Source organism: Crinia signifera, chromosome 1 (assembly GCF_055691185.1).
Source record: "Crinia signifera chromosome 1, ASM5569118v1, whole genome shotgun sequence".
NCBI lineage: Eukaryota > Metazoa > Chordata > Amphibia > Anura > Myobatrachidae > Crinia > Crinia signifera.
This window is the reverse complement of record NC_139217.1, coordinates 480,673,870-480,745,732: the sequence shown is the minus strand read 5'-3', so window position 1 is coordinate 480,745,732 and position 71,863 is coordinate 480,673,870. Positions and strand designations below refer to the sequence as shown.

The window sequence follows — 71,863 nt, the reverse complement described above, 5'->3', positions numbered from 1 at the left end:
TGCGTGTAGTGTAAGTAATGTAGTTTCGAGTATTGCGTGTAGTGTAAGTAATGTAGTGTCGTGTATTGCGTGTAGTGTAAGTAATGTAGTTTTGAGTATTGCGTGTAGTGTAAGTAATGTAGTGTCGTGTATTGCGTGTAGTGTAAGTAATGTAGTTTCGAGTATTGCGTGTAGTGTAAGTAATGTAGTGTCGTGTATTGCGTGTAGTGTAAGTAATGTAGTGTAGTGTATTGCGTGTAGTGTAAGTAATGTAGTGTCGTGTATTGCGTGTAGTGTAAGTAATGCAGTTTCGAGTATTGCGTGTAGTGTAAGTAATGTAGTGTCGTGTATTGCATGTAGTGTAAGTAATGTAGTGTCGTGTATTGCGTGTAGTGTAAGTAATGTAGTTTCGAGTATTGCGTGTAGTGTAAGTAATGTAGTGTCGTGTATTGCGTGTAGTGTAAGTAATGTAGTGTAGTGTATTGCGTGTAGTGTAAGTAATGTAGTGTCGTGTATTGCGTGTAGTGTAAGTAATGCAGTTTCGAGTATTGCGTGTAGTGTAAGTAATGTAGTGTCGTGTATTGCATGTAGTGTAAGTAATGTAGTGTCGTGTATTGCGTGTAGTGTAAGTAATACAGTGTCGTGTAATGCGTGTAGTGTAAGTAATGTAGTGTCGTGTATTGCGTGTAGTGTAAGTAATGTAGTGTCGTGTATTGCGTGTAGTGTAAGTAATGTATTGTCGTGTATTGCGTGTAGTGTAAGTAATGTAGTGTCGTGTATTGCGTGTAGTGTAAGTAATGTAGTGTCGTGTATTGCGTGTAGTGTAAGTAATGTAGTGTCGTGTAATGCGTGTAGTGTAAGTAATGTAGTGTCGTGTAATGCGTGTAGTGTAAGTAATGTAGTGTCGTGTATTGCGTGTAGTGTAAGTAATGTAGTGTCGTGTATTGCGTGTAGTGTAAGTAATGTAGTGTCGTGTATTGCGTGTAGTGTAAGTAATGTAGTTTCGAGTATTGCGTGTAGTGTAAGTAATGTAGTGTCGTGTATTGCATGTAGTGTAAGTAATGTAGTGTCGTGTATTGCGTGTAGTGTAAGTAATGCAGTGTCGTGTAGTGTAAGTAATGTAGTGTCGTGTATTGCGTGTAGTGTAAGTAATGTAGTTTCGAGTATTGCGTGTAGTGTAAGTAATGTAGTGTCGTGTATTGCGTGTAGTGTAAGTAATGTAGTTTTGAGTATTGCGTGTAGTGTAAGTAATGTAGTGTCGTGTATTGCGTGTAGTGTAAGTAATGTAGTTTCGAGTATTGCGTGTAGTGTAAGTAATGTAGTGTCGTGTATTGCGTGTAGTGTAAGTAATGTAGTGTCGTGTATTGCGTGTGGTGTAAGTAATGTAGTGTCGTGTATTGCGTGTAGTGTAAGTAATGTAGTTTCGAGTATTGCGTGTAGTGTAAGTAATGTAGTGTCGCGTATTGCATGTAGTGTAAGTAATGTAGTGTCGTGTATTGCGTGTAGTGTAAGTAATGTAGTGTCGCGTATTGTGTGTAGTGTAAGTAATGTAGTGTCGTGTATTGCGTGTAGTGTAAGTAATGTAGTGTCGCGTATTGCGTGTAGTGTAAGTAATGTAGTGTCGTGTATTGCGTGTAGTGTAAGTAATGCAGTGTCGTGTAATGCGTGTAGTGTAAGTAATGTAGTGTCGTGTATTGCGTGTAGTGTAAGTAATGTAGTGTCGTGTATTGCGTGTAGTGTAATTAATGTAGTGTCGTGTATTGCGTGTAGTGTAAGTAATGTAGTGTCGTGTATTGCGTGTAGTGTAAGTAATGTAGTGTCGTGTATTGCGTGTAGTGTAAGTAATGTAGTGTCGTGTAATGCGTGTAGTGTAAGTAATGTAGTGTTTGTAATTATTATTTCATTTATTAGCAGTTTCTTATATAGCGCACACATATTCCGCAGCGCTGTACAGAGAATATTATTACCAGTTATTATATAGTGCACACATATTCCGCAGCGCTGTACAGAGAATATTATTACCAGTTATTATATAGCGCGCACATATTCCACAGCTCTGTACAGAGACTATTATTACCAGTTATTATATAGCACACACATATTCCGCAGCGCTGTACAGAGACTATTATTACCAGTTATTATATAGCGCACACATATTCCGCTGCGCTGTACAGAGAATATTATTACCAGTTATTATATAGCGCACACATATTCCGCAGCGCTGTACAGAGACTATTATTACCAGTTATTATATAGCGCACACATATTCCGCAGCGCTGTACAGATAATATTATTACCAGTTATTATATAGCGCACATATTCCGCAGCGATGTACAGAGACTATTATTACCAGTTATTATATAGCGCACACATATTCCGCAGCGCTGTACAGAGAATATTATTACCAGTTATTATATAGCGCACACATATTCCGCAGCGCTGTACAGAGACTATTTGAACACTCACATCGGTCCCTGCCCCAGAGGAGCTTACGATCTATATTCCCTACCACATGTACAGGCACACAGGCATTCTAGGGTTAATTTGCGGGAAACCAATTAGCCTACCAGTATATGTTTGGATTGTGGGAGGAAACGAATATGTTCTGCAGGATCACAACCAGGCCGAGCAATTAGACGCAATCATCAGTTGTTGTCTATGGTAACGATGCTCCTTGAATCGCCAACCATTTCACGGACGTCTCATCCGCGTCACAAGCCAGTTACTGCAAATGTACCATTGCGTCTGCATGCCGATTGTAGGAATGACCAGTGTACGTACGCACGGCCATTATCCCTCCACACACAGAGATGAAACGCTGGCGCAGACTGGCTCGCGGAGTTCTTGTGGGACTAATCTGCTACTTCCATACGGAATCCAAGCCAAGCTCCTCCCACTTATAGTAAAGACACCGCATCCGCCAATCTCATAAAGAAGGGAAGCCATGAAATGTGCTCTGTTATAGGACAAAGTGTAAAGAACGCTGGTCACTTCCGTGCGGAGACTGTGATACACCCCCAGCCCTAAGGGAATGTGCCTTACAGACCAAATAGAGTGGGGGCTTGTGACGGAACCAGGCCACGCCCCTTTCCGTCATATGTTGTTCTCCCGCCTCTTTCTGCGCTTCAGCAAAGAGAATTGCAAAATGCCGGCGATAACCGGATATTATCACTGACTGTATTTATATCTGAGCTGTGTTCCCCAGACTGCTGTATGCAGGGGACATCACAGGGCTGTATGTCGGACAATAATAGGATGTTATACTGACTGTATTCATATCTGAGCTGTGTTCCCCAGACTGCTGTATACAGGGGACATCACAGGGCGGTATGTCGGACAATAATAGGATGTTATACTGAATGTAATCATATCTGAGCTGTGTTCCCCAGACTGCTGCATACAGGGGACATCACAGGGCTGTATGTCGGACAATAATAGGATGTTATACTGAATAATCCAAATAGGTTATTCCATTAGGCTGAGTATGTGTGCTACTGGAGGGAAATATTCCCTCATGTTATGTAAATGACTGTAATATGTTCCCAAAGCTTTGTATACTGTATCCCATACTGTTACATATGCATATAAAGACAAGAAGATAGTTTCTGGGCACAGGAGAAACTGGGAGGGAGGATCAGCGTTGCCCGTGGTTACGTCACTGCCTCCAGGTAATGTTCTTAGTAAACTGCGATGGTATCATGAATAAGGGATTTGTGACTATGAAGTTAATTATGGCAGTCTTCCCAAATGCGTATTACTTAAATATTGTAACTGTATATGTGGAGACAAATGGTCCGGGTAGAGGTGACCAAACGCTTAGATTGGAATCTGGTCAGTTTGTTTATAGTTTTTGGTTCAGGGATCAAAGGGCCTCTTTATAGGCTGTTTAGTAACAGAGACTACAGGTAGGGGCAGAGACATACACTTCCCCCCCCCAAATAACAAGAGGCTAAGGATGGAGAACACCAGGGTCAGTCTCCAGAGAAGAGATCTGTTCACATGAAGGTGTGAAATCCCTCACATACACAAGCTTCAAAGCCAGATGAAGGGAGTGAGTTAATCAGCCCCTGGACAGGTAATAGGAGACCCTGTTACATTCATGCAACTGCACCCAGCATAGGAAGGGTTAAGAATTCCTGAGGGAGGGGGAGAGGGGTGCTTTTGGGATGTAAGTGGGTGTTTGGAGGGAGAGAAGGGAGAGAAGTGACTGAGCGTCAGCGCTGGAAGTTGTGGACTTGCGGGTCCTGTCCATCTGAAGCTAACCTGAGTGGTGTCGTGGTAAGGTTCTGATAACGTGACTGATACTGATGGCCTTTCTGTATATATTGTATATAGACTGTAATTGCTGATTTTACATGTATAACCCGTGTGTAAAATAAAGGTAATACTTTTGTACCTTTGCTATTGTGTATTCCTGTGCGATCTTTGGAACTCGGAGTGACCCTGGGGGCTCTGCGTGAGGCATAAGTCGCGCTGCGCTGCTGCAAGATCCCGGGATCCTCACAATTGGTGGCAAGCGGTGGGGATCGCACACCCAAAGGAGGGAGAGCTAGGGGCTCGTATCTTGATGCGACCAGGCTCTGGAAACACAATAGCCAGTAATTGGCCAGTATTAGCTCATGTTTGAGGGACCTGGTAACCATTGTTCCTAACAAGGATGCCGGGGAGAAGAAAAAGTATACTTTGCGAGGGCATTAAGCGAGGGAAGAATTCCGCTTAAGTGCCGGCTTGTCCAGGGGACAATCCCTGCAAGTGAGGGAACGGCTGAGTGTGCCGTGGCCCAGAAGCGGAAGCTGACGTAAGGGGGTCCAGCAAGTGACGCTGACCAAGCTCTACGAGTGCAGCCCGTGTGGAGAATGGCTCCAGGAAAAGGACAGAGACGTCCAAAGAGAGGCAAGAGGTGCCCACAGTCACCCAGAGCAGTGAGGCTCATAGATGAGGAATCGTCATGGAGTCGTCTGGCTGAGGAATGGGACTGGAGAAGCCCATCCACACTGATGCAGCCCCTCTGGGAGGATTGGGAAGCAGCATATCGGTGGATTAATGTATGGACAGGAGCTACTACAGAGGAGAAAGCAGCTTACCTGACCGATGAATTTGAGCAGTATGTATCTGAGGCTGCTGCAGGAAACCTGCTGCATACGGTGGCGTGGAAGGCTTTTGTCACAGAAGTAAGTAACGCCACGCATCAGCTAATTAACAGAAGCCGGATCGCTGAGGCCAGCGTGCCAGCACCGGGTAAAGTGGTTCCTGGGAAGGAGCCCGCGAAGAGAACTCAAAGGGAGGAGGAGTTGATGGTGCCACCGGGGTGGATGACCGAGGGGTCCAATACCGAGATCCCAGGGGGGGAGGCAGAGGAACTGTGGCCTGCAGAATCTGGAGCTCCTTTAGCGAGAATGAGTCTGGAGGACCTAATTGCAGAATGGAGGCTACGATGCAGCACACCCCCCGAAGGCCGCTCACACTGCACTCTTATTCGATGGGTGTACGAGCAGCAAGAGGACCCGCTACATGCATTCAGCGTGTATAGGAACTGGGTCCTGTGTCCAGGAGAGCTGAGAAGTGTCCAGGAGCAGTTGCAGTGTCTCCTGCACTGTTACGAGAATGCAGAGAGGGTCGCCCTGGCGCAGGGGCAGCTGAATTCCACAGAGTGGCTGGACCAGTGTCAGAGGGGGGAGGCAGAGGAACAGCGGCTGCTGCGGCTCATGCATCCTCAGAGAGCCACAGAACTAGATTCCCCACTGACACAGGGAGAAATCACAGAACTGTTCCCATTCAGTGAGTTGGGAAATGAGGAACTAGCTGTGGAGTGTCCCTGTGATATCGCACCAGGGACCCCGGACTCTAAAGGAGCCCTAACATCATGGACTGTGATTGTGGCAGATGGATATCGGGAAGAGGATATTTATTCCCCCTGCATTGTGCCAAGTAGTGTGGCGGAGCTGGGCACTGTGGCCCCACATGGTGATGATGGACTGGTGCACACGGAGCCCGTGATAGATGGAGCAGTGCCAGTATACAGTGCAGGGGCTGCCCCAGAGAATAGCCCCAGAGCAGAGCATATCTTGGAGGCTGGGACTGTGATGGCTGAGTCCTCGCCACAGGAGGTACAAAGCAGTGGTCAGCCACTGCTCCAAGCAGCTAGCCAAAGGATGGGGGTGCACCCAAAATTGGCACCCCAGGAAGAATGGCAGTACATCTTCCCTTTTGCAGATGTGGGAGATGGAGACTTTGAAACTAGTGGCCAGGGGGTCTACAATGATTGTGCCCCAGCAGAGGGGGCAGTACTTCTCCCCTACATGACCACCAGCGGCCCAGGGAATGAGGGCATCTTGCCCCAGGAGCCCCAGCATATTCAGCAGGGGGAGATGGAAGGAAATGTGTCTGGTGTGTGCTCTGCCACTCTACCACCCCAGGAGGATTATCCAGGACTGTTCCCACTTAGCCATCAGAGCCAGGAGGAGCTGAAGTCAAAAGGCAGGTATGTGACCGGGGTGCCAGAGCAGGGAGTAGAGGCTGGGGTGCAGCGCTTCTGCGAGTCCCCTGCAAGAGTGACTGACTGTAATTATGTGCCCGGGGAGCCGCTGCAGCAAACAGGCAGCCAAGCAAGCAAACATGGAGGGGATGGTCAGAGGCATAGCTCATCACCCCCCTGCACCTCAGAGGAAGACACCTCACTACCCAGCATGGCACGAGCAAGAGAATGTGAGTTTGCACCTGGGGCTGTAAGGGAGATGCCAGCAGTGCTGCCGTACAATGCCACCCCACCAGTCCCTCTCATAGCCAGGCTGGGGAAGCAGTGCACCCTGGGGAAGATGGAAGTTTGCCCAGGGGAGGCCCAGCAGTTATTGTTCAAAGGGCTGGGGGAGGTGTTCGACCCAAGGGGGGGGATTGTGGGTAAATCAGGGGGAGACTCGCGGATACCCCCTGCTTCTCTGCAGCCATTGTGTGAAGGAGAATCCCCAGGACCGCTGCCTGCTGCTGAGGGAAGGTGGAGGCTGGGTGTGCTCAGGCCCTGGGAGGTGGGGGAGAAGGATCCCACCAGCAAGGACCTTCAAGCATCACGTAAGGGTCCAGAGGACCATCTAGAACTGGGGGAGGTGTTTGTGGGGGCTTTTGAGGGAAGAGCCATGGAAGGATTGCGGATACCCCCTGCTCTTCTGCAGCCATGGTGTGAAGGAGAATTCCCTGGGCCACTGCCTACTGCTGAGGGCAGGTGGGGGCAGAGTGTGCTGAGGCCCTGCAAGGTGGATGAACAGACATGGATGGAAGGTTGCCCAGGGGAGGCCCAGCAGCTTCAGGGGCTGGGGGAGGTTTCAGACCCAAGTGGGGTGGATGTGAAAGCGTTGGAGGGAGGGACATTGTCGGTACCCGCCGCTCCTCTGCAGCCAACATCAGCACTATTGTTAAGAGTGGCCAGGTTCCCTGATGCTGGTCTGCGTGCGCAGATCGGGCCCCTCCCAGTTGCGCCAGAGGCGGAGGGAGGAGGAACAACCAAAAGGGAAGGCGAGGAGGAAACATTCCCACCTGACAGTGGAAAACCCTGTACCAGGAGTACTGGAGGTTGTGCGATAAACTGTGAATGGCTGAGCCCAGGAGGGCCAGGGATAAGCAATACGCAGGGACATTGTGTAGCCGTGAATCGCAGCGGCGGTAAACAACAGGGGTGCTGTGTGACGGAACCAGGCCACGCCCCTTTCCGTCATATGTTGTTCTCCCGCCTCTTTCTGCGCTTCAGCAAAGAGAATTGCAAAATGCCGGCGATAACCGGATATTATCACTGACTGTATTCATATCTGAGCTGTGTTCCCCAGACTGCTGTATGCAGGGGACATCACAGGGCTGTATGTCGGACAATAATAGGATGTTATACTGACTGTATTCATATCTGAGCTGTGTTCCCCAGACTGCTGTATACAGGGGACATCACAGGGCGGTATGTCGGACAATAATAGGATGTTATACTGACTGTAATCATATCTGAGCTGTGTTCCCCAGACTGCTGCATACAGGGGACATCACAGGGCTGTATGTCGGACAATAATAGGATGTTATACTGAATAATCCAAATAGGTTATTCCATTAGGCTGAGTATGTGTGCTACTGGAGGGAAATATTCCCTCATGTTATGTAAATGACTGTAATATGTTCCCAAAGCTTTGTATACTGTATCCCATACTGTTACATATGCATATAAAGACAAGAAGATAGTTTCTGGGCACAGGAGAAACTGGGAGGGAGGATCAGCGTTGCCCGTGGTTACGTCACTGCCTCCAGGTAATGTTCTTAGTAAACTGCGATGGTATCATGAATAAGGGATTTGTGACTATGAAGTTAATTATGGCAGTCTTCCCAAATGCGTATTACTTAAATATTGTAACTGTATATGTGGAGACAAAATGGTCCAGCTAGAAGGGACCAAACGCTTAGATTAGAATCTGGTCAGTTTGTTTATAGTTTTTGGTTCAGGGATCAAAGGGCCTCTTTATAGGCTGTTTAGTAACAGAGACTACAGGTAGTGGCAGAGACATATACTTCCCCCCCAAATAACAAGAGGCTAAGGATGGATAACACCAGGGTCAGTCTCCAGAGAAGAGATCTGTTCACATGAAGGTGTGAAATCCCTCACATACACAAGCTTCAAAGCCAGATGAAGGGAGTGAGTTAATCAGCCCCTGGACAGGTAATAGGAGACCCTGTTACATTCATGCAACTGCACCCAGCATAGGAAGGGTTAAGAATTCCTGAGGGAGGGGGAGAGGGGTGCTTTTGGGATGTAAGTGGGTGTTTGGAGGGAGAGAAGGGAGAGAAGTGACTGAGCGTCAGCGCTGGAAGTTGTGGACTTGCGGGTCCTGTCCATCTGAAGCTAACCTGAGTGGTGTCGTGGTAAGGTTCTGATAACGTGACTAATACTGATGGCCTTTCTGTATATATTGTATATAGACTGTAATTGCTGATTTTACATGTATAACCCGTGTGTAAAATAAAGGTAATACTTTTGTACCTTTGCTATTGTGTATTCCTGTGCGATCTTTGGAACTCGGAGTGACCCTGGGGGCTCTGCGTGAGGCATAAGTCGCGCTGCGCTGCTGCAAGATCCCGGGATCCTCACAGGGCTACAACCAATAAAAGGGTCCCCAGCCTCGCACCCTTCGTGGTCTCTATTCCCGCTCCCTAACGCTGGGCATAGCATACTCCTACTGTGACGCTATGTCATAACACCATGTTGAGCACACAGTGGAGTAGCTCAGAGTCAGAGGAGGCAGGTGGCAGTGCTGCAGGAGCTGGCACACAGCAGAGTAACACAGAGTCAGAGGCGGCAGTGCCGCAGGAGCCGGCACACAGCAGAGTAGCACAGAGGCAGGTGGCAGTGCCGCAGGAGCCGGCACACAGCAGAGTAGCACAGAGGCGGCAGTGCTGCAGGAGCCGGCACACAGCAGAGTAGCACAGAGGCAGGTGGCAGTGCCGCAGGAGCCGGCACACAGCAGAGTAGCACAGTCAGAGGAGGCAGGTGGCAGTGCCGCAGGAGCCGGCACACAGCAGAGTAGCACAGAGGCAGGTGGCAGTGCCGCAGGAGCCGGCACACAGCAGAGTAGCACAGAGGTGGCAGTGCTGCAGGAGCCGGCACACAGCAGAGTAGCACAGAGTCAGAGGCTGCAGTGCCGCAGGAGCCGGCACACAGCAGAGTAGCACAGAGTCAGAGGAGGCAGGCGGCAGTACTGCAGGAGCTGGCACACAGCAGAGTAGCACAGAGGCGACAGGCGGCAGTGCTGCAGGAGCCGGCACACAGCAGAGTAGCACAGAGTCAGAGGCGACAGGCGGCAGTGCCGCAGGAGCCGGCACACAGCAGAGTAGCACAGAGTCAAAGGCGGCAGTGCCGCAGGAGCCGGCACACAGCAGAGTAGCACAGAGTCAGAGGAGGCAGGCGGCAGTACTGCAGGAGCTGGCACACAGCAGAGTAGCACAGAGGCGACAGGCGGCAGTGCTGCAGGAGCCGGCACACAGCAGAGTAGCACAGAGTCAGAGGCGACAGGCGGCAGTGCCGCAGGAGCCGGCACACAGCAGAGTAGTACAGAGGCGACAGGCGGCAGTGCCGCAGGAGCCGGCACACAGCAGAGTAGTACAGAGGCGACAGGCGGCAGTGCCGCAGGAGCCGGCACACAGCAGAGTAGCACAGAGGCAGGTGGCAGTGCCGCAGGAGCCGGCACACAGCAGAGTAGCACAGAGGCAGGTGGCAGTGCCGCAGGAGCCGGCACACAGCAGAGCAGCACAGAGGCAGGTGGCAGTGCCGCAGGAGCCGGCACACAGCAGAGTAGCACAGAGGCAGGTGGCAGTGCCGCAGGAGCCGGCACACAGCAGAGTAGCACAGAGGCAGGTGGTAGTGCCGCAGGAGCCGGCACACAGCAGAGTAGCACAGTTAGAGGAGGCAGGTAGCAGTGCCGCAGGAGCCGGCACACAGCAGAGTAGCACAGAGGCAGGTGGCAGTGCCACAGGAGCCGGCACACAGCAGAGTAGCACAGAGGCAGGTGGCAGTGCCGCAGGAGCCAACACACAGCAGAGTAGCACAGAGGCGGCATTGCTGCAGGAGCCGGCACACAGCAGAGTAGCACAGAGTCAGAGGCGGCAGGCGGCAGTGCCGCAGGAGCCGGCACACAGCAGAGTAGCACAGAGGCGACAGGCGGCAGTGCTGCAGGAGCCGGCACACAGCAGAGTAGCACAGAGTCAGAGGAGGCAGGCGGCAGTGCCGCAGGAGCCAGCACACAGCAGAGTAGCACAGAGGCGACAGGCGGCAGTGCCGCAGGAGCCGGCACACAGCAGAGTAGCACAGAGTCAGAGGCGGCAGTGCCGCAGGAGCCGGCACACAGCAGAGTAGCACAGAGGCGACAGGCGGCAGTGCCGCAGGAGCCGGCACACAGCAGAGTAGCACAGAGGCAGGTGGCAGTGCCGCAGGAGCCGGCACACAGCAGAGTAGCACAGTCAGAGGAGGCAGGTGGCAGTGCCGCAGGAGCCGGCACACAGCAGAGTAGCACAGAGGCAGGTGGCAGTGCCGCAGGAGCCGGCACACAGCAGAGTAGCACAGAGGTGGCAGTGCTGCAGGAGCCGGCACACAGCAGAGTAGCACAGAGTCAGATGCTGCAGTGCCGCAGGAGCCGACACACAGCAGAGTAGCACAGAGGCGACAGGCGGCAGTGCTGCAGGAGCCGGCACACAGCAGAGTAGCACAGAGTCAGAGGAGGCAGGCGGCAGTACTGCAGGAGCTGGCACACAGCAGAGTAGCACAGAGTCAGAGGCGACAGGCGGCAGTGCCGCAGGAGCCGGCACACAGCAGAATAGCACAGAGTCAAAGGCGGCAGTGCCGCAGGAGCCGGCACACAGCAGAGTAGCACAGAGGCGACAGGCGGCATTGCCGCAGGAGCCGGCACACAGCAGAGTAGCACAGAGGCAGGTGGCAGTGCCGCAGGAGCCGGCACACAGCAGAGTAGCACAGAGGCAGGTGGCAGTGCCGCAGGAGCCGGCACACAGCAGAGCAGCACAGAGGCAGGTGGCAGTGCCGCAGGAGCCGGCACACAGCAGAGTAGCACAGAGGCAGGTGGCAGTGCCGCAGGAGCCGGCACACAGCAGACTAGCACAGAGGCAGGTGGCAGTGCCGCAGGAGCCGGCACACAGCAGAGTAGCACAGTCAGAGGAGGCAGGTAGCAGTGCCGCAGGAGCCGGCACACAGCAGAGTAGCACAGAGGCAGGTGGCAGTGCCACAGGAGCCGGCACACAGCAGAGTAGCACAGAGGCGGCAGTGCTGCAGGAGCCGGCACACAGCAGAGTAGCACAGAGTCAGAGGCGGCAGGCGGCAGTGCCGCAGGAGCCGGCACACAGCAGAGTAGCACAGAGGCAACAGGCGGCAGTGCTGCAGGAGCCGGCACACAGCAGAGTAGCACAGAGTCAGAGGAGGCAGGCGGCAGTGCCGCAGGAGCCAACACACAGCAGAGTAGCACAGAGGCGACAGGCGGCAGGTGGCAGTACCGCAGGAGGCGGCACACAGCAGAGTAGCACAGTCAGTGGAGGCAGGTGGCAGTGCCGCAGGAGCCGGCACACAGCAGAGTAGCACAGAGGCAGGTGGCAGTGCCGCAGGAGCCGGCACACAGCAGAGTAGCACAGAGGCAGGTGGCAGTGCCGCAGGAGCCGGCACACAGCCGAGTAGCACAGAGGCAGGTGGCAGTGCCGCAGGAGCTGGCACACAGCAGAGTAGCACAGAGGCAAAGGCGGCAGTGCCGCAGGAGCCGGCACACAGCAGAGTAGCACAGAGGCGGCAGTGCCGCAGGAGCCGGCACACAGCAGAGTAGCACAGAGGCAGGTGGCAGTGCCGCAGGAGCCGGCACACAGCAGAGCAGCACAGAGGCAGATGGCAGTGCCGCAGGAGCCGGCACACAGCAGAGTAGCACAGAGGCAGGTGGCAGTGCCGCAGGAGCCGGCACACAGCAGAGTAGCACAGAGGCAGGTGGCAGTGCCGCAGGAGCTGGCACACAGCAGTGTAGCACAGAGGCAGGTGGCAGTGCCGCAGGAGCCGGCACACAGCAGAGTAGCACAGTCAGAGGAGGCAGGTAGCAGTGCCGCAGGAGCCGGCACACAGCAGAGTAGCACAGAGGCAGGTGGCAGTGCCACAGAAGCCGGCACACAGCAGAGTAGCACAGAGGCAGGTGGCAGTGCCGCAGGAGCCGACACAGCAGAGTAGCACAGAGGCGGCAGTGCTGCAGGAGCCGGCACACAGCAGAGTAGCACAGAGTCAGAGGCGGCAGGCGGCAGTGCCGCAGGAGCCGGCACACAGCAGAGTAGCACAGAGGCGACAGGCGGCAGTGCTGCAGGAGCCGGCACACAGCAGAGTAGCACAGAGTCAGAGGAGGCAGGCGGCAGTGCCGCAGGAGCCAGCACACAGTAGAGTAGCACAGAGGCGACAGGCGGCAGTCCTGCAGGAGCCGGCACACAGCAGAGTAGCGCAGAGTCAGAGGAGGCAGGCGGCAGTGCTGCAGGAGCCGGCACACAGCAGAGTAGCACAGAGTCAGAGGCGGCAGGTGGCAGTACCGCAGGAGCCGGCACACAGCAGAGTAGCACAGTCAGTGGAGGCAGGTGGCAGTGCCGCAGGAGCCGGCACACAGCAGAGTAGCACAGAGGCAGGTGGCAGTGCCGCAGGAGCCGGCACACAGCAGAGTAGCACAGAGGCAGGTGGCAGTGCCGCAGGAGCCGGCACACAGCAGAGTAGCACCGTCAGAGGCGACAGGCGGCAGTGCCGCAGGAGCCGGCACACAGCCGAGTAGCACAGAGTCAGAGGCGACAGACGGCAGTGCCGTTAGTGCGGGAGCCACATCTCCTAAAGAAAAGAGCCACAGGTTGGCCACCCCGATATAGTGCAAACAGAGGAGCTCAGCCGCTTGCATAATCTGGATGTTAGGATTGTCAGGAGTTAACACTTTGCCTCTTGGACAACTGACGGTGTCTGATGTTTGTCAGATGTCTCCTGCTGTAATGGGGCTATTACATTTTTCTACTAAACAAAGACAAGTTCAGTAAATCTATTCCTAAAAAGGACAGAAGATTTCCAGATCCGACTCCACAGAAATATTTCACGATCCATAGAGAAATGTGAGGCAGAACTTGTGTTGGGAGAAGCCATGTATCTCAGACAAATGTCAGTGCAGCGCGGACTCCTTCTAAGGGAGAAGGCTTCATGATGGATGGTTCTAGTGTGATCCCACAGCATGCAGTAGTGCAATTAATTACCACGCTTCGTCCACCTCTCTTCTGTATAGGCGATAATACAAAGCAGATTTATAGGTAAGATCCACCTCCTGCAGGTGCTACAGAGTCACCTACCTGCTGTCCATCACAGTTGTGTTTCCAGCTATCATATATCGCAGCAGAGGGCACTACACCATTTCCAGGTGTCACAGAGCCAAGCCGGCGGTGCAACATCATTTCCAGGTGTCACAGAGCCAAGCCGGCGGTGCAACATCATTTCCAGGTGTCACAGAGCCAAGCCGGCGGTGCAACATCATTACCAGGTGTCACAGAGCCAAGCCGGAGGTGCAACATCATTACCAGGTGTCGCAGAGCCAAGCCGGCTGTGCAACATCATTACCAGGTGTCACAGAGCCAAGCCGGCGGTGCAACATCATTACCAGGTGTCACAGAGCCAAGCCGGCTGTGCAACATCATTTCCAGGTGTCACAGAGCCAAGCCGGCTGTGCAACATCATTTCCAGGTGTCACAGAGACAAGCCGGCTGTGCAACATCATTACCAGGTGTCACAGAGCCAAGCCGGCTGTGCAACATCATTTCCAGGTGTCACAGAGCCAAGCCGGCTGTGCAACATCATTTCTAGGTGTCACAGAGCCAAGCCGGCTGTGCAACATCATTTCCAGGTGTCACAGAGCCAAGCCGGCGGTGCAACATCATTTCCAGGTGTCACAGAGACAAGCAGAGGGCACTACACCATTTCCAGGTGTCACAGAGCCACGCCGGCTGTGCAACATCATTTCCAGGTGTCACAGAGCCAAGCCGGCTGTGCAACATCATTTCCAGGTGTCACAGAGCCAAGCCGGCGGTGCAACATCATTTCCAGGTGTCACAGAGACAAGCAGAGGGCACTACACCATTTCCAGGTGTCACAGAGCCACGCCGGCTGTGCAACACCATTTCCAGGTGTCACAGAGCCACGCCGGCTGTGCAACATCATTTCCAGGTGTCACAGAGCCAAGCCGGCGGTGCAACATCATTTCCAGGTGTCACAGAGACAAGCCGGCTGTGCAACATCATTTCTAGGTGTCACAGAGCCAAGCCGGCTGTGCAACATCATTTCCAGGTGTCACAGAGACAAGCCGGCTGTGCAACATCATTACCAGGTGTCACAGAGCCAAGCCGGCTGTGCAACATCATTTCTAGGTGTCACAGAGCCAAGCCGGCTGTGCAACATCATTTCCAGGTGTCACAGAGCCAAGCCGGCGGTGCAACATCATTTCCAGGTGTCACAGAGCCAAGCCGGCTGTGCAACATCATTTCCAGGTGTCACAGAGCCAAGCCGGCGGTGCAACATCATTTCCAGGTGTCACAGAGACAAGCAGAGGGCACTACACCATTTCCAGGTGTCACAGAGCCACGCCGGCTGTGCAACATCATTTCCAGGTGTCACAGAGCCAAGCCGGCGGTGCAACATCATTTCCAGGTGTCACAGAGACAAGCAGAGGGCACTACACCATTTCCAGGTGTCACAGAGCCACGCCGGCTGTGCAACATCATTTCCAGGTGTCACAGAGCCAAGCCGGCTGTGCAACATCATTTCCAGGTGTCACAGAGCCAAGCCGGCGGTGCAACATCATTTCCAGGTGTCACAGAGACAAGCAGAGGGCACTACACCATTTCCAGGTGTCACAGAGCCACGCCGGCTGTGCAACATCATTTCCAGGTGTCACAAAGCCAAGCCGGCGGTGCAACATCATTTCCAGGTGTCACAGAGACAAGCAGAGGGCACTACACCATTTCCAGGTGTCACAGAGCCACGCCGGCTGTGCAACACCATTTCCAGGTGTCACAGAGCCACGCCGGCTGTGCAACATCATTTCCAGGTGTCACAGAGCCAAGCCGGCTGTGCAACATCATTTCCAGGTGTCACAGAGACAAGCCGGCTGTGCAACATCATTACCAGGTGTCACAGAGCCAAGCCGGCTGTGCAACATCATTTCCAGGTGTCACAGAGCCAAGCCGGCTGTGCAACATCATTTCCAGGTGTCACAGAGACAAGCAGAGGGCACTACACCATTTCCAGGTGTCACAGAGCCAAGCCGGCGGTGCAACATCATTTCCAGGTGTCACAGAGCCAAGCCAGCTGTGCAACATCATTTCCAGGTGTCACAGAGCCAAGCCGGCGGTGCAACATCATTTCCAGGTGTCACAGAGCCAAGCCGGCGGTGCAACATCATTTCCAGGTGTCACAGAGCCAAGCCGGCGGTGCAACATCATTTCCAGGTGTCACAGAGCCACGCCGGCGGTGCAACATCATTTCCAGGTGTCACAGAGCCAAGCCGGCTGTGCAACATCATTTCCAGGTGTCACAGAGCCAAGCCGGCGGTGCAACATCATTTCCAGGTGTCACAGAGCCAAGCCAGCTGTGCAACATCATTACCAGGTGTCACAGAGCCAAGCCAGCTGTGCAACATCATTTCCAGGTGTCACAGAGCCAAGCCGGCGGTGCAACATCATTTCCAGGTGTCACAGAGCCAAGCCGGCGGTGCAACATCATTTCCAGGTGTCACAGAGCCAAGCCGGCGGTGCAACATCATTTCCAGGTGTCACAGAGCCACGCCGGCGGTGCAACATCATTTCCAGGTGTCACAGAGCCAAGCAGAGGGCACTACACCATTTCCAGGGCCAAGCCGGCTGTGCAACATCATTTCTAGGTGTCACAGAGCCAAGCAGATGGCACTACATCATTTCCAGGTGTCACAGAGCCAAGCAGATGGCACTACATCATTTCCAGGTGTCACAGAGCCAATCAAGGGGCACTACTTAATTTCCAGGTGTCACAGAGCCAAGCAGAGGGGCACTACTTAATTTCCAGGTGTCCCAGAGCCAAGCAGATGGCACTACAACATTTCCACATGTCAGAGTTATGAGTACAGGATTTTCGCTGGCCCTGGACTCATTTGGTCACTCCGGTGTCTGCCGCATAATTCGGTCACTCCGGTGTCTGCCGCATAATTCGGTCACTCCGGTGTCTGCCGCATAATTCGGTCACTCCGGTGTCTGCCGCATAATTCGGTCACTCCGGTGTCTGCCGCATAATTCATACAGGATAAAGAGATCATTGTGCAGCTGATGGGAAAGTGTGATATTTATTTCTTTACAGCGTCTTATATAGCGCAGCAGATTCAGTTACAGTGTCTTATATAGCGCAGCAGATTCCGTTACAGTGTCTTATATAGTGCAGCAGATTCCGTTACAGCGTCTTATATAGCGCAGCAGATTCCGTTACAGCGTCTTATATAGCGCAGCAGATTCCGTTACAGTGTCTTATATAGCGCAGCAGATTCCGTTACAGTGTCTTATATAGCGCAGCGGATCCGTTACAGCGTCTTATATAGCGCAGCAGATTCCGTTACAGCGTCTTATATAGCGCAGCAGATTCCGTCACAGCATCTTATATAGCGCAGCAGATTCCGTTACAGTGTATTATATAGCGCAGCAGATTCCGTTACAGCATCTTATATAGCGCAGCTGATTCCGTTACAGCATCTTATATAGCGCAGCAGATTCCGTTACAGTGTCTTATATAGTGCAGCATATTCCGTTACAGTGTCTTATATAGCGCAGCATATTCCGTTACAGTGTATTATATAGCGCAGCAGATTCCGTTACAGTGTCTTATATAGCGCAGCAGATTCCGTTACAGTGTCTTATATAGCTCAGCAGGTTCCGTTACAGTGTCTTATATAGCGCAGCATATTCCGTTACAGTGTCTTATATAGCGCAGCAGATTCCGTTACAGTGTCCTATATAGCGCAGCAGATTCCGTTACAGTGTCTTATATAGCCCAGCAGATTCCGTTACAGCGTCTTATATAGCGCAGCAGATTCCGTTACAGTGTCTTATATAGCGCAGCAGATTCCGTTACAGCGTCTTATATAGCGCAGCAGATTCCGTTACAGCGTCTTATATAGCACAGCAGATTCCGTTACAGCGTCTTATATAGCGCAGCAGATTCCGTTACAGCGTCTTATATAGCGCAGCAGATTCCGTTAGTGTCTTATATAGCGCAGCAGATTCCGTTAGTGTCTTATATAGCGCAGCAGATTCCGTTACAGCGTCTTATATAGCGCAGCAGATTCAGTTACAGTGTCTTATATAACGCAGCAGATTCCATTACAGTGTCTTATATATCGCAGCAGATTCCGTTACAGCGTCTTATATAGCTCAGCAGATTCCGTTACAGCTTCTTATATAGCGCTGCAGATTCCGCTACAGGTTCTTATATAGCGCAACAGATTCCGTTACAGCGTCTTACATAGCGCAGCAGATTCCGTTACAGTGTCTTATATAGCGCAGCAGATCCCGTTACAGCGTTTTATATAGCGCAGCAGATTCCGTTACAGTGTCTTATATAGCGCAGCAGATTCCGTTACAGTGTCTTATATAGCGCAGCAGATTCCGTTACAGCGTCTTATATAGAGCAGCAGATTCCGTTACAGCGTCTTATATAGCGCAGCATATTCCGTTACAGCGTCTTATATAGCGCAGCAGATTCCGTTGCGCTTTACAATAGTAGACAGTGATAAAACAAACTGGGTAACAACAGACAGACTTGGAGGTAGGAGGGCCCTGCTGCAAGCTTACAATCTATAGGGACATAGGAGGGAAACACAAGGACAGGCAGCAGTAATAGCATAGCAGTCCCACCAAGTTACAAGTTCAGAAGGGAAGCTATATAATACATAAGTGCACGGAGGTTTTTTTGGGGGGTTGGTCGCACAAGACCTCTAATCACAGAGAGGTGGACCCCCTTATTGCAAATATTTATTTCAATAGCAATATGATGCTGGGGGTGTGCTACCATAGGACATGGAGATTTGTATACAGAACAAGAGAGAAAAGATGTCCTGTGTTGGTGCACCAAACAGAGATAAAATTTAACTTTTATTATTTATAAGTTAAGAACTGCGAGATAAAAATGACAACAAATAACAAAAACAGAGGTGGGGTTCACACAATTTAAAACCAAGGTGGCAGGCAGATGTTGCAGGGTTGTTATGTAATGCTTTTACTGAGTAGTGTGCGTCTGGTCTGTCCAGATCTTAAGTCTGGCAGGTCAGTAGGCGTGTCTGAGCGGAGGTTAAAATAACCTCTTGTAATAATTGCTCCAAAACCACGGTATTCAGTGCCGGTAAGTGGGATTAGTATCCTCGTTTACCCCTCAAATGGATGCACTGATACAGTAAGAGATCACCCTGTGTTTATGTAGATCCGGCGTGGAGACGCTCTGGGATCAGTGTGGATGACTATGCACCCCAGGGTGTCTCAGCTGCGACTATTCAGGTGGAGCCGCCTCCTAGAGTTTACACACATGCAACAGTCAGCACTGTTGTGGGGGCTGTCATGGTGTCTCACTCTCTCCTGAATGAATAAAGCTCCCACTGCTTGTATATCCTGCACCAGTTGTAGATCGCCCGGTGTGTATGGTCTCTGACCTGGAAAACGTTCCAGTGTAGGACCCAGGTGAATACACCACCGGTATGGCAGGCTGTGCCAATTCACTTGGAGCCGCCTCCAAGGTGTTGCATATACTGGGCAGTATGCGCAGGTTTGGGGACTAACGCAGCTTCGAGACTACACACAATCAAAATACATTTATATGAAAAATAACAAAAATGCAGACATCTGCCTGCGCACCGCTAGCCGGCACGCGCTTCGCAGATAGTAGCTTCCTCAGGGCCAATCAGATCATAGTTGCGATGGGTTTAAGTAGTAGTGGTGATACCTTATGCTCCAATGAGCTAGGTGTCTGTCGGACGCGCCTCCGGAAGCGTGTCCGGAGTCTGTCGTCCAATCCTGACTCTCCAGAAAGTGCGAGCCCCTGGACGGGATCTCGCGTGGTTCAGAGATGCACGCAGCGTACTGGTAACGTTGGTGACCAGGGTTGCGTGTCATAGAGCGGGCGGTGCCTGTGGTTGACGGCATGATGGTTGTCATAGCAACCGGAATGCCGTGTCTTGGTTAACAGGTACGTCTGTTCACAGCGTCCACTGACAGCCTCGCGTTGCCATGGGGATTCCTGTTTGTCTATCAGTCCGAATAGCCGGACTTACGATCGCTGATCTCTATCATCATATCCATATTGGACATTGGTTTGTGGATTAATCGGACCACCTGCCTGGTGTATAACCGTGGGTTATCATCTATACAGTGGCTGTTGTCATGGTGATACAGGTTGCGTGTATGCCAAGTCTAATTGTTGACGTCTGGTTGTCATGGGAATTTAACTGCTCGTAGTGTCCACTGCAAGTCCCACGTTGCCATGGGGATTTCTGTTAATATATCAGTCCTCATAGCCAGTCTGGCGTTTCCTTATCTTAGTCATCTTGTCCATACTGGATTACTCGGCCAGATGCTGCTATATGGATTTGGTCAGACCTATCGTCCAGTATATAGCTATGGGTCAGCGTCTACATAGTGACGGTTGCCATATCTACCATCATAATACTGATTACATATATTCAGAGTTTGTCATATGTAGCTGTTGATGTCTCTTTGTCATGGGGATCTGGCTCTACGTGTCATATCATTTGACACTGTACCCATTGATGCATTGGGTGTCTTAAAGATGGATCTTCTTACAGGATTATATTTTGGTCTTCCTACGATTGGGACCTGTGTATAGTTATCATCGGTAGATCGATAAGAATCCAATGTTGTAGATAATTGGCATTGTAAGTGTATACGTAATCATATCTGGTGACTTGGATGTAGTCTCCTGTCTCTCACTTTTCTCATTAATATACAGGGGCATTAGAACGAGAGGATCTTATAGTGCAAAGTAGAAATATGTGAACATGGTGGTGGAAAGAAACAATGTTTATGAATCATTCTAAAATGAGTTTGTGTACGTTGTAAGAAAAATGTAAAGGACGAGTGATAAGAATGTGGCAGTAATATACCTGCCCTTTGTGATATAAAAACAAATAATGTTTAGAGTAAGTGAACTCAAGGCCAAGAAATATGCTGTGGTGATGTGCCAAACACACTAAGAAAAATTATGTGAGAAAAAATTATTATAATGTGAAGAAAAAAAAGACCTTGAAGTGTTACCCTCTTGAGAGATGGGGTATTGAAGTAAGAACATGTAATGAAACGCAATAATAAAAAGTGATAAAAAAGTAGTAAAAAAGTAGTAATGGAAAATAATAAAGAGCTGGTCCCACCTTATGGTGTGAGTGTGGGCCGACGTGCAGTGATACCTAAAAAATACCTAAAAAATAGGTGGACAATAAATAGCTGAATTTAAGTCAGATAGGTGCCCAGATTCTTATAAAATAGATATAGGTAAAGAAAGGTGTTGATATTCAAGTCAACAATTAGACTTGGCATACACGCAACCTGTATCACCATGACAACAGCCACTGTATAGATGATAACCCACGGTTATACACCAGGCAGGTGGTCCGATTAATCCACAAACCAATGTCCAATATGGATATGATGATAGAGATCAGCGATCGTAAGTCCGGCTATTCGGACTGATAGACAAACAGGAATCCCCATGGCAACGCGAGGCTGTCAGTGGACGCTGTGAACAGACGTACCTGTTAACCAAGACACGGCATTCCGGTTGCTATGACAACCATCATGCCGTCAACCACAGGCACCGCCCGCTCTATGACACGCAACCCTGGTCACCAACGTTACCAGTACGCTGCGTGCATCTCTGAACCACGCGAGATCCCGTCCAGGGGCTCGCACTTTCTGGAGAGTCAGGATTGGACGACAGACTCCGGACACGCTTCCGGAGGCGCGTCCGACAGACACCTAGCTCATTGGAGCATAAGGTATCACCACTACTACTTAAACCCATCGCAACTATGATCTGATTGGCCCTGAGGAAGCTACTATCTGCGAAGCGCGTGCCGGCTAGCGGTGCGCAGGCAGATGTCTGCATTTTTGTTATTTTTCATATAAATGTATTTTGATTGTGTGTAGTCTCGAAGCTGCGTTAGTCCCCAAACCTGCGCATACTGCCCAGTATATGCAACACCTTGGAGGCGGCTCCAAGTGAATTGGCACAGCCTGCCATACCGGTGGTGTATTCACCTGGGTCCTACACTGGAACGTTTTCCAGGTCAGAGACCATACACACCGGGCGATCTACAACTGGTGCAGGATATACAAGCAGTGGGAGCTTTATTCATTCAGGAGAGAGTGAGACACCATGACAGCCCCCACAACAGTGCTGACTGTTGCATGTGTGTAAACTCTAGGAGGCGGCTCCACCTGAATAGTCGCAGCTGAGACACCCTGGGGTGCATAGTCATCCACACTGATCCCAGAGCGTCTCCACGCCGGATCTACATAAACACAGGGTGATCTCTTACTGTATCAGTGCATCCATTTGAGGGGTAAACGAGGATACTAATCCCACTTACCGGCACTGAATACCGTGGTTTTGGAGCAATTATTACAAGAGGTTATTTTAACCTCCGCTCAGACACGCCTACTGACCTGCCAGACTTAAGATCTGGACAGACCAGACGCACACTACTCAGTAAAAGCATTACATAACAACCCTGCAACATCTGCCTGCCACCTTGGTTTTAAATTGTGTGAACCCCACCTCTGTTTTTGTTATTTGTTGTCATTTTTATCTCGCAGTTCTTAACTAATAAATAATAAAAGTTAAATTTTATCTCTGTTTGGTGCACCAACACAGGACATCTTTTCTCTCTTGTTCTGTATATAATACATAAGTGCCTCAGAGGGGGATGCAGTTAAAATCCCAGCGTTCAGAATCCCGACGCCGGAATCCCGACACTTTCTCCCTCCGTGGGTGTCCACGACACCCCTGGAGGGAGAATAAATTAGTGTGCCGAACGTAGCGAGGCACCGGGCCCGCTGCGTGGCGAGCACAGCGAGCCCGCAAGGGGGGCGATCCACGTCCCCGTCCCCCCTTGTCGGAATTTCGGCGGTCGGGATTCCGGCGTCTGGATTTTGAACGCCGGGATCCCGACCGCCGGGATTTCATACTGAATCCCTCAGAGGGTTATGCCTGCGGTGTATAAATATGATCGGCTTGCCTGAAGAGGTGAGTTTTCAGGGAACGATTGAAAGTTTGGAGGCTAGTGGATATATGATGAATGTCAGGCTGCATTATCTGATTCAGCAGTTATTTTATAAGTTGACCAATTATGTTCACGTAGACTGACATATTCTATTCTGTATAGATCCTTTTATTTTGGGAACTACCAATTCTATGTGTTACTCATCTATTCAAACGGGCACTGAAAACTCACCTATTCATCAAAACGTACCCTTCCACTGCTCCTCTGACCTCTGCCACACACCTTGACCATTTCTGCCTGCTTACATCCTGCCATCAACCCACCTCCCACCTTTGGACCTCATGTAATCTGTCTGTTGCCCCTTCCTACTAAATTGTAAGCTCCTCAGAGCAGGGCCCAGAGGCGTAAACTCCTGGAGGCAATGGAGTCATCTGCCGCCGGGCTCCTGCTCCCAAGAGGGCACCTCCTAGCAAAACCATAGGTGTCACAGCCTCTTTATTTTACACATTTTACACATAATACACATTTTACACATAATACACAAAATACACATAACATACATACACACACGTGTGTGTGGGCGTGGGGACCAATATTTATCTTGCCTCCAGGCAACTGGGACGAACTTACGCTACTGGCAGGGCCCTCCTTCCTCCTGTCGTCTACGCTCTCTTCTCTTCACATGCCACTCACAGCTCTCCTATACTCAAACACTCAGTGACCATCTTTGACTACCAGCCCCTGTAGTACGTATCAAGTCCTCACTACCTACTTTTAAGCTGTAATGTGTATTGAACTGTGGCATTCATTTTCCCTGTAATCTATTTCTGTTATTATTTACTGTAAGTTTGTCTCCCTGTACTGTTCTTTTTTACGGTGCTGCGAAACACTTGTGGCACCTTATAAATAAAATATTAATAATGTTTCATATAGGAGATTTGTCTCATTTGGTAGCATTTTCCGGTTTTGAGGGTTTGTGTCTTTGAGTCCTAATTATTGTTCGTTTATAAAGTGCCCTTTACCTGCTATACTTTGCGCTCGCTCTGACGCTGTAATCTCGACTCGATGACACGCTGCAGAGTTGCACCAGTAGTGTTCCTCACATTATGAAGGGTTGTACAATTGTTGTCGCTTCAGGGCCAGTGTGTGCTGGGGTGGTCGGGCTGAAGATGCCGCGATACTGTCTGTTTGGAGACACGGTGAATACTGCATCACGGATGGAGTCTAATGGAGAAGGTAAGACGGACATGGACAAATGCTGGTCGGAGACAATGAATATGCAGACAGGTCATAGTAAGGATACAAAGACATGGACGGCACTGGGAAAGCCCATACACTGACAGACATCTGGCAAGTCTCCTATATGTGACCACAGACGTTGTGTCCTGGTTTCATAGCTCATATGGAACATTCCTTGTAGCGTAGCTCAGGAATGTAATTATTGTTGCTTATCCCACCTCCATGGTTACAGCAGGCCCTGGTTCCCTAAATGTGAGCACTATGAGCATTGTACATTCCTCGCCCCAGTCCTCTGCCAGGTGCTCATGTGTAGGGATGGAGCCGATGGTGGTTCAGGCCATGGCTCTATGATCAATCCCCTGTAGGGGGCGGCGATTGTTTCATCATCACTTTCCTTCTTTCTTGTTTCAGCACTGAAGATCCACATTTCCTCAACCACCAAGGAAGTCCTGGACGAATTTAGCTGCTTTCAATTGGAACTCCGGGGAGACATTGAAATGAAGGTAAAGAGAAATAGAGGAGGACCATGGGAAGGGCAGAGCTTCCTAGAGGCCTGTAGCAAAGATGGGCCTCTATGGGCCTGCGGCAGGAGGCTCTACCTCACTGTACATGTGTATCATTCAGTCCCTATCTTTGCACATATATGTATGTGAATATGTACGCCCTGTATATGAGCACTCCCCAAACACGGGGCAACATGCACAAGGAAAACACACTAGAAAAAAGTATGCCACATCGAAAAGGTCAACATGAAGCAATTCACCAGGCTTTGACTCCACATGGTTTGTAAAGAAAAGAAAAAAAAACCCGTAAAATTTCTAAAAATTCAAACTTGACATGTGTCGATTATCGCTACGTTGACTTTTTGACTGTCAACCTAGACACTGCCTATCAGCCATCCAGATATGCTAATCCATGCAGCACGTGACCACAGAAGCTGGTAGCATCAAGGCAGTTTCTATGGACACGTGTTTCGCTCATTCGTGGATACACTAAATGATACCTATGTAAAGCGCCGTTACACAGAGGTACAAAGGCCAACCACGAGTCATTTCCATGCAGTGGCTTAGCAAGGTTGTATGGAAGATAGACATTACATAGCCAATGGTCAATAGCTCAACAGGGTCAAAAGTTGACACATGTTTTTTTGGGTTAGAGTGAGGAACTTGGGGGAAGGTTGGGGTTAGGCATCAGGAGAGCTAGGTGTTGGGCTACAATTACAAAACAATATGTTGACCATTTGTTCATCAACCTTTTGACCCTGTTGACCTGACTATTGACCTCCTGACTGTGTATCATTACCATCAGCATTGGTTTGGGTCAGTAACTGAGGGTCACTTGGCATAGACCAAAACCATGGTCACTGTAACCCGTTACCCATAGATAAAGCTACACAAAGTCTCATCTCTTCTCATTCTTTGCTCCTCTCTTCTAGGGCAAAGGGAAGATGAGGACCTTTTGGTTACTTGGAGAACTGACAGACGACGATGTTATCTGAGTGTCTCTGGTCCACGTCCAGCTCTATATTAGGCCAAGCTGTGCCTTGAGCTGCTCATTACACTGATCTGGGAAACGTGGTTGAACTATAACCCACCCAAAAAGTCTGCTCCTCCGGAGCACAATGATTTCACACGCCTCACTGGCTGGAGCAGCAAACATCCCATTGTATCCTCTCTTCTCTGGGAATGAGTTCATATGCACCAGCTAACTGGCCAAGAGATGACCTCTAAAGTGGTCACATGGCCCCAACAAGAAATGACCTGTGGCCAAATCAGACTGCAAAGCGCACGTCATTGGCAGGAGCCATGTAGGACTTAGTGGCGTAGGTAAAACGCAACTTCCAGCTTAGGTCTGCAACGTCACTATGGAAATCCTGTGCAATGCTGCGTAAAAATGGATCCTAGGTACCACTCTCGTTTCTGCCCTCTCACACCTTCTGCTGAGTATTATTACTAGCGCCTTCAGCGATCCCGCTTCCGCAGGCATACAGCGCTCCTACACATGGAAGATGCCACTCCCGATGGCGCGCAGGTACTTTCCTTCCATCCACTACTGTCAGCCAGTCTTGTGTGCCTTCTGCCTGCCGCCACGTTCCCCTGCAGGATGATCTGACAGCGTGATGCCATCAGCCGGGAGTAAGCACTAGTGACTGCGCACAACATACGCAGAGAGGAAGGCGCCAATTATATGGCGGGTTCACAGAAGCGTCACATCAGCTGTACTGTCCACACGAACATGCCATTTTACACACCAACTAAGACGACTTTAACAAAACCTTCCTCTGTAATGGGTTTAATACGTGCCCTTATTAACCAGGAGAGCAAAGCATTATGGATCTTATTGCAACGGTCTCCCGGAAAATTCAAGTAGGGTGTATAATATGTGAATAAAATGGTAGTTGTACTGAGTCCATGGCACATTCAGCCTTAAATAAAGATTAGATCCTAAAAAACACCATTTGTGGTGGTTATTAATGGACCCGATGGAACCAGGACTATGTAAAAACCGGACTCGGACAAGACCCCGGACTTCAAAATCTGCAGTCCGAAGTTTGTAGTGTCTGGTCCGGAGAGATGCCTGTGACAGCTGTCACCAGGGCCATGGGGAAGGGGAGATTGCAGCCGCCCCGTGTGGTCTGGACCGTTACGGTTTTTCCTACATGCCTGGGCCATACAGGAAGGATTTATTCTCCCTCTCCTTGGTGACAGCTGTCACGTGAAGCCCACCGGACAGGACACCCCCCGGATCGGACACTACAAGCTCCAGACTGCAGATTTTGATGTCCAGTCCGGGGTCCTGTCTGAGTCTGTTTTTTCTATATACCCACGTTCACCCCATAATGGGGTGACCATTGTGATCTCTGGACCATTGCACCAGAAGCAAAAACAGGTCTCATGTCAAGGTCATTCATTGTGCAAATAGCAGGGTTGTCTACCTGTCCCTCTCCCAGGTGTCCTTCCTACACTACCTCTTCCTAACTGTCCCTCCTCCTTCCCAGGTGTCCTTCCTACACTACCTCTTCCCAACCGTCCCTCCTCCTTCCCATCTGTCCTTCCTACACTACCTCTTTCTAACCATCCCTCCTCCTTCCCAGGTGTCCTTCCTACACTACCTCTTCCCAACAGTCCCTCCTCCTTCCCGGGTGTCCTTCGTACACTACCTCTTCTCAACTGTCCCTCCTCCTTCCCGGGTGTCCTTCCTACACTACCTCTTCCCAACCATCCCTCCTCCTTCCTACACTACCTCTTCCTAACTGTCCCTCCTCCTTCCCAGGTATCCTTCCTACACTACCTCTTCCCAACCGTCCCTCCTCCTTCCCAGGTGTCCTTCCTACACTACCTCTTCCTAACTGTCCCTCCTCCTTCCCAGGTGTCCTTCCTACACTACCTCTTCCCAACCGTCCCTCCTCCTTCTCAGGTGTCCTTCCTACACTACCTCTTCCTAACTGTCCCTCCTCCTTCCCATCTATCCTTCCTACACTACCTCTTCCCAACTGTCCCTCCTCCTTCCCATCTATCCTTCCTACACTACCTCTTGCCAACTGTCCCTCCTCCTTCCCATCTGTCCTTCCTACACTACCTCTTCCCAACCGTCCCTCCTCCTTCCCGGGTGTCCTTCCTACACTACCTCTTCCCAACCGTCCCTCCTCCTTCCCAGGTGTCCTTCCTACACTACCTCTTCCCAACTGTCCCTCCTCCTTCCCATCTGTCCTTCCTACACTACCTCTTCCCAACCGTCCCTCCTTCTCAGGTGTCCTTCCTACACTACTGTACCTCTTCCCAACCATCCCTCCTCCTTCCCAGGTGTCCTTCCTACACTACCTCTTCCCAACCATCCCTCCTCCTTCCCATCTGTCCTTCCTACACTACATTTTCCCAACCGTCCCTCCTCCTTCCCAGGTGTCCTTCCTACACTACCTCTTCCTAACTGTCCCTCCTCCTTCCCAGGTGTCCTTCCTACAATACCTCTTCCCAACTGTCCCTCCTCCTTCCCATCTATCCTTCCTACACTACCTCTTCCCAACTGTCCCTCCTCCTTCCCATCTGTCCTTCCTACACTACCTCTTCCCAACCGTCCCTCCTTCTCAGGTGACCTTCCTACACAACCTCTTCCTAACTGTCCCTCCTCCTTCCCATCTATCCTTTCTACACTACCTCTTCCCAACTGTCCCTCCTCCTTCTCATCTATCCATCCTACACTACATCTTCCCAACTGTCCCTCCTCCTTCTCAGGTGTCCTTCCTACACTACCTCTTCCCAACTGTCCCTCCTCCTTCCCATCTATCCTTCCTACACTACCTCTTCCCAACTGTCCCTCCTCCTTCCCATCTGTCCTTCCTACACTACCTCTTCCCAACCGTCCCTCCTTCTCAGGTGACCTTCCTACACTACCTCTTCCTAACTGTCCCTCCTCCTTCCCATCTATCCTTCCTACACTACCTCTTCCCAACTGTCCCTCCTCCTTCCCATCTATCCATCCTACACTATCTCTTCCCAACTGTCCCTCCTCCTTCCCATCTGTCCTTCCTACACTACCTCTTCCCAACCGTCCCTCCTCCTTCCTACACTACCTCTTCCCAACCATCCCTCCTCCTTCCCAGGTGTCCTTCCTACACTACCTCTTCCCAACCGTCCCTCCTCCTTCCCAGGTGTCCTTCCTACACTACCTCTTCCTAACTGCCCCTCCTCCTTCCCAGGTGTCCTTCCTACACTACCTCTTCCCAACCGTCCCTCCTCCTTCTCAGGTGTCCTTCCCACACTACCTCTTCCTAACTGTCCCTCCTCCTTCCCATCTATCCTTCCTACACTATCTCTTCCCAACTGTTCCTCCTCCTTCCCATCTGTCCTTCCTACACTACCTCTGCCCAACCGTCCCTCCTCCTTCCCGGGTGTCCTTCCTACACTACCTCTTCCCAACCGTCCCTCCTACTTCCCAGGTGTCCTTCCTACACTACCTCTTCCTAACTGTCCCTCCTCCTTCCCATCTGTCCTTCCTACACTACCTCTTCCCAACCATCCCTCCTCCTTCCCGGGTGTCCTTCCTACACTACCTCTTGCCAACCATCCCTCCTCCTTCCCAGGTGTCCTTCCTACACTACCTCTTCCAAACCATCCCTCCTCCTTCCCATCTGTCCTTCCTACACTACATTTTCCCAACCGTCCCTCCTCCTTCCCAGGTGTCCATCCTACACTACCTCTTCCCAACTGTCCCTCCTCCTTCCCAGGTGTCCATCCTACACTACCTCTTCCCAACTGTCCCTCCTCCTTCCCATCTATCCTTCCTACACTACCTCTTCCCAACTGTCCCTCCTCCTTCCCATCTGTCCTTCCTACACTACCTCTTCCCAACCGTCCCTCCTCCTTCCCAGGTGTCCTTCCTACACTGCCTCTTCCCAACCGTCCCTCCTCCTTCCCGGGTGTCCTTCCTACACTAACTCTTCCCAACCATCCCTCCTCCTTCCCAGGTATCCTTCCTACACTACCTCTTCCCAACCATCCCTCCTCCTTCCCATCTGTCCTTCCTACACTACCTCTTCCCAACCATCCCTCCTCCTTCCCATCTGTCCTTCCTACACTACCTCTTCCCAACCATCCCTCCTCCTTCCCATCTGTCCTTCCTACACTAAATTTTCCCAACCGTCCCTCCTCCTTGGGAGGTATGGATAATGTATGATTGCCAGCACCTGTGGGGAGCTAGGTAACTGATAAGAAAGGTGTCACCACAGGTGCTGGCAATCCTACATTATCCATACCTCCCAGCATGCCCCTCTCCAGGATGACACAATGCTCTGCTCCTGGGCTTCCCTGGTAATGTATGATTGCCAGCACCTGTGGTGACACCTTTCTTATCAGTTACCTAGCTCCCCACAGGTGATGGCAATCCTACATTATCCATACCTCCCAGCATGCCCCTCTCCAGGAGGACACAATGCTCTGTTCCTGGGCTTCCCTGGTAATGTATGATTGCCAGCACCTGTGGTGACACCTTTCTTATCAGTTACCTAGCTCCCCACAGGTGCTGGCAATCATACATTACCAGGGAAGCCCAGGAGCAGAGCATTGTGTCCTCCTGGAGAGGGGCATGCTGGAAGGTATGGATAATGTATGATTGCCAGCACCTGTGGGGAGCTAGGTAACTGATAAGAAAGGTGTCACCACAGGTGATATCAATCATACATTACCAGGGAAGCCCAGGAACAGAGCATTGTGTCCTCCTGGAGAGGGGCATGCTGGGAGGTATGGAAAATGTAGGATTGCCAGCACCTGTGGGGAGCTAGGTAACTGATAAGAAAGGTGTCACCACAGGTGCTGGCAATCATACATTACCAGGGAAGCCCAGGAACAGAGCATTGTGTCCTCCTGGAGAGGGGCATGCTGGGAGGTATGGATAATGTATGATTGCCAGCACCTGTGGGGAGCTGGGTAACTGATAAGAAAGGTGTCACCACAGGTGCTGGCAATCCTACATTACCAGGGAAGCCCAGGAACAGAGCATTGTGTCCTCCTGGAGAGGGGCATGCTGGGAGGTATGGATAATGTATGATTGCCATCACCTGTGGGGAGCTAGGTAACTGATAAGAAAGGTGTCACCACAGGTGATGGCAATCATACAGGGAAGCCCAGGAACAGAGCATTGTGTCCTCCTGGAGAGAGGCATGCTGGGATGTATGGATAATGTAGGATTGCCAGCACCTGTGAGGAGCTAGGTAACTGATAAGAAAGGTGTCACCACAGGTGCTGGCAATCCTACATTACCAGGGAAGTCCAGGAACAGAGCATTGTGTCCTCCTGGAGAGGGGCATGCTGAGAGGTATGGATAATGTAGGATTGCCAGCACCTGTGGGGAGCTGGGTAACTGATAAGAAAGGTGTCACCACAAGTGCTGGCAATCCTACATTACCAGGGAAGTCCAGGAACTGAGCATTTTCTCCCTGAAGGAGAGGGTCAGGGTAGGTAACCCTAGCAAATGTCCACAAGCTTCTTCTATCATCAGCTATGGCATCCCCTCCAACATTTGAAGGACAGAAATCGGTACATTCTGAAAAGGGTGTGGTCAATGGGGGGCGTGGCCTTTCCGAATGTGTACTGGGTATATATATATATTGCTGTGCAACCTCATGTTGGTTGCAGCATACAGCCAGAGGCTTCCTAAACACTGTGTATAGAAACATAGAATGTGACGTCAGATAAGAACCACTTGGCCCATCTAGTTATAAGACGTACATTGGTACAGTGGGAGGGTATGCTGTGGGCTTCTCACCATCTAGCCTTCCTACCCTGTATCCTCCTCCGCCATGTTTACACCTCATGGTGATGTTATATTGTCTCAGCATCTTATGATCATGACTATTATATTAAGTGGCGCAAGTAGAAATGATTTCTTAGTGGTACTATAAGTGCGTGCTGTAGGTGAGCGTGTCAAAAGTCGGCGTGGCCATGTGCCATGAGGAGGCATGGTCATATGAAACGAGAAGACATAGGGGCATGGCCACATTATGCCATACACTGTAATGAATCTTACACATTATACCACAAACCATATTGCCGATTACATATTATACCACATGCAATAATGCCCATTACAAATTGTCACATAAGTGCCACTTACCTGCATGCTAGTTGCCAGGAGCTGCATGCTCAATGACAGGAGTTTTGTGCTTGTTGGCATGGGAGGATTACAAGCTTGTTGCCATGCGGGGTTCCATGCTTGTTGCCATGGGGTGTTTACAAGCTCATTGCCCAGACGATGGGAAGGGTTTACATGCTTGTTGCCCAAGGATGGGATTACATGCTCATTGCCCAGGGGGCTCCCTCCAACCATGCCGACTCATGCCCCTCTTCCCACACAGCAGCCCTGTCATATGCAGGTCCCGCTGGTAGTGACTCCCGGGCCCCGACCACAGGCTGCACAGATCCGCAGGCTTCCCTCACCTCTCCGCAGCTCTCAGACACTTCCAATATGGCCAATTGGAGCTCATGGCCTGGCAGCCAATCACCGTGGCTGCTTGTACGGGAGCTCTGATTTGCTCAGGAGCCGCAAACCACCGGAGGAGTGAGGGAAGCCTTAGGCACTGCACCGTATAATCATTCTTATATGCACATACAAGGGGATGCACTTCTAAATCATTCTTAAAGCAACAGTTAATTGTATTCCTATAAACATGAAAACATTACTTGAATCGGGATTGGATCGAAATCCCGGCGGTCGGAATCCCAACAAGGTTGGTAGGGGGGGTTTGGAGGGGCGTGGATCGCCCCCCCCCCCCCCCTCGCGGGCCCAGTGCCTCACTACGCTGAGCACAATAATTTAGTCTATGGGTATTGTGGACACCCACAGAGGGACAAAGTGTCAGGATTCTCCGGGATTTCGATCGCCGGGATTTCAACTGCATCCCCTTGAATCATTCAGCTTCCAATTACTATTCTCAATCTGTATCACTCCTCCAACCCTTATCAGCTATCCTTTCTACACTACCTCTTCCCAACTGATCCTTCTAATCCCTCCTTTCCACCTGTCCTTCCTACACTACCTCTTTCCCATTGTCCTTCCTAGACTACTTCTTCCCAACTATCCCAACTCCACCCCCTTCCCCATCTGTCCTTCCTATACTACCTCTTCCCAACTATCCCTCTTCCACCGCCTTTCAATCTATCCTTCCTACACTACCTCTTCCCAACTGTCCCTCCACCACCCCTTCCCATCTGTCCTTCCTACATTACCTCTTCCCAACTGTCCTAACTCCACCCCCTTCCCATCTGTCCTTCCTACACTACCTCTTCCCAACTGTCCCTACTCCACCTCCTTCCCATCTGTCCTTCCTACAACTTCCTACAATACCTCTTCCCAACTGTCCCATCTGTCCTTCCTACACTATCTCTTCCCAATTGTCCCACCTCCTTCCCATCTGTCCTTCCTACACTACCTCTTCCCAACTGTCCCTCCTTTCCCATCTGTCCTTCCTACACTACCTCTTCCCAAATAACATTCCTCCACCCCCTTCCCAACTGTCCCTCCTCCTTCCCAGGTGTCCTTCCTACATTACCTCTTCCCAACCATCCCTCCTTCCCAGGTGTCCTTCCTACATTCCATCTCTCCAACCGTCCCTCCTCCTTCCCATCTGTCCTTCCTACACAAACCATCCCTCCTCCTTCCCATCTGTCCTTCCTACACTACCTCTTTCTAACCGTCCCTCCTCCTTCCCAGGTATCCTTCCTACACTACCTCTTCCCAACAGTCCTTCCTCCTTCCCGGGTGTCCTTCGTACACTACCTCTTCCCAAACGTCCCTCCTCCTTCCCGGGTGTCCTTCCTACACTACCTCTTCCCAACCATCCCTCCTCCTTCCCACCTGTCCTTCCTACACTACCTCTTCCTAACTGTCCCTCCTCCTTCCCAGGTGTCCTTCCTACACTACCTCTTCCCAACCGTCCCTCCTCCTTCCCAGGTGTCCTTCCTACACTACCTCTTCCTAACTGTCCCTCCTCCTTCCCAGGTGTCCTTCCTACACTACCTCTTCCCAACCGTCCCTCCTCCTTCCCATCTGTCCTTCCTACACTACCTCTTTCTAACCGTCCCTCCTCCTTCCCAGGTGTCCTTACTACACTACCTCTTCCCAACAGTCCCTCCTCCTTCCCGGGTGTCCTTCGTACACTACCTCTTCCCAACTGTCCCTCCTCCTTCCCGGGTGTCCTTCCTACACTACCTCTTCCCAACCATCCCTCCTCCTTCCCGGGTGTCCTTCCTACACTACCTCTTCCCAACCATCCCTCCTCCTTCCTACACTACCTCTTCCTAACTGTCCCTCCTCCTTCCCAGGTGTCCTTCCTACACTACCTCTTCCCAACCGTCCCTCCTCCTTCCCAGGTGTCCTTCCTACACTACCTCTTCCCAACCGTCCCTCCTCCTCCTCAGGTGTCCTTCCTACACTACCTCTTCCTAACTGTCCCTCCTTCTTCCCATCTATCCTTCCTACACTACCTCTTCCCAACTGTCCCTCCTCCTTCCCATCTATCCTTCCTACACTACCTCTTCCCAACTGTCCCTCCTCCTTCCCATCTGTCCTTCCTACACTACCTCTTCCCAACCGTCCCTCCTCCTTCCCAGGTATCCTTCCTACACTACCTCTTCCCAACAGTCCTTCCTCCTTCCCGGGTGTCCTTCGTACACTACCTCTTCCCAAACGTCCCTCCTCCTTCCCGGGTGTCCTTCCTACACTACCTCTTCCCAACCATCCCTCCTCCTTCCCACCTGTCCTTCCTACACTACCTCTTCCTAACTGTCCCTCCTCCTTCCCAGGTGTCCTTCCTACACTACCTCTTCCCAACCGTCCCTCCTCCTTCCCAGGTGTCCTTCCTACACTACCTCTTCCTAACTGTCCCTCCTCCTTCCCAGGTGTCCTTCCTACACTACCTCTTCCCAACCGTCCCTCCTCCTTCCCATCTGTCCTTCCTACACTACCTCTTTCTAACCGTCCCTCCTCCTTCCCAGGTGTCCTTACTACACTACCTCTTCCCAACAGTCCCTCCTCCTTCCCGGGTGTCCTTCGTACACTACCTCTTCCCAACTGTCCCTCCTCCTTCCCGGGTGTCCTTCCTACACTACCTCTTCCCAACCATCCCTCCTCCTTCCCGGGTGTCCTTCCTACACTACCTCTTCCCAACCATCCCTCCTCCTTCCTACACTACCTCTTCCTAACTGTCCCTCCTCCTTCCCAGGTGTCCTTCCTACACTACCTCTTCCCAACCGTCCCTCCTCCTTCCCAGGTGTCCTTCCTACACTACCTCTTCCCAACCGTCCCTCCTCCTCCTCAGGTGTCCTTCCTACACTACCTCTTCCTAACTGTCCCTCCTTCTTCCCATCTATCCTTCCTACACTACCTCTTCCCAACTGTCCCTCCTCCTTCCCATCTATCCTTCCTACACTACCTCTTCCCAACTGTCCCTCCTCCTTCCCATCTGTCCTTCCTACACTACCTCTTCCCAACCGTCCCTCATCCTTCCCGGGTGTCCTTCCTACACTACCTCTTCCCAACCGTCCCTCCTCCTTCCCGGGTGTCCTTCCTACACTACCTCTTCCCAACCATCCCTCCTCCTTCCCAGGTGTCCTTCCTACACTACCTCTTCCTAACTGTCCCTCCTCCTTCCCAAGTGTCCTTCCTACACTACCTCTTCCCAACTGTCCCTCCTCCTTCCCATCTATCCTTCCTACACTACCTCTTCCCAACTGCCCCTCCTACTTCCCATCTGTCCTTTCTACACTACCTCTTCCCAACCGTCCCTCCTTCTCAGGTGTCCTTCCTACACTACCTCTTCCCAACCATCCCTCCTCCTTCCCATCTGTCCTTCCTACACTACATTTTCCCAACCGTCCCTCCTCCTTCCCAGGTGTCCTTCCTACACTACCTCTTCCTAACTGTCCCTCCTCCTTCCCAGGTGTCCTTCCTACACTACCTCTTCCCAACTGTCCCTCCTCCTTCCCATCTATCCTTCCTACACTACCTCTTCCCAACTGTCCCTCCTCCTTCCCATCTGTCCTTCCTACACTACCTCTTCCCAACCGTCCCTCCTTCTCAGGTGACCTTCCTACACAACCTCTTCCTAACTGTCCCTCCTCCTTCCCATCTATCCTTCCTACACTACCTCTTCCCAACTGTCCCTCCTCCTTCCCATCTATCCATCCTACACTACCTCTTCCCAACTGTCCCTCCTCCTTCTCAGGTGTCCTTCCTACACTACCTCTTCCCAACCGTCCCTCCTCCTTCCCATCTATCCTTCCTACACTACCTCTTCCAAACTGTCCCTCCTCCTTCCCATCTGTCCTTCCTACACTACCTCTTCCCAACCGTCCCTCCTTCTCAGGTGACCTTCCTACACTACCTCTTCCTAACTGTCCCTCCTCCTTCCCATCTATCCTTCCTACACTACCTCTTCCCAACTGTCCCTCCTCCTTCCCATCTATCCATCCTACACTATCTCTTCCCAACTGTCCCTCCTCCTTCCCATCTGTCCTTCCTACACTACCTCTTCCCAACCGTCCCTCCTCCTTCCTACACTACCTCTTCCCAACCATCCCTCCTCCTTTCCAGGTGTCCTTCCTACACTACCTCTTCCCAACCGTCCCTCCTCCTTCCCAGGTGTCCTTCCTACACTACCTCTTCCTAACTGTCCCTCCTCCTTCCCAGGTGTCCTTCCTACACTACCTCTTCCCAACCGTCCCTCCTCCTTCTCAGGTGTCCTTCCTACACTACCTCTTCCTAACTGTCCCTCCTCCTTCCCATCTATCCTTCCTACACTACCTCTTACCAACTGTCCCTCCTCCTTCCCATCTATCCTTCCTACACTATCTCTTCCCAACTGTTCCTCCTCCTTCCCATCTGTCCTTCCTACACTACCTCTTCCCAACCGTCCCTCCTCCTTCCTACACTACCTCTTCCCAACCATCCCTCCTCCTTCCCAGGTGTCCTTTCTACACTACCTCTTCCCAACCGACCCTCCTCCTTCCCAGGTGTCCTTCCTACACTACCCCTTCCTAACTGTCCCTCCTCCTTCCCAGGTGTCCTTCCTACACTACCTCTTCCCAACCGTCCCTCCTCCTTCCCATCTATCCTTCCTACACTACCTCTTCCCAACTGTCCCTCCTCCTTCCCATCTATCCTTCCTACACTACCTCTTCCCAACCGTCCCTCCTCCTTCCCGGGTGTCCTTCCTACACTACCTCTTCCCAACCATTCCTCCTCCTTCCCAGGTGTCCTTCCTACACTACCTCTTCCCAACTGTCCCTCCTCCTTCGCAGGTGTCCTTCCTACACTACCTCTTCCCAACTATCCATCCTCCTTCCCATCTATCCTTCCTACACTACCTCTTCTCAACTGTTCCTCCTCCTTCCCATTTGTCCTTCCTACACTACATTTTCCCAACCGTCCCTCCTCCTTCCCAGGTGTCCTTCCTACACTACCTCTTCCCAACCGTCCCTCCTCCTTCCCAGGTGTCCTTCCTACACTACCTCTTCCTAACTGTCCCTCCTCCTTCCCAGGTGTCCTTCCTACACTACCTCTTCCCAACTGTCCCTCCTCCTTCCCATCTATCCTTCCTACACTACCTCTTCTCAACTGTTCCTCCTCCTTCCCATCTGTCTTTCCTACACTACCTCTGCCCAACCGTCCCTCCTCCTTCCCGGGTGTCCTTCCTACACTACCTCTTCCTAACCGTCTCTCCTCCTTCCCGGGTGTCCTTCCTACACTACCTCTTCCCAACCGTCCCTCCTCCTTCCCAGGTGTCCTTCATACACTACCTCTTCCTAACTGTCCCTCCTCCTTCCCATCTGTCCTTCCTACACTAAATTTTCCCAACCGTCCCTCCTTCTTCCCAGGTGTCCTTCCTACACTACCTCTTCCTAACTGTCCCTCCTCCTTCCCAGGTGTCCTTCCTACACTACCTCTTCCCAACTGCTCCTCCCCCTTCCCATGTTTCCTTACTACCATCAGGATTTCTAGAGCAGATGTCTGTAGAGGTATTTTGCCACCATGCAGTTTAGGACCGTGTCCATTCTCACATGATATCGCTCAGCAAGACACAAATGTATACATGAACTTTTCCCTGTTTGACTGTTTTCTGCATGAAATTGATGATTGATACCGGCCTAATTTCTGGTCTGTCATTCCCATTTCTCACTGGAGGAATCTCTCGTCCTTGTCATACAGGTTACATCTGGCCTATGTGCACTACTACAGGGTCAATGTGCAGTATAGGGAGAACACATCCCACAGGTCGCACCATTAGAACCATGGTATACTGTATTTATTGGGACGTTTCTCCAGTCTCAGACATCAGGGTAAATAGTATGATTCTAAAGACAAAGAGAATTGCAATGATTATATATATGTATCATTTATTAGTATAGGCAGAGGGATAGTTTATTGGGGCAAGTGGCCAGGCATAGGGACCGCAGTTTGGGCAATGGAAAAGATCCTGCAGACTGGAGAATGATCCATGCAGTGTCCTTGGGATGGGATCTGCACCTGCTGCTTCATTCCTCAGGTATAAACTTATTGGGGCGGTTCTCCAAGTAGTGGGATATGGTGCTAGGAGGATTGTCTGCAACTAGCTCTTCCCAACTGTCCCTCCTCCACCCCCTTCCCATCTGTCCTTCCTACACGACCTCTTCCCAACCATCCCTCCTCCTTCTAGTGGGATATGGTGCGAGGAGGATTGTCTGCAACTAGCTCTTCCCAACTGTCCCTCCTCCACCCCCTTCCCAACCGTCCCTCCTCCACCCCCTTCCCAACTGTCCCTCCTCCACCCCCTTCCCATCTGTCCTTCCTACACGACCTCTTCCCAACCGTCCCTCCTCCTTCTAGTGGGATATGGTGCGAGGAGGATTGTCTGCAACTAGCTCTTCCCAACCGTCCCTCCTCCACCCCCTTCCCAGGTGTCCTTCCTACACGACCTCTTCCCAACTGTCCCTCCTCCACACCCTTCCCATCTGTCCTTCCTACACGACCTCTTCCCAACCATCCCTCCTCCTTCTAGTGGGATATGGTGCTAGGAGGATTGTCTGCAACTAGCTCTTCCCAACTGTCCATCCTCCACCCCCTTCCCATCTGTCCTTCCTACACGACCTCTTCCCAACCATCCCTCCTCCTTCTAGTGGGATATGGTGCTAGGAGGATTGTCTGCAACTAGCTCTTCCCAACTGTCCCTCCTCCACGACCTCTTCCCAACCATCCCTCCTCCTTCTAGTGGGATCTGGTGCTAGGAGGATTGTCTGCAACTAGCTCTTCCCAACTGTCTCTCCTCCACGACCTCTTCCCAACCATCCCTCCTCCTTCTAGTGGGACATGGTGCTAGGAGGATTGTCTGCAACTAGCTCTTCCCAACTGTCCCTCCTCCACCCCCTTCCCATCTGTCCTTCCTACACGACCTCTTCCCAACCATCCCTCCTCCTTCTAGTGGGATATGGTGCTAGGAGGATTGTCTGCAATATATTGGTGTCCACACTGCTCGGGAAAAGATGAAACAATTGTATATCAAATATTGGGGGGAAATGTATTGAAACAGGTCTCCGGGCTGCGGAACATTGTGTCGGGATAGGTCTCCGGGATATTGTGACGGGATAGGTCTCCGGGCTGGGGGACATTGTGACGGGATAGGTCTCCGGGCTGCGGGACATTGTGTCGGGATAGGTTTCCAGGCTGCGGGACATTGTGATGGGATAGGTCTCCGGGCTGGGGGACATTGTGTCAGGATAGGTCTCGGGGCTGTGGGACATTGTGTCGGGATAGGTCTCGGGGACATTGTGTCGGGATAGGTCTCCGGGACATTGTGACGGGATAGGTCTCCGGGCTGGGGGACATTGTGTCAGGATAGGTCTCGGGGCTGTGGGACATTGTGTCGAGATAGGTCTCGGGGACATTGTGTCGGGATAGGTCTCCGGGACATTGTGACGGGATAGGTCTCCGGGCTGCGGGACATTGTGTCAGGATAGGTCTCGGGGCTGCGGGACATTGTGACGGGATAGGTCTCCGGGCTGCGGGACATTGTGTCGGGATAGGTCTCCGGGCTGCGGGACATTGTGACGGGATAGGTCTCCGGGCTGCGGGACATTGTGACGGGATAGGTCTCCGGGCTGAGGGACATTGTGTCGGGATAGGTCTCCGGGCTGCGGGACATTGTGTCGGGATAGGTCTCCGGGCTGCGGGACATTGTGTCGGGATAGGTCTCCGGGCAGCGGGACATTGTGTCAGGATAGGTCTCCGGGACATTGTGTCGGGATAGGTCTCCGGGCTGCGGGACATTGTGTCGGGATAGGTCTCCGGGACATTGTGTCGGGATAGGTCTCCGGGCTGGGGGACATTGTGACGGGATAGGTCTCCGGGCTGCGGGACATTGTGTCGGGATAGGTCTCCGGCTGCGGGACATTGTGTCGGGATAGGTCTCCGGGCTGTGGGACATTGTGACGGGATAGGTCTCCGGGCTGCGGGACATTGTGACGGGATAGGTCTCCGGGCTGCGGGACATTGTGTCGGGATAGGTCTCCGGGCTGCGGGACATTGTGTCGGGATAGGTCTCCAGGCTGAAGGACATTGTGTCGGGATAGGTCTCCGGGTTGAAGGACATTGTGTCGGGATAGGTCTCCGGGCTGCGGGACATTGTGTCGGGATAGGTCTCCGGGCTGCGGGACATTGTGACGGGATAGGTCTCCGGGCTGCGGGACATTGTGACGGGATAGGTCTCCGGGCTGCGGGACATTGTGTCGGGATAGGTCTACGGGCTGCGGGACATTGTGACGGGATAGGTCTCCGGGCTGCGGGACATTGTGACGGGATAGGTCTCCGGGCTGAGGGACATTGTGTCGGGATAGGTCTCCGGGCTGCGGGACAGGTCTCCGGGCTGCGGGACATTGTGTCGGGATAGGTCTCCGGGCTGCGGGACATTGTGACGGGATAGGTCTCCGGGCTGCGGGACATTGTGTCGGGATAGGTCTCCGGGCTGCGGGACATTGTGTCGGGATAGGTCTCCGGGCTGCGGGACATTGTGTCGGGATAGGTCTCCGGGCTGAAGGACATTGTGACGGGATAGGTCTCCGGGCTGCGGGACATTGTGTCGGGATAGGTCTCCGTGTGCAAGGACATTGTGTCGGGATAGGTCTCCGGGCTGCGGGACATTGTGACGGGATAGGTCTCCGGGCTGCGGGACATTGTGTCGAGATAGGTCTCCGGGCTGGGGGACATTGTGTCGGGATAGGTCTCCGAATGCGGGACATTGTGACGGGATAGGTCTCCGGGACATTGTGACGGGATAGGTCTCTGGGCTGCGGGACATTGTGTCGGGAGAGGTCTCCGGGACATTGTGACGGGATAGGTCTCCGGGACAGTGTGACGGGATAGGTCTCCGGGACAGTGTGACGGGATAGGTCTCCGGGACAGTGTGACGGGATAGGTCTCCGGGACAGTGTGTCGGGATAGGTCTCCGGGACATTGTGTCGGGATAGGTCTCCGGGACATTGTGTCGGGATAGGTCTCCGGGACATTGTGTCGGGATAGGTCTCCGGGACATTGTGTCGGGATAGGTCTCCGGGCTGAAGGACATTGTGTTGGGATAGGTCTCCGGGCTGCGGGACATTGTGACGGGATAGGTCTCCGGGACATTGTGACGGGATAGGTCTCCGGGCTGAAGGACATTGTGACGGGATAGGTCTCCGGGCTGCGGGACATTGTGTCGGGATAGGTCTCCCGGCTGCGGGACATTGTGTTGGGATAGGTCTCCGGGATGCGGAACATTGTGACGGGATAGGTCTCCGGGCCATTGTGACGGGATAGGTCTCCGGGCTGCGGGACATTGTGTCGGGATAGGTCTCCCGGACATTGTTTTGGGATAGGTCTCCGGGACATTGTGTCGGGATAGGTCTCCGGGCTGCGGGACATTGTGACGGGATAGGTCTCCAGGCTGAAGGACATTGTGTCGGGATAGGTCTCCAGGCTGAAGGACATTGTGACGGGATAGGTCTCCAGGCTGAAGGACATTGTGACGGTATAGGTCTCCGGGACATTGTGTCGGGATAGGTCTCCGGGCTGCGGGACATTGTGACGGGATAGGTCTCCAGGCTGAAGGACATTGTGTCGGGATAGGTCTCCAGACTGAAGGACATTGTGACGGGATAGGTCTCCAGGCTGAAGGACATTGTGACGGGATAGGTCTCTGGGCTGAAGGACATTGTGTTGGGATAGGTCTCCGGGCTGCGGGACATTGTGACGGGATAGGTCTCCGGGACATTGTGACGGGATAGGTCTCCGGGCTGCGGGACAGGTCTCCGGGCTGGGGGACATTGTGTCGGGATAGGTCTCTGGGCAGCGGGACATTGTGTCAGGATAGGTCTCCGGGACATTGTGTCGGGATAGGTCTCCGGGACATTGTGTCGGGATAGGTCTCCGGGCTGCGGGACATTGTGTCGGGATAGGTCTCCGGGCTGCGGGACATTGTGTCGGGATAGGTCTCCGGGCTGCGGGACATTGTGACGGGATAGGTCTCCGGGCTGAAGGACATTGTGACGGGATAGGTCTCCGGGCTGCGGGACATTGTGTCGGGATAGGTCTCCGTGTGCAAGGACATTGTGTCGGGATAGGTCTCCGGGCTGCGGGACATTGTGTCGGGATAGGTCTCCGGGCTGCGGGACATTGTGTCGAGATAGGTCTCCGGGCTGGGGGACATTGTGACGGGATTGGTCTCCGGGACATTGTGACGGGATAGGTCTCTGGGCTGCGGGACATTGTGTCGGGAGAGGTCTCCGGGACATTGTGACGGGATAGGTCTCCGGGACAGTGTGACGGGATAGGTCTCCGGGACAGTGTGACGGGATAGGTCTCCGGGACAGTGTGTCGGGATAGGTCTCCGGGACATTGTGTCGGGATAGGTCTCCGGGACATTGTGTCGGGATAGGTCTCCGGGACATTGTGTCGGGATAGGTCTCCGGGACATTGTGTCGGGATAGGTCTCCGGGACATTGTGTCGGGATAGGTCTCCGGCTGAAGGACATTGTGTTGGGATAGGTCTCCGGGCTGCGGGACATTGTGACGGGATAGGTCTCCGGGACATTGTGACGGGATAGGTCTCCGGGCTGCGGGACATTGTGTCGGGATAGGTCTCCCGGACATTGTGTCGGGATAGGTCTCCGGGACATTGTGTCGGGATAGGTCTCCGGGCTGCGGGACATTGTGACGGGATAGGTCTCCGGGCTGAGGGACATTGTGTCGGGATAGGTCTCCGGGCTGAGGGACATTGTGTCGGGATAGGTCTCCGGGCTGGGGGACATTGTGACGGGATAGGTCTCCGGGCTGGGGGACATTGTGTCGGGATAGGTCTCCGGGCTGAGGGACATTGTGACAGGATAGGTCTCCAGGCTGAAGGACATTGTGACGGGATAGGTCTCCGGGCTGAGGGACATTGTGACGGGATAGGTCTCCGGGCTGCGGGACATTGTGTCGGGATAGGTCTCCCGGACATTGTGTCGGGATAGGTCTCCGGGACATTGTGTCGGGATAGGTCTCCGGGCTGCGGGACATTGTGACGGGATAGGTCTCCGGGCTGAGGGACATTGTGTCGGGATAGGTCTCTGGGCTGGGGGACATTGTGACGGGATAGGTCTCCGGGCTGGGGGACATTGTGTCGGGATAGGTCTCCGGGCTGAGGGACATTGTGACAGGATAGGTCTCCAGGCTGAAGGACATTGTGACGGGATAGGTCTCCGGGCTGAGGGACATTGTGACGGGATAGGTCTCCGGGCTGAGGGACATTGTGACGGGATAGGTCTCCGGGACATTGTGACGGGATAGGCCTCCATGTTACATATTGGGATAGGTCTCCGGGCTGGGGGACATTGTGTCAGGATAGGTCTCCGGGCTGAAGGACATTGTGACGGGATAGGTCTCCGGGCTGAAGGACATTGTGACGGGATAGGTCTCCGGGCTGAAGGACATTGTGACGGGATAGGTCTCCGGGCTGAAGGACATTGTGACGGGATAGGCCTCCATGTTACATATTGGGATAGTTCTCCAGGCTGTGAGGAACTGGTTGATCCAGATAGTGAGATATCGGTGTTGTAAATGCTGAACTCTTTTTAAACGGTGTATCCCGTGCTTTCCTGTCTGACACCCCCTAAATACGAGATACAATCAGAGGGTTATAGGTCTATTTTATAAAGGAACAATTTTCAACATATTTTGTATTAACAGAAGAATGACTTCTGAGGTCACGCTGTGTCCAGCCGGACTAACTCCCACTGCACCTCTCACCGCACATGTTACATCTGTCCCCCTGCAGTGCAGCATGGTGTTACCCAGGTGCTCAGGTACTGGCTGCTTCTGCATGTAGCCCACACATGCTGGGCAGCTTTATCCTCACACTGCAATGTATCTCTAAGCTAGGACACGCTTCTCCCACACCTAACACTGCACATGTTACATCTGCCCCCTGCAGTGCAGCATGGTGTTACCCAGGTGCTCAGTTACTGGCTGTTTCTGCATGTAGCCCACACATAACTCTCTGCACATGTTACATCTGCCCCCTGCAGTGCAGCATGGTGTTACCCAGGTGCTCAGTTACTGGCTGCTTCTGTATGTAGCCCACACATACTGGGCAGCTTTATTCTCACACTGCAATGTAGCTCTGAGCTAGGACACCCCTCCCACACCTAACTCTCTGCACATGTTACATCTGCCCCCTGCAGTGCAGCATGGTGTTACCCAGGTGCTCAGTTACTGGCTGTTCCTGCATGTAGCCCACACATGCTGGGCAGCTTTATTATCACACTGCAATGTATCTCTGAGCTAGGACACGCCCCTCCCACACCTAACTCTCTGCACATGTTACATCTGCCCCCTGCAGTGCAGCATGGTGTTATCCAGGTGCTCAGTTACTGGCTGCTCCTGCATGTAGCCCACACATGCTGGGCAGCATTATTCTCACACTGCAATGTAGCTCTGAGCTAGGACACACCCCTCCCACACCTAACACTCTGCACATGTTACATCTGTCCCCTGCAGTGCAGCATGGTGTTACCCAGGTGCTCAGTTACTGGCTACTTCTGCATGGATCCTACACATACCGTGACACGGTGCACATTCTCCGTCCAGAAGGTCACAGCTTGCTCCTTGCAATAATCGTGACTCTGCCAAATACACAAACACACAAATTAATGCTGGTCTTCCCATTCTGTGTCCTACAGCATAGTACCCCCTGAGCCTCATCTGCCACAGAGAGGGCACTCACCTTCCTGGGGTCTGGCGGCTGTGGTATATACCCCTTCATGGCATAATCTCTCCTAGTTGTAGATGTTGTAGATGGAATCTCTCCTGCCGGTGACTCCAGCTCTCCAAGGATGTCCTGGCTGCAAGGAGAGGAAAACCTGTGATCAGTACAGCACCGCACACACCTCACCTCTATCTGTGATCAGTACAACACTGCACACACCTCACCTCTCTCTGTGATCAGTACAGTACCGCACACACCTCACCTCTATCTGTGATCAGTACAGCACCGCACATACCTCACCTCTATCTGTGATCAGTACAGCACCGCACATACCTCACCTCTATCTGTGATCAGTACATCACTGCACACACCTCACCTCTATCTGTGATCAGTACAGCACCGCACACACCTCACCTCTAACTGTGATCAGTACAGCACCGCATATACCTCACCTCTATCTGTGATCAGTACACACCTCCCCTCTGTCTGATCAGTACATCACCGCACACACCTCACCTCTATCTGTGATCAGTACAGCACCGCACATACCTCACCTCTATCTGTGATCAGTACAGCACTGCACACACCTCACCTCTATCTGTGATCAGTACAACACTGCACACACCTCACCTCTCTCTGTGATCAGTACAGCACAGCACACACCTCACCTCTATCTGTGATCAGTACAACACTGCACACACCTCACCTCTCTCTGTGATCAGTACAGCACTGCACACACCTCACCTCTATCTGTGATCAGTACAGCACTGCACACACCTCACCTCTATCTGTGATCAGTACAACACTGCACACACCTCACCTCTCTCTGTGATCAGTACAGCACAGCACACACCTCACCTCTATCTGTGATCAGTACAACACTGCACACACCTCACCTCTCTCTGTGATCAGTACAGCACAGCACACACCTCACCTCTATCTGTGATCAGTACAGCACCGCATATACCTCACCTCTATCTGTGATCAGTACACACCTCCCCTCTGTCTGATCAGTACATCACCGCACACACCTCACCTCTATCTGTGATCAGTACAGCACCGCACACACCTCACCTCTAACTGTGATCAGTACAGCACTGCACATCTCACCTCTCTGTGATTAGTACAGCACCGCACACACCTCACCTCTATCTGTGATCAGTACAGCACCGCACACACCTCACCTCTATCTGTGATCAGTACAGCACTGCACACACCTCACCTCTCTCTGTGATCAATACAGCACACACCTCTCCTCTATCTGTGATCAGTACAGCACCGCACACACCTCACTTCTATCTGTGATCAGTACACACCTCCCCTCTGTCTGTGATCAGTACGGCACTGCACACACCTCACCTCTATCTGTGATCAGTACAGCACCGCACACACCTCCCCTCTATCTGTGATCAGTACAGCACCGCACACACCTCCCCTCTATCTGTGATCAGTACAGCACCGCACACACCTCCCCTCTATCTGTGATCAGTACAGCACCGCACACACCTCCCCTCTATCTGTGATCAGTATAGCACTGCACACACCTCACCTCTATAGTACACCACCACCAGTACAGCACCGCACAACTCCCCTCCATTCTATATGTTATCAGTACAGCACCACATACCTCACCTCTGACTGTGATAAGTACAGCACAGAGCACACCTCCCCCCTCCCTCTCTCTTTCTGTTATCAGTATAGCACAGAGCACACCTTCCCTCTCTCTCGGTTATCAGTATAGCACAGAGCACACCTCCCCAATATGTGTTCTATCAGTACAGCACAGAGCACTCCTCCCCTCTCTCTGTTATCAATACAGCACACAACACACCTCCCCAATATGTGTTATATAAGTAAAGTACAAAGCACACCTCCCCAATATGTGTTCTATCAGTATAGCACAGAGCACACCTTCCCTCTCTCTCTCTGTTAGCAGTACAGCACAGAACACACCTCCCCAATATGTGTTATATCAGTACAGCACAGAGCACACCTCCCACCTCTCTCTGGTAATAGTACAGCACAGAGCACACCTCCACTCTCTCTGTTATCACTACAGCACATAGCACACGTCCCCTATATGTGTTATATTAGTACAGCACAGAGCACACCTCCCCTCTCTCTCTGGCATCAGTATAGCACAGAGCACACCTTCCCTCTCTCTCTCTCTGTTATCAGTACAGCACATAGCACACCTCCCACCTCTCTCTGGTAATAGTATAGCAAAGAGCACATCTCCCCTCTCTCTGTTATCACTACAGAACAGAGCACACCTCCCCCCTCTCTGTTATCAGTACAGCACATAGCACACCTCCCCAGTACAGCACAAAACACATCTCCCCTATATGTGTTCTATCAGTACAGCACAGAGCACACCTCCCCTCTCTCTATGGCATCAGTACAGCACAGAACACATCTTGCCTATATGTGTTCTATCAGTACAGCACAGAGCACACATCCCCTCTCTCTCTCTGGCATCAGTACAGCACAGAGCACACCTCCCATCTCTCTCTGGTATCAGTACAGCAAAGAGCACACCTCCCCTCTCTCTCTGGTATCAGTACAGCACAGAGCACACCTCCCCTCTCTCTCTGGTATCAGTACAGCACAGAGCACACCTCCCCCTCTCTCTGGTATCAGTACAGCACAGACAGAGCACACCTCCCCATCTCTATGTCATCAGTACAGCACAGAGCACACCTCCCCTCTCTCTCTGGCATCAGTACAGCACAGAACACATCTTGCCTATATGTGTTCTATCAGTACAGCACAGAACACACCTCCCCTCTCTCTCTGGCATCAGTACAGCACAGAACACATCTTGCCTATATGTGTTCTATCAGTACAGCACAGAGCACACCTCCCCCTCTCTCTGGTATCAGTACAGCACAGAGCACACCTTCCCCCTCTCTCTCTCTGGTATCAGTACAGCACAGCACACCTCCCCCCTCTCTCTGGTATCAGTACAGCACAGAGCACACCTCCCCTCTCTCTCTGGTATCAGTACAGCACAGAGCACACCTCCCCTCTCTCTCTGGTATCAGTACAGCACAGAGCACACCTCCCCACTCTATGGCATCAGTACAGCACAGAGTACACCTCTCCTCTCTCTGGCATCAGTACAGCACAGAGCACACCTCCCCATCTCTATGTCATCAGTACAGCACAGAGCACACCTCCCCATCTCTCTGGTATCAGTACAGCACAGAGCACACCTCCCCATCTCTCTGGTATCAGTACAGCACAGAGCACACCTCTCCTCTCTCTGGCATCAGTACAGCACAGAGCACACCTCCCCATCTCTATGTCATCAGTACAGCACAGAGCACACCTCCCCATCTCTATGTCATCAGTACAGCACAGAGCACACCTCCCCATCTCTCTGGTATCAGTACAGCACAGAGCACACCTCCCCATCTCTCTGGTATCAGTACAGCACAGAGCACACCTCTCCTCTCTCTGGCATCAGTACAGCACAGAGCACACCTCCCCATCTCTATGTCATCAGTACAGCACAGAGCACACCTCCCCATCTCTCTGGTATCAGTACAGCACAGAGCACACCTCCCCATCTCTCTGGTATCAGTACAGCACAGAGCACACCTCCCCTCTCTCTCTCTCTCTGGCATCAGTACAGCACAGAGCACACCACCCCTCTCTCTGTTATCAGTACAGCACAGAGCACACCTCCCCATCTCTATGGTATCAGTACAGCACAGAGCACACCTCCCCTCTCTCTCTGGTATCAGTACAGCACAGAGCACACCCCCTCCCCCCTCTGGTATCAGTACAGCACAGAGCACACCTCCCCTCTCTCTCTCTGGTATCAGTACAGCACAGAGCACACCTTCCCTCTCTCTCTCTCTGGTATCAGTACAGCACAGAGCACACCTTCCCTCTCTCTCTCTCTCTGGTATCAGTACAGCACAGAGCACACCTTCCCTCTCTCTCTCTGGTATCAGTACAGCACAGAGCACACCTCCCCTCTCTCTCTGGTATCAGTACAGCACAGATCACACCTCCCCCCCCCCTCTGGTATCAGTACAGCACAGAGCACACCTCCCCCCTCTCGCTGGTATCAGTACAGCACATAGCACACATCCCCTATATGTGTTATATTAGTACAGCACAGAGCACACCTTCCCTCTCTCTCTCTGGTATCAGTACAGCACAGAGCACACCTCCCCTCTCTCTCTGGTATCAGTACAGCACAGAGCACACCTCCCCTCTTTCTCTCTGGCATCAGTAAGTATAGCACAGAGCACACCTCCCCCCTCTATCTGGTATCAGTACAGCACAGAGCACACCTCCCCCCTCTCTCTGGTATCAGTACAGCACAGAGCACACCTCACCCATCTCTCTCTGGTATAAGTACAGCACAGAGCACACCTCCCCTCTCTCTCTGGTATCAGTACAGCACAGAGCACACCTCCCCTCTCACTCTGGTATCAGTACAGCAAAGAGCACACCTCACCCATCTCTCTCTGGTATCAGTACAGCACAGAGCACACCTCCCATCTCTCTCTGGTATCAGTACAGCACACACCTCCCCTCTCTCTCTCTGGTATCAGTACAGCACAGAGCACACCTCCCCCCTCTCTCTGGTATCAGTACAGCACATAGCACACATCCCCTATATGTGTTATATTAGTACAGCACAGAGCACACCTCCCCTCTTTCTCTCTGGCATCAGTATAGCACAGAGCACACCTTCCCTCTCTCTCTCTGGTATCAGTACAGCACAGAGCACACCTCCCCTCTCTCTCTGGTATCAGTACAGCACAGAGCACACCTCCCCTCTTTCTCTCTGGCATCAGTAAGTATAGCACAGAGCACACCTCCCCCCTCTATCTGGTATCAGTACAGCACAGAGCACACCTCCCCCCTCTCTCTGGTATCAGTAGAGCACACCTCCCCTCTCTCTCTGACATCAGTACAGCACAGAGCACACCTCACCCATCTCTCTCTGGTATAAGTACAGCACAGAGCACACCACCCCTCTCTCTCTCTGGTATCAGTACAGCAAAGAGCACACCTCACCCATCTCTCTCTGGTATCAGTACAGCACAGAGCACACCTCCCATCTCTCTCTGGTATCAGTACAGCACAGAGCACACCTCCCCTCTCTCTCTCTGGTATCAGTACAGCACAGAGCACACCTCCCCCCTCTCTCTGGTATCAGTACAGCACAGAGCACACCTCCCCTCTCTCTCTGGTATCAGTACAGCACAGAGCACACCTCCCCTCTCTCTCTGGTATCAGTACAGCACAGAGCACACCTTCCCCCTCTCTCTCTCTGGTATCAGTACAGCACAGCACACCTCCCCCCTCTCTCTGGTATCAGTACAGCACATAGCTCACCTCCCCTCTCTCTCTGGTATCAGTACAGCACAGAGCACACCTCCCATCTCTCTCTGGTATCAGTACAGCACAGAGCACACCTCCCCCCTCTCTCTCTGGTATCAGTACAGCACAGAGCACACCTCCCCTCTCTCTCTCTCTCTGGTATCAGTACAGCACAGAGCACACCTACCCTTTCTTTGGTATCAGTACAGCACAGAGCACACCTCCCCTCTCTCTCTCTCTGGTATCAGTACAGCACAGAGCACACCTACCCTTTCTTTGGTATCAGTACAGCAAAGAGCACACCTCACCCATCTCTCTCTGGTATCAGTACAGCACAGAGCACACCTCCCATCTCTCTCTGGTATCAGTACAGCACAGAGCACACCTCCCCTCTCTCTCTCTGGTATCAGTACAGCACAGAGCACACCTCCCCCCTCTCTCTGGTATCAGTACAGCACAGAGCACACCTCCCCTCTCTCTCTGGTATCAGTACAGCACAGAGCACACCTCCCCTCTCTCTCTGGTATCAGTACAGCACAGAGCACACCTTCCCCCTCTCTCTCTCTGGTATCAGTACAGCACAGCACACCTCCCCCCTCTCTCTGGTATCAGTACAGCACATAGCTCACCTCCCCTCTCTCTCTGGTATCAGTACAGCACAGAGCACACCTCCCATCTCTCTCTGGTATCAGTACAGCACAGAGCACACCTCCCCCCTCTCTCTCTGGTATCAGTACAGCACAGAGCACACCTCCCCTCTCTCTCTCTCTGGTATCAGTACAGCACAGAGCACACCTACCCTTTCTTTGGTATCAGTACAGCACAGAGCACACCTCCCCTTAGTAGCTGTGTGTCTGGAGGGGGTACTGCCTCTGATCGCTGATGTATATACAAAGAGATGATTGTCCGACCTCTGGGATATGAATGGGAAGCGGAGGCTCTGCTCAGACTGCAGCACAGAGAAATGGGGAGGGCTGCCCGGCACTGTACACTCCTATCTCCTGTCATACCGCAGGGTCACACTGACCACCGGGTCACACTGACCCACAGACTGCAGCACAGAGAGATGGGGAGGGCTGCCCGGCACTGTACACTCCTATCTCCTGTCATACTGCAGGGTCACACTGACCGCGGGGTCACACTGACCCACAGACTGCAGCACAGAGAGATGGGGGAGGGCTGCCCGGCACTGTACACTCCTATCTCCTGTCATACCGCAGGGTCACACTGACCGCGGGGTCACACTGACCCACAGACTGCAGCACAGAGAGATGGGGGAGGGCTGCCCGGCACTGTACACTCCTATCGCAGGGTCACACTGACCACGGGGCTGCCCGGCACTGTACACTCCTATCTCCTGTCATACCGCAGGGTCACACTGACCCACAGACTGCAGCACAGAGAGATGGGGGAGGGCTGCCCGGCACTGTACACTCCTATCTCCTGTCATACCGCAGGGTCACACTGACCACGGGGTCACACTGACCCACAGACTGCAGCACAGAGAGATGGGGAGGGCTGCCCGGCACTGTACACTCCTGTCTCCTGTCATACCGCAGGGTCACACTGACCGCGGGGTCACACTGACCCACAGACTGCAGCACAGAGAGATGGGGGAGGGCTGCCCGGCACTGTACACTCCTATCTCCTGTCATACAGCAGGGTCACACTGACCGCGGGGTCACACTGACCCACAGACTGCAGCACAGAGAGATGGGGAGGGCTGCCCGGCACTGTACACTCCTATCTCCTGTCATACCGCAGGGTCACACTGACCCACAGACTGCAGCACAGAGAGATGGGGGAGGGCTGCCAGGCACTGTACACTCCTATCTCCTGTCATACAGCAGGGTCACACTGACCGCGGGGTCACACTGACCCACAGACTGCAGCACAGAGAGATGGGGGAGGGCTGCCCGGCACTGTACACTCCTATCTCCTGTCATACCGCAGGGTCACACTGACCACGGGGTCACACTGACCCACAGACTGCAGCACAGAGAGATGAGGGAGGGCTGCCCGGCACTGTACACTCCTATCTGCTGTCATACCGCAGGGTCACACTGACCACGGGGTCACACTGACCCACAGACTGCGGCACAGAGAGATGGGGAGGGCTGCCCGGCACTGTACACTCCTATCTGCTGTCATACCGCAGGGTCACACTGACCGCGGGGTCACACTGACCCACAGACTGCAGCACAGAGAGATGGGGGAGGGCTGCCCGGCACTGTACACTCCTATCTCCTGTCATACCGCAGGGTCACACTGACCGCGGGGTCACACTGACCCACAGACTGCAGCACAGAGAGATGGGGGAGGGCTGCCCGGCACTGTACACTCCTATCTCCTGTCATACCGCAGGGTCACACTGACCGCGGGGTCACACTGACCCACAGACTGCAGCACAGAGAGATGGGGGAGGGCTGCCCGGCACTGTACACTCCTATCGCAGGGTCACACTGACCACGGGGCTGCCCGGCACTGTACACTCCTATCTCCTGTCATACCGCAGGGTCACACTGACCCACAGACTGCAGCACAGAGAGATGGGGGAGGGCTGCCCGGCACTGTACACTCCTATCTCCTGTCATACCGCAGGGTCACACTGACCACGGGGTCACACTGACCCACAGACTGCAGCACAGAGAGATGGGGAGGGCTGCCCGGCACTGTACACTCCTGTCTCCTGTCATACCGCAGGGTCACACTGACCGCGGGGTCACACTGACCCACAGACTGCAGCACAGAGAGATGGGGGAGGGCTGCCCGGCACTGTACACTCCTATCTCCTGTCATACAGCAGGGTCACACTGACCGCGGGGTCACACTGACCCACAGACTGCAGCACAGAGAGATGGGGAGGGCTGCCCCGCACTGTACACTCCTATCTCCTGTCATACCGCAGGGTCACACTGACCGCGGGGTCACACTGACCCACAGACTGCAGCACAGAGAGATGGGGAGGGCTGCCCGGCACTGTACACTCCTATCTCCTGTCATACCGCAGGGTCACACTGACCCACAGACTGCAGCACAGAGAGATGGGGGAGGGCTGCCTGGCACTGTACACTCCTATCATACCGCAGGGTCACACTGACCACGGGGGCACACTGACCCACAGACTGCAGCACAGAGAGATGGGGGAGGGCTGCCCGGCACTGTACACTCCTATCTCCTGTCATACCGCAGGGTCACACTGACCACGGGGTCACACTGACCCACAGACTGCAGCACAGAGAGATGGGGGAGGGCTGCCCGGCACTGTACACTCCTATCTCCTGTCATACCGCAGGGTCACACTGACCACGGGGTCACACTGACCCACAGACTGCAGCACAGAGGGCTGGGGGAGGGCTGCCCGGCACTGTACACTCCTATCTCCTGTCATACCGCAGGGTCACACTGACCACGGGGTCACACTGACCCACAGACTGCAGCACAGAGAGATGGGGGAGGGCTGCCCGGCACTGTACACTCCTATCTCCTGTCATACCGCAGGGTCACACTGACCACGGGGTCACACTGACCCACAGACTGTAGCACAGAGGGCTGGGGGAGGGCTGCCCGGCACTGTACACTCCTATCTCCTGTCATACCGCAGGGTCACACTGACCCACAAACTGCAGCACAGAGAGATGGTGGAGGGCTGCCCGGCACTGTACACTCCTATCTCCTGTCATACCGCAGGGTCACACTGACCACGGGGTCACACTGACCCACAGACTGCAGCACAGAGAGATGGTGGAGGGCTGCCCGGCACTGTACACTCCTATCTCCTGTCATACCGCAGGGTCACACTGACCCACAGACTGCAGCACAGAGAGATGGGGGAGGGCTGCCCGGCATTGTACACTCCTATCTCCTGTCATACTGCAGGGTCACACTGACCGCAGGTTCACACTGACCCACAGACTGCGGCACAGAGAGATGGGGAGGGCTGCCCGGCACTGTACACTCCTATCATACCGCAGGGTCACACTGACCACGGGGTCACACTGACCCACAGACTGCGGCACAGAGAGATGAGGGAGGGCTGCCCGGCACTGTACACTCCTATCTCCTGTCATACTGCAGGGTCACACTGACCCACAGACTGCGGCACAGAGAGATGAGGGAGGGCTGCCCGGCACTGTACACTCCTATCATACCGCAGGGTCACACTGACCACGGGGTCACACTGACCCACAGACTGCGGCACAGAGAGATGAGGGAGGGCTGCCCGGCACTGTACACTCCTATCTCCTGTCATACTGCAGGGTCACACTGACCGCGTGGTCACACTGACCCACAGACTGCGGCACAGAGAGATGAGGGAGGGCTGCCCGACACTGTACACTCCTATCTCCTGTCATACTGCAGGGTCACACTGACCGCGTGGTCACACCGACCCACAGACTGCAGCACAGAGAGATGGGGGAGGGCTGCCCGGCACTGTACACTCCTATCTCCTGTCATACCGCAGGGTCACACTGACCGCGGGGTCACACTGACCCACAAACTGCAGCACAGAGAGATGGTGGAGGGCTGCCCGGCACTGTACACTCCTATCTCCTGTCATACCGCAGGGTCACACTGACCACGGGGTCACACTGACCCACAGACTGCAGCACAGAGAGATGGGGAGGGCTGCCCGGCACTGTACACTCCTATCTCCTGTCATACCGCAGGGTCACACTGACCACGGGGTCACACTGACCCACAGACTGCAGCACAGAGAGATGGGGAGGGCTGCCCGGCACTGTACACTCCTATCTCCTGTCATACTGCAGGGTCACACTGACCGCAGGTTCACACTGACCCACAGACTGCGGCACAGAGAGATGGGGGAGGGCTGCCCGGCACTGTACACTCCTATCTCCTGTCATACCGCAGGGTCACACTGACCGCGGGGTCACACTGACCCACAGACTGCAGCACAGAGAGATGGTGGAGGGCTGCCCGGCACTGTACACTCCTATCTCCTGTCATACCGCAGGGTCACACTGACCCACAGACTGCAGCACAGAGAGATGGGGGAGGGCTGCCCGGCACTGTACACTCCTATCTCCTGTCATCCTGCAGGGTCACACTGACCGCAGGTTCACACTGACCCACAGACTGCGGCACAGAGAGATGGGGAGGGCTGCCCGGCACTGTACACTCCTATCATACCGCAGGGTCACACTGACCGCGGGGTCACACTGACCCACAGACTGCGGCACAGAGAGATGAGGGAGGGCTGCCCGGCACTGTACACTCCTATCTCCTGTCATACTGCAGGGTCACACTGACCCACAGACTGCGGCACAGAGAGATGAGGGAGGGCTGCCCGGCACTGTACACTCCTATCATACCGCAGGGTCACACTGACCACGGGGTCACACTGACCCACAGACTGCGGCACAGAGAGATGAGGGAGGGCTGCCCGGCACTGTACACTCCTATCTCCTGTCATACTGCAGGGTCACACTGACCGCGTGGTCACACTGACCCACAGACTGCGGCACAGAGAGATGAGGGAGGGCTGCCCGACACTGTACACTCATATCTCCTGTCATACCGCAGGGTCACACTGACCACGGGGTCACACTGACCCACAGACTGCAGCACAGAGAGATGGGGGAGGGCTGCCCGGCACTGTACACTCCTATCTCCTGTCATACTGCAGGGTCACACTGACCGCGTGGTCACACTGACCCACAGACTGCAGCACAGAGGGCTGGGGGAGGGCTGCCCGGCACTGTACACTCCTATCTCCTGTCATACTGCAGGGTCACACTGACCGCGTGGTCACACTGACCCACAGACTGCAGCACAGAGAGATGGGGGAGGGCTGCCTGGCACTGTACACTCCTATCTCCTGTCATACCGCAGGGTCACACTGACCCACAGACTGCAGCACAGAGAGATGGGGAGGGCTGCCCGGCACTGTACACTCCTATCATACCGCAGGGTCACACTGACCCACAGACTGCGGCACATGGAGCCCGGGGTCACACGCCAGGGTCACAAGGTAACACACAGCGCAGGGTCACACGATCAGACATAGCGCAGGGTCACACATGGAGGGCACTACACCCCAAGCCCCTACAGGAACTGACCTGAACTTCTGGTAGAGGAGTCCGCGGATCACCTCCTCCCGCCGACCTGGGGACAGGGACATGTTAGTAATCGCCTGCAGCTGGTGGTAGGGATCATTGGACACACAAGCATCATGTCTACAGGGTCATTAGGTCGACATAAGCATTTGGTTGACACTTTTCTCTTTTTTTGTCCCGAATGTCAACACAGCCGACATGGACACTATAAGGTGCTGTGTCCCCTGGCATGGCTCCGCCCTCTCTCTGACAGGACTGAAGATCGTATCACAGGCCAGAGATAATTAGTGGTAAATATAGGTGATATATGGGGAAAATAGACACGTGCCGACATGTGCCGACAGGCGGTATTTCCTGCACTACCATCCACTACGGCGTGATGGGAGAATAAGATAGTGTGCCGAGCGCAGCGAGCCGTGCCAGGGGACGCAGTACATCTTTTAGGGTCCATGTCGGCTGTGTTGACATTTGGACCATCTGAGCCCCACTCACCCTTCCCCCTCTCTCTGAGCCTCACTCCCCCTCCCCCTCTCTCTGAGCCCCACTCACCCTTTACCCCCTCTCTCGGAGCCTCACTCACCTTCTCCCCTCTCTCTCTCTGAGCCCCACTCACCCTCTCCCCTCTCTCTCAGAGCCTCCCTCACCCCCCCAGCCCTCTCTCTCTGAGCCCCACTCAACCTCCCGCCCTCTCTCTGAGCCCCACTCACCCTCCCCCCCTCTCTCTGAGCCCCACTCCCCCTCCCCCTCTGTCTCTGAGGCTCACTCCCCCTCCCCTTCTCTCTGAGCCTCACTCCCTCTCCCCCTCTCTCTGAGCCCCACTCCCTCTCCCCCTCTCTCTGAGCCCCACTCGCCCTCCCCTCTCTGAGCCCCACTCGCCCTCCCCCTCTCTCTGAGCCCCACTCGCCCTCCCCCTCTCTCTGAGCCCCACTCACCCTCCCCCTCTCTCTGAGCCCCACTCACCCTCCCCCTCTCTCTGAGCCCCACTCACCCTCCCCCTCTCTCTCTGGGCCCCACTCACCCTCCCCCTCTCTCTCTGGGCCCCACTCACCCTCCCCCTCTCTCTCTGGGCCCCACTCACCCTCCCCCTCTCTCTGAGCCCCACTCACCCTCTCCCCTCTCTCTCAGAGCCTCCCTCACCCCCCCCCCTCTCTGAGCCCCACTCCCCCTCCTCCCTCTCTCTCTGAGCCCCACTCACCCTCCCCCCTCTCTCTCTGGGCCCCACTCACCCTCCCCCCTCTCTCTGAGCCCCACTCACCCTCCCCCCTCTGTCTCTGAGCCTCACCCCCCCTCTCTCTCTGAGCCCCACTCACCCTCCCCCCTCTCTCTCTGAGCCTCACTCACCCTCCCCCTCTCTCTGAGCCTCACTCACCCTCCCCCCTCTCTCTAATCCTCACTCACCCTCTCTCTCTCAGAGCACCACTCACCCTCTCCCCTCTCTCGGAGCCTCACTCACCCTCCCCCTCTCTCTAATCCTCACTCACCCTCCCCCCCCTCTCTCTCTGAGCCCCACTCACCCTCCCCCTCTCTCGGAACCTCACTCACCCTCCCCCTCTCTCGGAACCTCACTCACCCTCTCCCCTCTCTCGGAGCCTCACTCACCCTCTCCCCTCTCTCGGAGCCTCACTCACCCTCCCCCCTCTTCCATCGATGGCAAAAGTATTCGTCATCGCCCATGAACCAACAATGATTTTGAATCATCGATGGTCATTGGCCATCCCTACCACTCACCCTCCCCCCGTCTCTCTCTCTAATCCTCACTCCTCCTCCCCCTCTCTTTGAACACCACTCACCCTCCCCCTCTCTCTCTGAGCCTCACTCACCCTCCCCCCTCTCTCGGAGCCCCACTTACCCTCCCCCCTCTCTCTAATTCTCACTCCCCCTCCCCCTCCCCCTCTCTCTCTGAGCCCCACTCACCCTCCCCCCTCTCTCTCTGAGCCCCACTTACCCTCCCCCTCTCTCTAATTCTCACTCCCCCTCCCCCTCTCTCTGAGCCTGACTCACCCTCCCCCTCTCTCTAATCCTCACTCAACCTCCCCCTCTCTCTCTATGAACACCACTCACCCTCCCTCCCTCCTCTCTCGAAGCCCCACTCACCCTCCCCCCCTCTCTCTCTCTCTCTCTGAGCCCCACTCACCCTCTCCCTAATCCTCACCCACCCTCCCCCCCTCTTTTGGAGCCCCACTCCCCCTTCCCCCGCCTCTCTCTCTCTGAGCCCCACTCACTCTCTCCCCTCTCTCTCTGAGCCCCACTCACCCTCCACCTCTCTCTCTAATCTTCACTCACCCCCCCCTCTCTAATCCTCACTCACCCTCCCCCCTCTCTCTCTCTAATCCTCACTCACCCCCCCCCCCTTTCTCTAATCCTCACTCATTCCACCCCCGCCCCTCCCTCTCTCTCTGAGCCCCACTCACCCTCCCCTCTCTCTAATCCTCACTCACCCTCCCCCTCTCTCTAATCCTCACTCACCCTCCCCCTCTCTCTCTAATCCTCACTCCCCCTCTCTCGGAGCCCCACTCACCCTCCCCCTCTCTCGGAGCCCCACTCACCCGCCCCCTCTCTCTCTCGGAGCCCCACTCACTCTCCACCTCTCTCTAATCCTCACTCACCCTCCCTCTCTGTCTAATCCTCACTCACCCTCCCCCCTCTCTCTCTGAACACCACTCACCCTCCCCCCCTCTCTCGGAGCCTCACTCACCCGCCCCCCTCTCTCTCTCTGAGCCCCACTCACTCTCCCCCTCTCTCTAATCCTCACTCACCCTCCCCCTCTGTCTAATCCTCACTCACCCTCCCCCCTCTCTCTCTGAACACCACTCACCCTCCCCCCTCTCTCGGAGCCTCACTCCCCCTCCCCCTGAGTCCCCCATGGTTAGCGATGGTCCTCTCCCACATTACCCGTGGTCAGCGCTCACCTGTCCGTCGGGTGGGGTCCGTCCTCGGCATCTTGTATGAGTCCTGCTGGGTTGTGGAGCCGGACATCCCCGCCAGGAGCTGTGTAGTGAGGATCCCCAGATGTCCACGTTGGTGGGTCTGTCCCTCTCCGCCAGTGCCATGGGAGGGGGGCTCATGGTCCAGGCTGGCCGCAGCTCTCTAAGACAGAGACCGGAGACGTCATCAGAGGTGTAATCTGCCACTGGGCTCCTGCTCCCAAGGGGGCACCTCTCCTCATGACTGGACGTCATAGTTACTAACTACAGATATATAGTGACGGAACCGCTGACCCAAAGTGGTGGCATCCCAGGGACGGGAGATGGTGACAGGTGACATGCTGGCATAGACCTGTGTTACCACTATGGGGGTCATTCTGGTTGGCTTGCTAAGTTTAGCGAATCCTTCTAATGCCGTCCGGGAACTGGGTGTGACGTCAGCCGCAGGTGCCCATCTGCGTTCACATGGGGATGCCCAGTGTTTTACTGGGTGTACCTAGCATTGTGAACGCCCCCTGCCCACCTCCATCCTGCCCGCGCCCACACAGAAGCCCCGAACATGCGCATAAGTGAATACGCACATGCGCAGTGCTTCAACATCGGTCCCCTGTGCAAACACAAGCGATCAGAATAAGGACCTATATGTAATGGGTGATATAGCACAGAATTACCTCTTCCACCCAATTGCTGATGAGACAGGGGCTGGTGGGGGCCGCGTGGGTCACAGCCGGTGGCTCCTCCATCCTGCACCTGATCTGTAGAATGAGGGAGAATCACAGTCACCAGTATTACATAGCACACGCCACAGCATAATACAACTGGGTGCCGGACGCGGTCCCGACAGTCATTTACCCGACGTCAAAACGCCGACAGCCGGGTGCCCGACGGCCACCCGCTATTTTCTCACGTGGGGGTCCACGACCCCCATAGAGGGAGAATAGAATAGGTGGCTCGCGTAGCGTAGCGAGCCACCGTGCCCGCAAGGGGCTTTTTTGCGATCGCCATGCTGTCTGACTCCGGGCAGTCGGGATAATGACTGTCGGGATCCCGACTGTCGGAGTCACATACCACACCCAATATAACTATACCAGCCCCACTCTCTCTGTACTGCACACACAGTGCTCTCTGTACTGCGCACACACACACACACAGTGCTCCCTGTACTGCGCGCACACACAGTGCTCCCTGTACTGCGCGCGCACACAGTGCTCCCTGTACTGCGCGCGCACACAGTGCTCCCTGTACTGCGCACGCACACAGTGCTCCCTGTACTGCGCGCGCACACAGTGCTCCCTGTACTGCGCGCACACACAGTGCTCCCTGTACTGCGCGCACACACACAGTGCTCCCTGTACTGCGCGCACACACAGTGCTCCCTGTACGGCGCGCACACACAGTGCTCCGCTCCCTGTACGGCGCACACAGTGCTCCCTGTACTGCGCACACACAGTGCTCCCTGTACTGCGCACACACAGTGCTCCCTGTACGGCGCACACAGTGCTCCCTGTACGGCGCACACAGTGCTCCCTGTACGGCGCACACAGTGCTCCCTGTACGGCGCACACAGTGCTCTCTGTACTGCGCACACACCCAGTGCTTTCTGTACTGCGCACACACACAGTGCTCTCTGTACTGCGCACACACCCAGTGCTCTCTGTACTGCGCACACACACAGTGCTCTCTGTACTGCGCACACACACAGTGCTCTCTGTACTGCGCACACACACAGTGCTCTCTGTACTGCGCACACACACAGTGCTCTCTGTACTGCGCACACACACAGTGCTCTCTGTATTGCGCACACACACAGTGCTCTCTGTACTGCGCACACAGTGCTCTCTGTACTGCGCGCACACACATTGCTCTCTGTACTGCGCGCACACACATTGCTCTCTGTACTGCGTGCACACACAGTGCTCTCTGTACTGCACACACAGTGCTCTCTGTACTGCACACACAGTGCTCTCTGTACTGCACACACAGTGCTCTCTGTACTGCGCACACAGTGCTCTCTGTACTGTGCGCACACACAGTGCTCTCTCTACTGCGCACACACAGTGCTCTCTCTACTGCGCACACAGTGCTCTCTGTACTGTACATAGGCTTTCTATCTGCGCACAATGCATGACTGGATTGTGGGCCTGATTCAGATCTGACCCCACTGGCACAATACGCATGCGCATCATTCAGTTAAGCCGCAGTCCCTCCCCTCGTCTCCTGCCAATTCCCCCCGGGACATCCCACCATTTCCCCCCCTTGTCTCCCGCCAGGACACTCCCACCATTTCACCCCCACCGTACCCCCACTCGTCTCCCGCCGTTTCCCCAAGGACACTCCCACCACTCCCTCCCCCCAGGACACTCTTACCGTTTCCCCACCGATGTACCCCCCCTTGTCTCCCGCCGTTTCCCCAAGGACACTCCCACCACTCCCTCCCCCCAAGACACTCTTACCGTTTCCCCACCGATGTACCCCCCCTTGTCTCCCGCTGTTTCCCCCAGGACACACCCACCATTCCCCCCCCCCCCCGACGTCTCCCCCCAAACCACACTTACCCTTTCCCCACAGACGAACCCCCCCCCCCCCTTGTCTCCCGCCGTTTCCCCCCAGTAGCGCACACAGGGGGGGTTTCTGAGTACCCAGAACCCCCCCCCCAGGAGTCTAAGGACCATAGTCTGAAAGCTGAGTTTTTGTTTTTGCTATTGTACCCTCTTTCCTTGGGTACAATAATTTTAAAAATCGGCCCTTGGGAACCGGAGATATCTGACTTCAAAGCAGTGGTCCCCCATCCAAGCCTGTTAATTGCTCTTCCCAGTCAGATATTTCAGGTTCTGTCTAACTTATACCCCTTTTACACCAAAAACCCTGGTCGGACCCTGGTCTTTGAACACGGATGTTTCCAGGGTCGGACCCTGATTCCTAACCCATTTATACAGCAATTCGACCTGGGTCTGCACCATTTACACTGGACCTGGGTCAGCCCTGCTTTGTCATTACAAATGGCCTGCAGCAGCAGCACCACATAACCTTCCCTGCACATCATCACCCGCCCTCCCTGCAGCATCACATCACCCCCCCCCTGCACATCATCACCCCCACCTGCACATCATCACCCGCCCTCCCTGCAGCATCACATCACCCCCCCCCTGCACATCATCACCCCCACCTGCACATCATCACCCGCCCTCCCTGCAGCATCATCACCCCCACCTGCACATTATCAACCCCCCTCCGCACATCACCACCCCCCTGAAGCAGCATCACCCCCCCCGCCTATTATCACTGCCCCTGCAGCATAAAATCACACACCCCCCTGAAGCAGCCTCACCCCCCCCTGCCCATTATCACCGCCCCTGCAGCGTCAAATTACACCCCCCCCCTGCAAATCATCACCCCCCTGAAGCATTACATCATTACCCCAACCCAGTGTGGGGTACAGCCTCCAGGCAGCGGGGTCCGGCAATGCAGGGCAGGGGGGGCGAGCTGTCAGGCTTCTGAGGGGGGAGAGGGATGGGATGCTTGCTGCTGCTGTAACAACTCCCCCCTGCAGCCGCGGGGTCGGGAGTGGAGGCAGCGGGAATAAGCAGTGCATGTGGGCAGGGGACATCATCACCTGTAGCACCACATCAACAGCCCCCAGTGCGGGGTCCGGCCTCCAGGCACCGGGGTCCGGCAGTGCAGGCGGGCGATCCAGCGTATAGGAAGTCACCGGCAGGGTCCCTCCAGTGTATGGGAAGTAACCCGCTAGCGTGCCTGCGGCGGCTGGGAACTGCTCCAGCTCCACACACCTGGTATGTAGTTATATATACTCGTTGGCGGATTGCTCTGCCTCCTGAACTCTGATCCTCTAGTCCCCAATACCAGGTACTTGTGAGTTATCTGGACGCCCGATTTCAAAATCGGGTCGGATCGGGCACATCGCATCGCATGCGACCATCGGATGCGATGCGATGACCCGATTTTTCCATAGGAATCAATGTTAAAATGGACTGAGTCCATTTTAACATGGAATTCAATGGGAAAAAGGGGTCCTTTTCATACCCCTACTATCCAAGTGGGCATGGAGTTGGATATAAACCTGTGGCGAGCGTAGCGAGCCACCGAGCCCGAAGCGTGGCGAGCGTAGCGAGCCCCGCGAGGGGACACGGAATACCGTCCCCTCGCGGGGCTCGCTTCGCTCGCCACGCTTCGGGCTCGGTGGCTCGCTACGCTCGCCACAGGTTTATATCCAACTCCATGCCCACTTGGATAGTAGGGGTATGAAAAGGACCCCTTTTTCCATAGGAATCATTTTAACATTGATTCCTATGGAAAAATCGGGTCATCGCATCCGATGGTCGCATGCGATGCGATGCGATATCGCATCGCATCTGATTGTATGCCTTAACTTAAGGCATACAATCAAAAAATCGGGCGTCCAGATAACTCACAAGTACCCAATACCATTTGGTAGGTGGGATCCTCTAGTGTTTAATTCCATTACAATCTAAGAAATCTATTTCTGGGAACTGGAGACATCTTCAGTCAAGCAAGCTGTCCTCCCACCAGAAAATTATTATTATTATTTATATACATTTGGTCTATCTATAATACTGTAACTGACCGGGCATATACTTGGTCACCTAAGGCTGGTTTCACACACTCCGGCTCCTGCCGGACGGTGAAATCCCGCACGGCCAGGGAGCCATGCCGCACACACTAGTTGTGAATTGGACACTATTGTGTCCATTCACACGGGACAGCCACGACCCGGCCGCACGGCTGCAGCCGGATCCCGCCACAGGAAGGGACGGCTGCCGGGCTGTGGCCATCCCCTCCATGATAACCTAATGTGTGCGGCACGGCTCCCTGGCCGTGCGGGATTTCACCGTCCGGCAGCAGCCGGAGTGTGTGAAACCGGCCTAAGGGCTGTTTCACACAGTACGGTTCCTGCCGCACGGTGAAATCCCGTACGGTCAGGGAGCCGCGCCGCACTCAGAATTTTATAATGGCAGGGATGGCCACAGCCCGGCAGCCGTCCCTTCCAGTGGGGGGATCCGGCTGCAGCCGTGCGGCCGGGCCGTGGCCGTCCCGTGTGAATGGACACAATAGTGTCCATTCACAACTGCTGAGTGCGGCACGGCTCCCTGGCCGTACGGGATTTCACCGTGCGGCAGGAACCGTACTGTGTGAAACAGCCCTAAGGGCTGTTTCACACAGTACGGTTCCTGCCGCACGGTGAAATCCCGTACGGTCAGGGAGCCGCGCCGCACTCAGAATTTTATAATGGCAGGGATGGCCACAGCCCGGCAGCCGTCCCTTCCAGTGGGGGGATCCGGCTGCAGCCGTGCGGCCGGGCCGTGGCCGTCCCGTGTGAATGGACACAATAGTGTCCATTCACAACTGCTGAGTGCGGCACGGCTCCCTGGCCGTACGGGATTTCACCGTGCGGCAGGAACCGTACTGTGTGAAACAGCCCTAAGTGTCCATCTCCGTGCTTTGCTCCGCCCCTCTGGAAACCCCCTTCTGAAAATCCTGCGTTTGCCCCTGCCCCAGGACACTCCCACCATTTAACCTTGCCGTACCCCCACTCGTCTCCCGCCGTTTCCCCCAGGACACTCCCATTTCCCCCCTGCCATACCCCCCTCTCCCGCAGTTTCCCCCATCCCCCCCCCTCTCTCCCGCAGTTTCCCCGCAGGACTTTCCCACCGTACCCCGCCCACTCGTCTCCTGCCGTTTCCCCCCCCCAGGACACTTCCACCATTTCCCCCCTGCCATAACCCCCTCTCCCGCAGTTCCCCCCTCCCTGCCGTACACCTTGTCGTCTCCCTCTCCCCCTCTCTCCCGCAGGACTTTCCCACCATCCCCCCACCGTACCCCGCCCCCTCGTCTCCCGCCGTTTTTCCCCAGGACACTCCCATTAAACAACTGGTTCCCACCCGCAGATGCCGGTTTCCTGCCAGTCACCATGGGAACGGCGTGAGAGCCCTGCGCATGTGTACTACGGGCCGCCCGTGTGCGCAGTGCACCGATAATCGGGTCTGATCCGATCCCTACACACAGAGAGCTACGCAGGAGAGAGGTAAACTAGCGAGCAGCTTGGTACCTGGCGCCCTGTGTGTGGTGCGGGAGTAGCGGGGACTCGCACTGACTGCGGCCGCTCCGGTGTCTCCGGCTCCCTCCGCTCTGTATCAGGTTCCCATGGTGACACCGCCCGCCCACTTACACCGTTACCGCGGTAACCAGGGGCGGAGCTCTACCTGGTGCAACCAACCACTGAGATAGTGGGGGCGTGGCCCGCGGACAGCAACACACTATACAAGCCTGTACACACTGACACACACACACTGTCATGTACACACTGACACACACACTGTCCTGTACACACACACTATCCTATACACACTGAGACACACACACACACACTATCCTGTACACACTGACACACACACACTATAATGTACACACTGACACACACACACACACACACTGTCCTGTACACACTGACACAAACACACACTGTCCTGTACACACACACTATCCTATACACACTGACATACACACACTGACACACACACACTGTCCTGTACACACTGACACACACTATCCTGTACACACTGACACACACACACTATCCTGTACACACTGACATACACACACTGACACATACACACACTGTCCTGTACACACACACTATCCTATAAACACTGACATACACACACTGACACACACACACTGTCCTGTACACACTGACACAAACACACACTGTCCTGTACACACACACTATCCTATACACACTGACATACACACACTGACACACACACACTGTCCTGTACACACTGACACACACACACTCTACAAACCTGTACACACTGACACACACACACTGTCCTGTACACACTGACAGACACACTATCCTGTACACACTGACATACACACACACTGACACACACACACACACTGTCCTGTACACACTATCCTGTACACACTGACATATACACACTGACACACACACACACACACAATGTCCTATACACACTATCCTGTACACTGACAGACACACTATCCTGTACACACTGACATACACACACACACACACACTGTCCTATACACACTATCCTGTACACTGACAGACACACTATCCTGTACACACTGACATACACACACACACTGTCCTGTACACACTATCCTGTACACTGACAGACACACTATCCTGTACACACTAACATTCACACACACACACACACACACTGTCCTGTACACACTGACAGACACACACACACACACACACACACACACTATCCTGTACACACTGACACACACACTATCCTGTACACACACACACTATCCTGTATACACTGACACACACACACTATCATATGGTTCAATCTGTGCAGCTCTCACTGGCTGGGAGGCGGGACTAGTGATGACTATCGGATGGTGCCGTCAGTACAGCAGCTCTCACTGGCTGGGAGGCGGGACTAGTGATGACTATCAGATGGTGCCGTCAGTACAGCAGCTCTCACTGGCTGGGAGGCGGGACTAGTGATGACTATCAGATGGTGCCGTCAGCAGCTCTCACTGGCTGGGAGGCGGGACTAGTGATGACTATCAGATGGTGCCGTCAGTACAGCAGCTCTCACTGGCTGGGAGACGGGACTAGTGATGACTATCAGATGGTACCGTCAGTACAGCAGCTCTCACTGGCTGGGAGGCGGGACTAGTGATGACTATCGGATGGTGCCGTCAGTACAGCAGCTCTCACTGGCTGGGAGGCGGGACTAGTGATGACTATCAGATGGTGCCGTCAGTACAGCAGCTCTCACTGGCTGGGAGGCGGGACTAGTGATGACTATCAGATGGTGCCGTCAGTACAGCAGCTCTCACTGGCTGGGAGGCGGGACTAGTGAGGACTATCGGATGGTGCCGTCAGTACAGCAGCTCTCACTGGCTGGGAGGCGGGACTAGTGAGGCCGTCAGTACAGCAGCTCTCACTGGCTGGGAGGCGGGACTAGTGAGGACTATCAGATGGTGCCGTCAGTACAGCAGCTCTCACTGGCTGGGAGGCGGGACTAGTGAGGACTATCAGATGGTGCCGTCAGTACAGCAGCTCTCACTGGCTGGGAGGCGGGACTAGTGAGGACTATCAGATGGTGCCGTCAGTACAGCAGCTCTCACTGGCTGGGAGGCGGGACTAGTGATGACTATCAGATGGTGCCGTCAGTACAGCAGCTCTCACTGGCTGGGAGGCGGGACTAGTGATGACTATCGGATGGTGCCGTCAGTACAGCAGCTCTCACTGGCTGGGAGGCGGGACTAGTGAGGACTATCGGATGGTGCCGTCAGTACAGCAGCTCTCACTGGCTGGGAGGCGGGACTAGTGATGACTATCGGATGGTGCCGTCAGTACAGCAGCTCTCGCTGGCTGGGAGGCGGGACTAGTGATGACTATCAGATGGTGCCGTCAGTACAGCAGCTCTCACTGGCTGGGAGGCGGGACTAGTGAGGACTATCGGATGGTGCCGTCAGTACAGCAGCTCTCACTGGCTGGGAGGCGGGACTAGTGATGACTATCGGATGGTGCCGTCAGTACAGCAGCTCTCGCTGGCTGGGAGGCGGGACTAGTGATGACTATCGGATGGTGCCGTCAGTACAGCAGCTCTCGCTGGCTGGGAGGCGGGACTAGTGATGACTATCAGATGGTGCCGTCAGTACAGCAGCTCTCACTGGCTGGGAGGCGGGACTAGTGATGACTATCAGATGATGCCGTCAGTACAGCAGCTCTCACTGGCTGGGAGGCGGGACTAGTGAGGACTATCGGATGGTGCCGTCAGTACAGCAGCTCTCGCTGGCTGGGAGGCGGGACTAGTGATGACTATCGGATGGTGCCGTCAGTACAGCAGCTCTCGCTGGCTGGGAGGCGGGACTAGTGATGACTATCGGATGGTGCCGTCAGTACAGCAGCTCTCGCTGGCTGGAAGGCGGGACTAGTGATGACTATCAGATGGTGCCGTCAGCAGCTCTCACTGGCTGGGAGGCGGGACTAGTGATGACTATCGGATGGTGCCGTCAGTACAGCAGCTCTCGCTGGCTGGGAGGTGGGACTTGTGATGACTATCAGATGGTGCTGTCAGTACAGCAGCTCTCGCTTGCTGGGAGGCGGGACTAGTGATGACTATCGGATGGTGCCGTCAGTACAGCAGCTCTCGCTGGCAGGGAGGCGGGACTAGTGATGACTATCAGATGGTCCTGTCAGTACAGCAGCTCTCACTGGCTGGGAGGCGGGACTAGTGAGGACTATCGGATGGTGCTGTCAGTACAGCAGCTCTCACTGGCTGGGAGGCGGGACTAGTGATGACTATCAGATGGTGCCGTCAGTACAGCAGCTCTCACTGTCTGGGAGGCGGGACTAGTGATGACTATCAGATGGTCCTGTCAGTACAGCAGCTCTCACTGGCAGGGAGGCGGGACTAGTGATGACTATCAGATGGTGCCGTCAGTACAGCAGCTCTCACTGGCTGGGAGGCGGGACTAGTGATGACTATCAGATGGTGCCGTCAGTACAGCAGCTCTCACTGGCTGGGAGGCGGGACTAGTGAGGACTATCAGATGGTGCCTTCAGTACAGCAGCTCTCACTGGCTGGGAGGCGGGACTAGTGATGACTATCAGATGGTGCCGTCAGTACAGCAGCTCTCACTGGCTGGAAGGCGGGACTAGTGATGACTATCAGATGGTGCCGTCAGCAGCTCTCACTGGCTGGGAGGCGGGACTAGTGATGACTATCGGATGGTGCCGTCAGTACAGCAGCTCTCGCTGGCAGGGAGGCGGGACTAGTGATGACTATCAGATGGTCCTGTCAGTACAGCAGCTCTCGCTGGCTGGGAGGCGGGACTAGTGAGGACTATCGGATGGTGCTGTCAGTACAGCAGCTCTCACTGGCTGGGAGGCGGGACTAGTGATGACTATCAGATGGTGCCGTCAGTACAGCAGCTCTCACTGGCTGGGAGGCGGGACTAGTGATGACTATCAGATGGTCCTGTCAGTACAGCAGCTCTCACTGGCAGGGAGGCGGGACTAGTGATGACTATCAGATGGTGCCGTCAGTACAGCAGCTCTCACTGGCTGGGAGGCGGGACTAGTGATGACTATCAGATGGTGCCGTCAGTACAGCAGCTCTCACTGGCTGGGAGGCGGGACTAGTGAGGACTATCAGATGGTGCCTTCAGTACAGCAGCTCTCACTGGCTGGGAGGCGGGACTAGTGATGACTATCAGATGGTCCTGTCAGTACAGCAGCTCTCACTGGCTGGGAGGCGGGTCTAGTGATGACTATCAGATGGTCCTGTCAGTACAGCAGCTCTCACTGGCTGGGAGGCGGGTCTAGTGATGACTATCAGATGGTGCCGTCAGTACAGCAGCTCTCACTGGCTGGGAGGCGGGACTAGTGAGGACTATCGGATGGTGCCGTCAGTACAGCAGCTCTCACTGGCTGGGAGGCGGGACTAGTGATGACTATCGGATGGTGCCGTCAGTACAGCAAATCTCACTGGCTGGGAGGCGGGACTAGTGATGACTATCAGATGGTGCCGTCAGTACAGCAGCTCTCACTGGCTGGGAGGCGGGACTAGTGATGACTATCAGATGTGCCGTCAGTACAGCAGCTCTCACTGGCTGGGAGGCGGGACTAGTGAGGACTATCAGATGGTACCGTCAGTACAGCAGCTCTCACTGGCTGGGAGGCGGGACTAGTGATGACTATCAGATGGTGCCGTCAGTACAGCAGCTCTCACTGGCTGGGAGGCGGGACTAGTGATGACTATCAGATGGTGCCGTCAGTACAGCAGCTCTCACTGGCTGGGAGGCGGGACTATTGATGACTATCAGATGGTGCCGTCAGTACAGCAGCTCTCACTGGCTGGGAGGCGGGACTTGTGATGACTATCAGATGGTGCCGTCAGTACAGCAGCTCTCACTGGCTGGGAGGCGGGACTTGTGATGACTATCAGATGGTGCCGTCAGTACAGCAGCTCTCACTGGCTGGGAGGCGGGACTATTGATGACTATCAGATGGTGCCGTCAGTACAGCAGCTCTCACTGGCTGGGAGGCGGGACTAGTGATGACTATCAGATGGTGCCGTCAGTACAGCAGCTCTCACTGGCTGGGAGGCGGGACTTGTGATGACTATCAGATGGTGCCGTCAGTACAGCAGCTCTCGCTGGCTGGGAGGCGGGACTTGTGATGACTATCAGATGGTGCTGTCAGTACAGCAGCTCTCGCTGGCTGGGAGGCGGGACTAGTGATGACTATCAGATGGTGCCGTCAGCACAGCAGCTCTCTCTGGCTGGGAGGCGGGACTAGTGATGACTCTCAGATGGTGCCGTCAGTACAGCAGCTCTCACTGGCTGGGAGGCGGGACTAGTGAGGGCTATCAGATGGTGCCGTCAGTACAGCAGCTCTCACTGGCTGGGAGGCGGGACTAGTGAGGACTATCAGATGGTGCCGTCAGTACAGCAGCTCTCACTGGCTGGGAGGCGGGACTAGTGAGGACTATCAGATGGTGCCGTCAGTACAGCAGCTCTCACTGGCTGGGAGGCGGGACTAGTGAGGACTATCAGATGGTGCCGTCAGTACAGCAGCTCTCACTGGCTGGGAGGCGGGACTAGTGAGGACTATCAGATGGTGCCGTCAGTACAGCAGCTCTCACTGGCTGGGAGGCGGGACTAGTGATGACTATCAGATGGTGCCGTCAGTACAGCAGCTCTCACTGGCTGGGAGGCGGGACTAGTGAGGACTATCGGATGGTGCCGTCAGTACAGCAGCTCTCACTGGCTGGGAGGCGGGACTAGTGAGGCCGTCAGTACAGCAGCTCTCACTGGCTGGGAGGCGGGACTAGTGATGACTATCAGATGGTGCCGTCAGTACAGCAGCTCTCACTGGCTGGGAGGCGGGACTAGTGATGACTATCAGATGGTGCCGTCAGTACAGCAGCTCTCGCTGGCTGGGAGGCGGGACTAGTGATGACTATCGGATGGTGCCGTCAGTACAGCAGCTCTCACTGGCTGGAAGGCGGGACTAGTGATGACTATCAGATGGTGCCGTCAGCAGCTCTCACTGGCTGGGAGGCGGGACTAGTGATGACTATCGGATGGTGCCGTCAGTACAGCAGCTCTCGCTGGCTGGGAGGTGGGACTTGTGATGACTATCAGATGGTGCCGTCAGAACAGCAGCTCTCGCTGGCTGGGAGGCGGGACTAGTGATGACTATCGGATGGTGCCGTCAGTACAGCAGCTCTCGCTGGCAGGGAGGCGGGACTAGTGATGACTATCAGATGGTCCTGTCAGTACAGCAGCTCTCACTGGCTGGGAGGCGGGACTAGTGAGGACTATCGGATGGTGCCGTCAGTACAGCAGCTCTCACTGGCTGGGAGGCGGGACTAGTGATGACTATCAGATGGTGCCGTCAGTACAGCAGCTCTCACTGGCTGGGAGGCGGGACTAGTGATGACTATCAGATGGTCCTGTCAGTACAGCAGCTCTCACTGGCAGGGAGGCGGGACTAGTGATGACTATCAGATGGTGCCGTCAGTACAGCAGCTCTCACTGGCTGGGAGGCGGGACTAGTGATGACTATCAGATGGTGCCGTCAGTACAGCAGCTCTCACTGGCTGGGAGGCGGGACTAGTGAGGACTATCAGATGGTGCCTTCAGTACAGCAGCTCTCACTGGCTGGGAGGCGGGACTAGTGATGACTATCAGATGGTGCCG

The 71,863-nt window shown here is 54.1% G+C and overlaps 3 protein-coding genes across 5 annotated transcripts in view; 1 reads left to right on the top strand and 2 right to left on the bottom strand.

Annotated features, from left to right (window-relative positions):
- The window catches only part of NPR2 (natriuretic peptide receptor 2), a 176,706-nt gene extending 150,245 nt beyond the window's left edge, over nucleotides 1–26,461 (top strand). For all 3 annotated transcript variants that reach the window (XM_083155498.1, XM_083155497.1, XM_083155499.1), the window contains 3 exons: nucleotides 23,925–24,023; nucleotides 24,438–24,529; nucleotides 25,462–26,461. In XM_083155498.1, coding sequence (XP_083011624.1) covers nucleotides 23,925–24,023; nucleotides 24,438–24,529; nucleotides 25,462–25,524 — 254 coding nt within the window. In that variant the 3' untranslated portion in view covers nucleotides 25,525–26,461. The remainder of the gene's footprint in view (nucleotides 1–23,924; nucleotides 24,024–24,437; nucleotides 24,530–25,461) is intronic.
- Nucleotides 26,462–38,303: 11,842 nt separating this feature from the next.
- Nucleotides 38,304–41,849, bottom strand: LOC146020130 (uncharacterized). The gene is made up of 2 exons (XM_083152995.1): nucleotides 40,319–41,849; nucleotides 38,304–39,890 (listed from the first exon to the last, which is right to left on the bottom strand). Exons 1-2 carry the CDS (start codon nucleotides 41,847–41,849, stop codon nucleotides 39,382–39,384), a joined length of 2,040 nt encoding a protein of 679 aa, XP_083009121.1. The 3' UTR covers nucleotides 38,304–39,381.
- A 793-nt stretch (nucleotides 41,850–42,642) lies between these two features.
- On the bottom strand, nucleotides 42,643–65,266 carry SPAG8 (sperm associated antigen 8). The gene is made up of 7 exons (XM_083155495.1): nucleotides 65,205–65,266; nucleotides 59,791–59,874; nucleotides 59,105–59,282; nucleotides 56,199–56,244; nucleotides 44,788–44,905; nucleotides 44,624–44,686; nucleotides 42,643–43,674 (listed from the first exon to the last, which is right to left on the bottom strand). The coding sequence occupies exons 2-7, from the start codon at nucleotides 59,860–59,862 to the stop codon at nucleotides 43,552–43,554; spliced, it is 600 nt and encodes a 199-aa protein (XP_083011621.1). The 5' UTR covers nucleotides 59,863–59,874; nucleotides 65,205–65,266; the 3' UTR covers nucleotides 42,643–43,551.
- Nucleotides 65,267–71,863: the final 6,597 nt, after the last annotated feature.

What these genes read in the sequence shown, in the direction of transcription:
- LOC146020130 (XM_083152995.1), bottom strand. Translation starts at nt 41,849, where the DNA reads ATGTCCCCCAGCCCGGAGACCTGTCCCGCAGCCCGGAGACCTATCCCG. An exon ending in ATGTCCCGCAGCCCGGAGAC is followed by an intron (nt 39,891 to 40,318) that starts CTATCCCGTCAC and finishes CAGCCCGGAGAC; the next exon opens with CTATCCCGTCACAATGTCCC.
- SPAG8 (XM_083155495.1), bottom strand. Translation starts at nt 59,862, where the DNA reads ATGGAGGAGCCACCGGCTGTGACCCACGCGGCCCCCACCAGCCCCTGT. An exon ending in TCAGCAATTGGGTGGAAGAG is followed by an intron (nt 59,283 to 59,790) that starts GTAATTCTGTGC and finishes TCTCTGTCTTAG; the next exon opens with AGAGCTGCGGCCAGCCTGGA. An exon ending in CTCCTCTACCAGAAGTTCAG is followed by an intron (nt 44,906 to 56,198) that starts GTCAGTTCCTGT and finishes CTCTCCTTGCAG; the next exon opens with CCAGGACATCCTTGGAGAGC.